The following is a 59303-nucleotide window of genomic DNA, read 5'->3' as shown; positions in this document are numbered from 1 at the left end:
ACATTAATGGTATATGAAACTACATGCATATGAAAGATAAAGTAAGAAAGTATAAGCATAACTAAAAAAAGGATATAGCTAAGTCCATTCATGCAGTTCCTACAAGAAAACATTAGTAATTGTACCCTACAAAACTATGAGTTAGTAATAATCAAAAATCACCTAGAACTTACTAGAGAAGGGTGGTGAAGTTCATGGGTAGCTATCCCTCCCCAGTTTCAATTTTATCATTTAGAAAAGGTGAAACAAGGTATTGTGTTTACTACAAAAAATTGAAGATGGGATGTGATGACAATTAGCCTTTGAAATATCTCAATATAAACCCAAAAATATCCTAAAGGTACTTGAAAATAAAAGGTAATAAAATTATGACTCCAATACCTATAACAAGGTGAAAATTAGGGTTACATAGCTTAAGACATGATGAAAAGAGTGACTAGAGGTATCAGTTTTAGATTAAATCATGTAAAACCAATTCAAAAAGGAATTAAAAAGAGTCTTATATAAACCCATGTTACATTATTGAGATTCACTTGGCACATTGCAATTGCAGGTGTAGAAGAAGAAATGAGCAAGATACCAAAGACAAAATTGTTACAAGCAATACAAATGGAGATGCTTTAGTAGCTGGTGGTAGATGTTATTGAGCTTGAGGAGGTAGGTCTTAAATCCCATGATTTCTTTTATTTCTTTCCTTTTAGCATTTTTTCTTTCAATAGGCATACAATTTGATTTTTGATGTCTTAGATAGTTGTCTTAGGGTATCTAGGTAGGATGTCGACTTGTTCATAGGGTAGGTTGACCTATTTTTGGGTGTATCTATGGTACATTAGATGTATATCAACCTTATCCTAGATGAAGTTGACTTGTTCCTTGGGAAGTTGACCTATTCCTAGCAAAGTCAGCCTATTCCCAGGGAGGTCGACATGTTCATGAGGTATACCATACTATAGAATATATTTTGGCAGATTGATATTTTAATGCGATATACTAATGAGACCCCATTTGATGTTATTGTAGGATCCAATATGTCAAACATTATGGTGTACATTTAAGAGAATATAAGGTAACTAGGTGTAGTAGACAGATACTAAAAGATACAAGTCTCTATTGGATATCTTGTCTTCCACATCTAAGATTCTATCATGGCATGCTACTAGCACTTATGGAGAGATGGGATGAGACAACATGTATATTCCATCTACCAATTGGAGATATGATGGTCACCTTAGAGGATGTCTACCAAATACTACACCTACTAGTATGAGGATCAATAGTTAGACCATGGGTCAACCATTCTCTAGAGGAGATCAACACAGACTTTGAGTATTAAATGGATCTATCATATGTTGTACAAGAGAAGATAGATTAAATTAGCCTAAAGGGAAACCTATGAGGATGAGATCCTTTTCTTAGAAGGATTATGTTTTATGTGATAGCCATGGTAGTGGTACCCAATACAAAGTGTATCTTATTCTCGACTCTTCTAACTCATATTATTTAACATATGGAGAGATATTTGATGGTCTATATTTGGGGATGTATCATGCTAGCATGTCTTTATTACTAGCTTAGGAAGCTTTTGAGATATTAGTGAAAAACATGGCCATGTATACACTCCAACAAGTGTGGGTCTTTGAGAATTTCATATGCACAAGGCCTCCAAGATTTCCAATGGGCATACTAGCTGAGTCGCCAAGAGTATTTGCATACACACTAGGCTATGCTTGGTAGTTTGGTGATATATTATACTATAGGGTCAGATTCTACTAGATACTAGCTACAAATGTTGTATGGAGACCCTACCATCATATGATAGCATGGCCTAACTCAGTAGTGCAATTGATATGGATGTAGGGGCAGAGGTTCTTAGAGGGTAGACATGACTATGGAGAGGTGACCTACTATTATGATAAGATGATGTGGAAGTTCGGTCTTCAACAAGATCCCCCCACCACCTATACATTGATATGGACATGAAAAGAGGTACAAGGAGATTCCTAGGACTAGACCTCAAGTCACTTTGGATGAGATTGAGTTGACAAATATAGAGATTCCTAATGATACATAGGTGCCCCCATACATTCGAGGATGCAAGAGTATCAAGGAACTATATTTGGTATTTCAGTGTCCAAGGTGTGAGATCAATGTTCCCAAATGATTATCCTACTAGTGATCTATGTCCATATATCATTGTAGAATGAGTAGAGGAGGAGATGGATGAGGATTATGATGAGATTCCTCTACCATATATAAATATGATGGTGGCAAGGGGTGGGAACAATACACTAGTAGTGGGCAAGAGAGAAAATGAGAGACCACCATCCCCCATTTGCAGCTAGGCTACTATGGTCCCGTATGACATGAGTTCAGATTGATATGCCCCCACTCCAGACCAAATAGGAAGAGCATGGAGAGTATACTCATCCACCACCCATGGCCCATCTTTAAGACATAGATCCCAGGTTCTTAGTAAGAGATATAGGTATGAAAGTGATGTGGAATGCTAACTGATTAATGCATACTTGTGAATGATATGTAATATGTAGTTGTAATGAAAGATTCTATGTATACATCAAGCATGGAGGAGTGGAGATCCTTTATAAGGAACATCCTAACAAACATGACCATAGATCAAAGGGTTCCTTTTAATTCCTAGAACTATTATGTGAGGGGATGAGAGCCTAGAAGACACTTAAACATCTTCATGCCTATAAAAATATAGCTACATTTTATGAGAGAGTGGCTAGAGAAGCAAGATCATGAGCTTTGAGAGTATTGATGTAGATCTCATAGTCACTTAGAGAGGAGTACTTCTCAGAGCCATACATATGTGTCCACTACACATAGAGTAGCTTTTTCATCTCACCCTAAATTAGAGAGATTTGGATCCCTAAGTCATATGGATGAGGCTTGATACATTAATTTACAATAGGGCAGATTTTGTACTTAAGTTCCTACTTTCTATACCAAAAGAATTTTATGATATTATATATATATATATATATATATATATATATATATATATATATATATATATATATATATATATATATATATATATATATATATATATATATATATATATATATATATATATATATATATATATATATATATATATATATATATATATATATATATATATATATATATATATATATATATACATATACATATACATATATACATATATATATATGTATATGTACATATAGATGTACATGTATATATATGTACATATACATATATATGTACACACACACGCACACACACACACACACACATATATATATATATGTATGTATGTATGTATTTATGTATGTATGTATGTATGTTTGTGTGTGTCATATACATATAGGCATACATATGTGTGTATGTGTGTGTTGGACACTACATGTTTTATTACCTCTTTCTATGATGCATAATTAATTACATGAAAGAAAGAAACATGAAAATGCTATGATAAGAGATATAAAATGTACTTAACATTTTAAATTGCATTTGAGAGTAGATAAAATTACTACTAAAAAAATTACAAGCACATATGATAAAATTGAATGATTAATCATAATAATGACGTAAATGCATAATAATGATAGGTTCCTTAAAAGGTGCAACATTCATATAAAAAAAAATTATATGCTCTAGATTCATAAACTTATGTAACAATATAAGGACCTAGATCCAGCTAGGACTAAACTTCCCATTTTATCTAAGTAAGTCATTTATATTCCTTTGGTTCTCATAAAGAATTAAATCATCTATTAAAAAGGATTATTAAATTATGTAACCATTATATTTTTTATTATTTTTTTTGTGGTAAGTCATGATGTTTTCTAAAGCGTTGACCCATTATTCATCCAACATTCAAGCTCTTGCAAACATTTCTCTCAAAAAGTGTCTTTTTCAATTATACCCTTGAAAGAAGCTCTCCAAGAAGGATTATTTGATTCCAAAGGTATAATAGAATCTACCCCATAAACCAAATTATAAGGATATGTTCCAGCCATTATTTGAACAATAGTTCTATAATCCCATAAGGAATAGACTAACTGAGTGTGTCAATCTTTAGTATGCTTATCAACTATCTTCTAAAGGATATGTTTGATAACCTTATTAGAAGCTTCATCTTGACCTTTAGATAGAGAAAATTAAGGGGTAGAGGAACAATGATGAATATGATATATTTTGAAAAAAAACTTTTACAATTCTTTTTTAATCGAGCTCCATTATTAAAAATAATTTCCATAGAAATATCAAATCAACTGATGATATTTTGAAGAATGAAGTCACAAATAATATCTATAGTAGTTGATGAAAGAGGGACGACTTCAACCCTCTTAGTAAAGTATTTTTTAGTTGTGAGAATGAAAGTGTGTCCTTAAAAGGAAGGAGAAATAACATTACCAATAAGATTTTATTTTTTAAAAACCATGCACTAAAAGAAAATGTTGTAACTTCATATCACAAGTGTTGACATAAAGTTATTTGTCATTAGTGACAACACTTTTTCACAGTATTAACCGAGTTCAGTCGGTTAACCAAAAACTCAGCATTAACCGAGTTCGGTCGGTTAACATAAAACTCAATATTAACCGAGTAAAGACGGATGCAGTGTTAACCGAGTTAGGTCGGTTAATATAGGACCCAGTGTTAACCGAGCTCAGTCGGTAAACAAAGAAATTTGTTCTACCGAGTTTGTTTTGCTATTTGGCCGACTCAGTTAAATTTTGTCTACATTTGTTCAGCCGACCATTGCATGTAATTTTAACTTGGATGGTATATATATGTAATGTATTGTATCATTCTAAGGAAGTATGTATGTGTGTGATGTATATGAGATATGTGAAGAATGTGTGCGAAAGCATGTAAGCTGAATTTTGAAGGTTTTCAGCAAGGTCAGCATTGGAGCAGAAATGTTTTATCTGTCATATCAAGGACAATCAGAGCATAGCGGATCTTATCAGCAATCAGTTGTATTCAGATCCACTGTTTCATTCTAACAGGTGAATCAGTTTTTATAAATCCTTTAACAGGGTAGACTTAACAGTCTTTGTACTAAATCTCCTAACAGAGTGCATACTTATGAAGTATGTTTCAAATCCTTTAACAAGGTGGATATAACAATCCTTTATGCTCCTAACAGGGCAGATCACCAGAAGTGATCATTGTATGCCTTAACCGGCTAACTTCCTACTGCAGTAAAGAAGATTTGTGGGTTTCATCCCCACCCCAGTTTTACTTTCTATTTTGGAAGGTTTCTGGGTCACCAAAATCTATGTGCTTATGTGTTATGAATGTCTTCATACTGCAGATTAGATGATTAAATATTTTACTGGTTAATATGAATTGATTTAAAGATTTTATGTTTACTGATTCACCCCTCCCCTCTCAGTAAACTATTATATCTTGAATATTTCCAACAATTGGTATCAGAGCGTACTTGGTTCTCAGGAAACAGCTTGACAGCTTGAGCAAAGATCAAAGTCAATGGAGATATTCAGATTGGAGAAAGTTATAGAAAATGAAAAGTTAGATTTCGAAATGGCCATGGTTCAACTTAAAGAAGCAAAGGAACATCTCTCTCAATCCCTAAAAAGAAGAAAGGATCTTGCAAAACAAATGAATGATCATCAGTATGTTGAAGTGAAGATTGAAGACCTGTTACCATCAAGCAATTCAGAAGAAGCTGACCAAGCAATCAAAGAACTTCTAGAAAAGAATGGATCTCTGCAAGAAGAAGTAAGAAAGCTTAAGAGAGAACAAGAAATACAGTCAATCAGGCTATGTGAAGCTTTGGATCAAAGAAACAAAGCACAAGAAGAACTGGAAGATAGAAGTCATGAAATTCACAATCAAACTCATCAGTATGAAGATCTCATAGACCAACTCACCAATGCAAATGAAGAAACCAGGATTCTCAGAGCACAAAATGAAAGAATAAGGAATGATTTGAACATTGAAAAGCAAATCAATGAAAGTCTACAGAATGACTTGAGATCAGAAAGACAAATCAATGAAAGCTTGAAAAATGACCTAATCTCTGAAAGGCAAGTCAATGAAAGGATGATGAAATCTCAGGTAGACGTAAATCAATTGAATGAGCAGAATCTTCAAAGACAAACAAGCAAAGCTGGTCTTGGATACAAGGAAACTGGTGAATCCTCCAAGCAAGGTGAACAAAGGAATAAAAGATCCACTTGTAATCATTGTGGCAAGATAGGTCATACATCAAACAAATGCTGGAGCAATGGGAAAGCAAAATTCAATGGTAAGTGCTTCAACTGCAATCAGCATGGTCACAAGGCAAATGAGTGTAAAGAAAAACCAAAATTTGAAGGCAATTGTTACAAATGCGAAAAGCATGGTCACAAGGCATTCCAGTGCAAATCCAAATCATTCAATCCAGCTGAACAACTTGTCAAAGCCATATTCGGATGGGACTACAACACCTGGTGCAGATGTCACTATTGTGGAGAGTATGGACATACTGGCATAAATTGTGCCAGACATCACCTAAGAAAAAAAGACACAACTGTAAGGTGCTATACATGTACAGAACTTGGTCATATAGCCAAAAATTGCATGAATATCAAAAGAATTGAAGATGAAAAGAAAATCAAAGCAGATAACATTCGAAAGCAAATGAAGCAGCAATGGATTCCAAAATCTACCGAACAAGATAAGTCAGAAAGGAGTGTCACTCAAGAGGTGGGTGACTCTACCATTTCCAATTAGTATTCATAAAAAAAAACAACATTGGAACTGCATCTTCCAAGATTTATCCTATGCAGCTCCAAAAGAATAAGATGGATCAAATTAGTATTATAGATACACTCTGACTCCAGGACGGTTCAATACTTTACCAAGTTTGATTGGATGTAACAAAGCTTCATTAACCAAGTAGCAGCTACCGAGTTGAGTCGGTAAGAGACTTTGCCGAGTTCGGTCGGTCACAACTAAGTTTCATTAACCATGTTGTGGCAACCGAGCAAGGTCGGTTCGTGACCTAACCGAGTAAGGTCGGTACTTCAATATTTTCTTTCGATCACCGAGTTGATAATATCTACCGAGCTAGTGGATGACAACCTGTCATTTCTTCTGCCATCGTACCAAAACATTTATGGCAAATTTGTTATCAAAAGGGGCAAAATTTGATCTAAATTTTTACTGCGAACAAAGAGCTAAGATATTTTTTTGCAAATTCAGAGCGAGCTTAAGACATTTCCGAGCGAATTTTTCAAAAGAGCAAAAGAATCAATTCAGGATTTTTTTTTTTCTACACCTACCAAGTAACAATGGCATCCGGAAGTGGAAGCTCTAAGACTAAGAAAGGCTCAGAAATGCTGATTAGAGGAGAGGAATGGAAGGCGCCGAACTTCAAATTAGCACCAGCTGTTGCAGAATCACTGGACCCCAATGGTGCCCAATCTCAAATTCCTTCAAAGGTACTTCTTGTCAATGATATAAGATCTCATTTTAAATGCTCTATTCAAGAACTTGGAAACCTAGAAATTGATAATGCCCTAGGTGAAATGAGCATAGATGGAAACCTAAAACCCGAACATAAGCATCTTGAAACAAAAGGGTTAACCCGCATTTCGCACTTGCCAAGGAAATTTCAAGTTAAATGGGTTAGGTATGTACTCAGTCGAGTTCACAATGGCCAATTGTGGTTAGAACAACCAGTGCTCATCACAAAGAATATGATTAACAAAATTACTGGACTCCCCATGCTGAGCAAAGCCAAGGCTACCAAAACCCTAGGTCGGGAGGAATTGCAGAAACTGACCCAAGCAGAATGGGATGGTAGGGGACTTAAGCTAAATACTGTAGCTGACGTCGAATTGAAATTTGGCATTCACGTCATTGCTCACAAAATCTATAGTTCAAGCCGTCCAAACAGTGTACCCTGTGAAGCTGTGGATCTGGCGTACAAAATAGTGAAGAAGAATTTAGAATTTGATTTATCAGAATTACTTTTATCCCAATTCAATAAGAATATGGAAAGCATTAGAACCTCCAAGAACAATCCCTGCAAATTCGGTTCGCTTTTGATTTGTTTATTCTTCTATATTTAGAAATCTTTTCCATCAAAGGGATCAGTGGTATGGAAAAAAGATATACCAATTCTTTATCATATAAACGAGTTCATTACAGAACTAGGTGAAAATTTTGATATTATTCTGGATAACTATTTTGAAGAATTCAAGGAAAAGATGAATCATAGGTTCTGAATTCCACCCAAACTGGTTGAAGAATACAAAGAAGACATATGCTTCATGGTAGATTGCGACAAGGTATACATTCAGGTAGCCAGACCTCGAGTAGCATGGGCGAAACCTCTTCCCTATGAGGTAAAAATTGACGAAGCTAGGGATATCATAGAAGCACTGATGAATGAACCAGTAGACCCAAGGCAACCAATTTTTGGAACATATGATCAAGCTAAGGCCAGAATTGAGCTCCAAATTAAAATCCCTTAGGCCATTAGCAAAGGAAAGAGAAGGATAACCCAACTGATAACAGAAGGCAAAGGAGAAGAAGAAGAAGAAGAAGAGGAAACCGAGTCAGACAAGGAAAAGGAGCCTCAACAAAAGAAAGGCAAGGTGATCATCACCAAACCTAAAAGACAAACCTCTGCAGTCTTCTCCAGGAGAACAAGACAAGGAAAGAAAGAACCTGTACTTGTTAAGCCTCCACTCACATTTGAAGATAGAATGAAGCAGTTAGAAGCAGGTGCTAGCTTCACAAACTTCAAAGCATTGAAGTTTGAAACCAGAACAGAACAAGAAAAGATGCAGATTGAGGAACTGGTACTGAACAAGATGGGTAAATGGAAATACTCACCGGACCAGATAGCCTCCCAGATCTCCAAAGAACTATTGGAGAGGTTGCAAATCAGATGGGAAGCTGCAACCAAGACTGTAAAAGACATCCATGAGCAGACACTGAAGAATCTCCTGCCGAGTTTCACTAATGCTGAAGTGAAAGCATCACTGAAAGATCACGAAGGCAACATGATGATTAGATTCCACACCTGTTTGATACTTGTCAAAGACATTGAGCATGTGGTAAATGATGCAACAAACATGTGGAAAAACATCTATCATCTACACAAATCCAGTGATGATACTTTTGAAATCAAGGACACTGACAACAGTGATGATGATAAAGATGTTGATGATATTGAAGATATTCCAGAGGATCTTCATTCAATCTTGTTAGAAGTGGAAGAAGAGGCTAAGAGAGAATTAGAGGAAGAAGAAGCTGAAAAAGAAATGGAAGAGAAAGAAGATGAACAAGCAAAGGTGGAAGAAGATCCAGTTGCACCTGAAATCATTGCATCTCCTCCACACTCTTCAGTTACATCAACTATGGAAATAGCTTCCACTGGTAAGTCCTCTCAGCTCCATGTACCATCTATGCAAGTGCCAATCACTTCATTAACCGAGCTGCAGCCACCTTCATTAACCAAGTCTCCATCAGTCTCTGCAGTAAGTTCATCATGCACATCAACCTCTACTGCAGAATGTATAATAAATGTACCTACAAATACTACAATTTTGACCTCTCTTAATCAAATTTTGGCAACTAGTAGCTCTTCCACTCCATCCTGTACAGCAACATCAATTTTTGATACCATTTGCACATCTCTTAGTCTTCCTTTACATAGTCCTATTCCAATCTTATCAGCCAGCCCTGCCTCATCAACTATAGTCTCAGTTCACAAGGGTCAAGATGAAGTCTTTGCTGGAAAAGCAAAAAGATACATGTTTTCCAGCAAGACACTGGATGAGGAAATTGATTTAGATAAAGACATTATTCTTCCTAAAATAGATCTTGATACAGCATCCGTTGATGAAATGAGAATGCTCAGTCAGCTATTAGAGCAGAAGGCTAGGCAGAAACAGCTACGGCATGAAAGGGATCTGGAATATAGCATCATTGAGAGTGCCAAAAATATTATAACAGAGGCTATAGGTGTTGAAGTAAATTCTACTCAACACATTTTGATTCAGTTGGAAGAGGCTGTAAACAAATTCAATGAGGATACCTCCGGCCAAGAAAAATTGATTGAAAAAGCAGAGAAGAAATTTGACAATAAAGTGCTTGAGCACATTGCTCAGCATATTGCATTAAATCAGGTAGAATTGTCTACAATTTTGAATAATTTTGAGAATTCTTTTAATAATGTAACTTCACTTTTTGGAAAACTCTATGATGTTACTAAGTATACCAAGGATATAAAGGAAAAGTTGAATAAAATTGATGAGGATATGAAGGTCAGTGCCCAAGTGCTGTAATCTGACCTCAGTACAAGTTCATCCCATCATCATAAAATAAGATTTTTGTCGGAGAAACAGGCAGAATGTCTGAGAGAGGAAGCAAGAATCAGGTCTACTATCATAGATATCCAGAATATGATTCTTCCTGTCATGACTTCAATGCAAAAGCATATTGCTCATTCCAGAACATTGATTCATGACAACAATTTCTCAGTTGCAGATCATATGATTGAACTTTTTGCAGAAATTCATATTGCACTCTCCTCCAGCAAAATTTTGCAAGAAAATTGGGATAAGACTTTGGCTCTTATTCTCAAGGTACATTCAGAATTTCTTTCTCATTTTGAAATCTCAGTATAAATATATGTTATTTGGCATTATTGTCAAAAAGGGGGAGACAGAACATAGAACTTCAGAACTTCAGAGCTATCCGTGCAAAGAAATATGTATTGATCTATAAATACTGTGCATATTGTATGGGGGAGACATACATCTAATAAGATCTACAATTTTGGAAACTTTCTAAAATGTATGTACATAAACTTTGATACATAATTGTTTTTGTCACTAATGCCAAAGGGGGAGATTGTTGACATAAAGTTATTTGTCATTAGTGACAACACTTTTTCACAGTATTAACTGAGTTCAGTCGGTTAACCAAAAACTCAGCATTAACCGAGTTCGGTCGGTTAACATAAAACTCAATATTAACCGAGTAAAGACGGATGCAGTGTTAACCGAGTTAGGTCGGTTAATACAGGACCCAGTGTTAACCGAGCTCAGTCGATAAACAAAGAAGTTTGTTCTACCAAGTTTGTTTTGCTATTTGGCCGACTCAGTTAAATTTTGTCTACTTTTGTTCAGCCGACCATTGCATGTAATTTTAACTTGGATGGTATATATATGTAATGTATTGTATCATTCTAAGGAAGTATGTATGTGTGTGATGTATATGAGATATGTGAAGAATGTGTGCGAAAGCATGTAAGCTGAATTTTGAAGGTTTTCAGCAAGGTCAGCATTGGAGCATAAATGTTTTATCTATCATATCAAGGACAATCAGAGCATAGCGGATCTTATCAGCAATCAGTTGTATTCAGATCCACTGTTTCATTCTAACAGGTGAATCAGTTTTTATAAATCCTTTAACAGGGTAGACTTAACAGTATTTGTACTAAATCTCCTAACAGAGTGCATACTTATGAAGTATGTTTCAAATCCTTTAACAAGGTGGATATAACAATCCTTTATGCTCCTCACAGGGCAGATCACCAGAAGTGATCATTGTATGCCTTAACCGGCTAACTTCCTACTGCAGTAAAGAAGATTTGTGGGTTTCATCCCCACCCCAGTTTTGCTTTCTATTTTGGAAGGTTTCTGGGTCACCAAAATCTCTGTGCTTATGTGTTATGAATGTCTTCATACTGCAGATTAGATGATTAAATATTTTACTGGTTAATATGAATTGATTTAAAGATTTTATGTTTACTGATTCACCCCTCCCCTCTCAGTAAACTGTTATATCTTGAATATTTCCAACAACAAGGCATATGTAGGAGCATGGATGAGATTATTATGATGTTGACACTAGATACACTTATTTACATAAGAAAACTTGAATCTTGTTCCATAGTTTTCCAATAGTATACCATCAGAGGAATCTTGTTAGCCAATGACTTCCCATCAAAATGCCCCCACATGATCTAACATGTCTTCTTGCAAATCCACATGGATTTTAATATTTTAAGGCATCTAAGTAAAAGGCCATCATAATAGCATTTTGAAATTTTTAAAAAAAAAATAATTATATAATAATTTGTAAGCTTTCAGATTCTACTTCTATAATTGGTACTTTTTGGCTCATGAAATGAACCATCCTTGAGAAAGTTGAGATAATTATAGATATGTGAATACACTCATTATGACACAAGTTAAGGCAAGATGCATCGAATGTGGTGTCTTGTAAGATTGCAAAACTTGATAAAGTTTGAATAGTGAATTGAAAATTCAACACACCTTCCTCTAAAGTACGAAGAGATGTCCCACTATTGTTTTTTCAAGGGAAGGTTCAAATGGAGAAAGAATAAAATATCACAAGAAATACTATAGAAAGATCTCAATACCTAGTTAATCTTGTGATGAGGGTTTCATAGTTAGCTATGTTATTAGTGCAAGAGAAATTAAGCTTATAGGATAAAGGAATAGGCTTCTTAGATGGAGTTATCAATATGACACCCATACCATACCTAGTTTCACATCTAGATCAATTCAAGTACAATTCTCATGTTTCATCTATCTCAATAGGAAAAAAAAAATTATCAAGGAATTCAATTAGTTATGATGTAGGGAGAGAAGAAGGAGCCTTAGCCAAATGGTCAGTCAAGGCTTTCGCTTTAATAGATTTATGATAATAAATTTTAAGTTAAACTTTGTTAGGAGCATGACCCATTTATAAAGATGTCCTAATAAGTCCATTTTTTAGGAAAGATGCTTCAAAGGGTCAAATTTTACATAAATATTTAGTTCTACATTGAGGAGAAAAAGCACAAGTTTCTAACAAGAAAAAATTAGAGAAAGAATTTTTTTTTTCATAGTATAACATGTCTCATATTCAATTTATGTGCAACTTATATAATAAAAAAGACACTCCCTATCACCTTGATCATGTTGAGCCATGGCGTGCACCACTCAACACCTTAGAAGAAGTAGAGGTATAAAGAAAGATTAACTTATTTTGTTGAGTTGGTTATAAGATAGGAGGATAAGAAGGATAAGTCTTGAATTCTTTGAATGAGAGATTACAATCCTCATTCCAAGAGAGATTAGAATCCTTATTAAGTAGTGAAGTGAAAGGGATAGTACAATCCATGATATGAAAAAAAATCTATGAATAGCTTGGATCTTTCCCTATAAGATGCAAAGTTGTGATACATTCCAAGGAGGAGGCATATTGACAATAACATCAATTTTATCTTTAAGTATACCTTGATGCATCTATTAGAGATGATTAATCCTATGACTTTCCCACTATCAACCCTAAAAGCACATTTTTGTAGATCCAAGTGCATATTTTGTTTTTGTACCCTTTCAAAAAATTGTCTAAGAGTAGGAACATATTCATTATGCTTCCTAGTTTTAGCCAAAATGTCATCTACATAGTCTTCAACAGCCTTATATTGAATGTAATCATGAAATTTCAATGTCATCTCATGTTGGTAGGTAGTTCTTGCATTCCTTAGTCCAAAATAAATCATCACTCAACAAAAGTTTTTCCATGGAGTAATGAAAGTGGTCTTGTATTTATTGTAAGAGGGAATGAAAGACTAATCATATCCTAATAATCTATCCATGAAAGATAATAATTTGTGCTATGTTGTAGAATCCACTATCATATAGATGTTAAGCAAGAGAAAGGCATCCTTCTAAAAATCCTTGTTCAAGGCACACAAATTAGTGCACATTCAAGTATCAAGATTTTCTCCCTTATAGATAGTCACGATGTTAGAGATCCATGGGGAATAATCTATAAGACATACGAAACTAGTGTCCAAGAGTTTCTCTATTTTTTCCTTAATAAGAAGAGAAATGATGTGATTAATTTTATGAATACTTTGTTTAACATTTGGTGTGAGTACTATATTGTGAGTAACAATCTTAGGATCAATGCCAGATATGCTTGAGTATATTTAAGAAAATATATTAGAGAATTCAACAATAATTTTAGTGATTTTATTTTACTCATCCTCATCCAAAAACTTTATATTCTCTTGATAATCCTTTTAGGATTGTTTTCTGTTAGTGATCAAGGGATTACACTTTTGTGATTCTTCCATAGAAGGGAGAGGATTGAGATATAGTTTAGATTCATCTTCCTCTACAAAATATATGTTAGTATCTAAACAATAAGGTTTTCTCTTATCATGATGGAAAGAAGGTAAATCCAAATATACTCCAAGAAACTCAGATAAAGCATCATCAGAGGAAAATACATCTAGAGATCATTTTTGATCAAATGTGATAAGATGTGGGTTTAAAGAATTGCTTCAAAAATGATCGCATTCATAAAGAAAGAAGATTTCTTATAAGGACTAAGTCCAAAACATAAGTGTGTTCACAACCATCATAATATACGAACTTGTATTCCTTGTCCAAATTTTCTACATCCTTAACCATTGAATCCATACTTAGCAAGAAAATGGTATCCAAGACCATAACGATCAACCATCATATAGACACTTTTAAAAGAATCTTTTTAGTTCATCATGCCATAAAAATTAGGTTTAATAGTTTCAATGGCTTCATCATATCAAACAACAGAAAAAATATTATTCAAATCAATTAAAAGAGGAGTCGAAGAAACCTTTTCAACTTTATGTGGTTTAGGATCCCTCATGAAAAAAAGATAAAAAACCTTATACTAACCAATAAATGTAGGATTAAAGTATAAATTACCCCAATCATCTCTAGATAAAGAAGAAGAATAATAAGAAGAAGAAGCTTCTTCACTAATTTGAATTTCAATTTTATGTTTTACCTCTCTTTTTTCTTCCCTACGTTCTAATACCTTAGAATATTTGGCATCTAAACAACTATTAGGATTATCATCTACATGAAAAGTTTGCATCACATTGTTGAAGATGAACTCAACTTTTTGATGAAGAGTATAGGGAATAGCATGCATGTTATGTAACCATGGTCTTCTCAAAAGAAGGTCGTAATTGAGAGGTCCATACATCACATGAATTTGAGTATCCAATATAACTGGGTCAACTTCTATAGGTAGAGTCATGAATCCCAAAGTCTTCTTAGAAATGTTAACAAATACATGAATAGGAATGTTATAAGATTAAATAGTCGACATATCAGTTTTGATTGCTTTACACATGTCTAATCTACACACATTCAACTCTGATCCATTTTCAATTAAGGTTCCCACTAATGAGAACCACAACCATAGGAGTATCATATTGGTTTTTAATCTCTTTATAAGGTAGATCATCTTTAGTAAAAAAATTCGAGGAGGAGTAGACACAACATGCATACACTCCAAAAAAGAATTATTACTATCTTAATTAGGTGGTGGCACATGAAGAGTAGACAAATCCTTTTGTAAATTTTTATGATAAGTAGTAGATGCTTGAAGTAGTTTCCTTAAGGATATCTTAGCAAGAGTAGCACATAACTGATCAACTAGATCATACACCTTTTCTATAGAACTAGGAAAATGGGGTGCTTGAGGAAGCACTTGTTGAGAAGGAGGTAAATATGTGGGAACAACATGAATAGTAGGTTGAGGATAATTCAATGTTGTATAAGCATGAGAAATTGAGGTTTAATTGGGTTTTCATTTAAGAACTATAAGAGGATTATGGTCTTGAGGAGATCTCTTAAGAGTCATAAAGGTTGTTGAGGAGGACATCCTCTGAGAGTGGTAAGAGGTTGGGAATATCACACAAGTTTAATATTACAAGCAATATCACACAAATGAAACCATGATAAAAACCTATTATAAATATTTATCTTTAAATATGTAAAGGAAGACATTGGAGGAATGGATTCAATTAAGATCTTATTCTTTTCATCTAATCATTTGCTACTAAACACCTTTAGAGGTTCATTAATGAATGTATCATCAAAATAATCATGAAATAAATCATACATCTTGAAAGTGAAAAAAAACTAATCAAAATGAGATGAAATACAAACATTTTTTGAGTTTTCCTTTTAAACAAAAATAAAATGCAAAAAACATAATAATGCAAATTTTTTTGTATTTTTTGTTATAAATGCAATGCATGTAAAAGAGAGATCTAACTACCAAGACCAAATAAAGACGATTTGCATCTAGTTCACCAAAGTGTTTATGGGGGAAATGACATTTATAGTAACAATGAAAAATAGATGTACTAAGTTTAAGACTTTCTCCCTAAGTCATTCAATACAAGAGAAAGAGGGACATCTAAGAATAACTCTCAATAAGACCTAATTTTGATTCTAAAATCCTAAGTGTGATAAAGGGATATCATTTTCATCATGTTGAGCTATGATGTGCACCACTCAACACCTTAGAAGAAGCAGAGGTATAAAGAAAGATTAACTTATTTGGTTGAGTTGGTTATAAGATAGGAGGATTATAAAGATAAGTCTTGAATTGTTTGAATGAGAGATTATAATCCTCATTCCAAGAGAAAGTAGAATCCTTATTAAGCAGCAAAGTGAAAGGGATAGTACAATCCACGATATGAAAAAAAAAATTATGAATAGCTTGTATCTTTCCCTATAAGATGCGAAGTTGTGAGACATTCCAAGGAGGAGGCATATTGACAATAGCATCAATTTTATCTTTAAATATACCTTGATGCATCTATTAGAGATGATTAATAATATGAATTTCCCACTATCAACCCTGAAGGCACATTTTTGTAGATCTAAGTGCATATTTTATTTTTGTATCCTTTCAAAAAATTGTCTAAGAGTGGGAACATGTTCATTATGCTTCCTAGCTTTAACCAAAATGTCATCTACATAGTCTTCAAGAGTCTTATATTGAATGTAATCATGAAATATCAATATTATATCATGTTGATAGGTAGTTCTTGCATTCCTTAGTCCAAAATAAATCATCACTCAAAAAAAGGTTTTTCATGGAGTAATGAAAGTGGTCTTGTATTTATCGAAAGAGGGAATGAAAAACTAATTATATCGTGAGAATTTATCCATGAAAGATAATAATGTGTGCTATGTTGTAGAATCTACTATCATATAGATGTTAAGCAATTGAAAGTTGTCCTTCTATAAAGCCTTGTTCAAGGCACACAAATTAGTGCACATTCTTATTGAGATTTTCTCCCTTACAGATAGTCACGATTTTAGAGATGCAAGGGGAATAATCTATAAGACATACAAAATCAATGTCCAAGAGTTTCTCTATTTTTTCCTTAATAAGAAGAGAAATGACGTGATTAATTTTATGAATATTTTGTTTAACATGTTTAACATTTTGTGTGAACACTATATTGTGAGTAACAAACTTATGATCAGTGCCAGGTATGCTTGAGTATATTTAAGAAAATATATTAGAGAATTCTTTAGTGATTTTATTTTACTCATCCTCATCCAAAAACTTTCCAATCTTTGTTTTCTTTCAATGATCAAGAGATTACACTTTTCCAATTCTTCCATAGTAGGGAGAGGATTGAGATATAGTTTAGATCCATCTTCCTCTCCAAAATATCCATTAGTATCTAAACAATAGGGTTTTCTCTTATTATGATGGAAAGAAGGTAAATCCTCATATGCTTTAAGAAACTCAAATATAGAATCATCAGAGGAAAATACATCTAGAGATAATTTCTAATCAAATTTGATAAGATGTGGGTTTAAAGGATTGCTTCAAAAATGATCACATTCAGAAAGAAAGAAGGTTTCTTATAAGGCCTAAATCCCAACCATAAGTGCGTTCACAACCATCATTTAATATACAAACTTGTATTCCTTGTCCAAATTTTCTACATCCTTTACCATTGAATCCATCCTTAGCAAGCAAATGGTATCCAAGACCATAACAATCAACCATATTATAGACACTTTTAAAAGGATCTTTTTAGTTCATCACGCCATAACAATTAGGTTTAATAGTTTCAATGGATTCATTATATCAAACAATAGAACAAATATTATTCAACTCTCTCAAAAAGGGAGTCGAAGAAACCTTTTCAACTTTATGTGGTTTAGGATCCCTTGTGAAAGAAAGATAAAAAGCCTGATACTAACCAATAAATGTAGGAGTAAAGTAATAAGTAACCCAATCATCTTTAGATAAAGAAGAAGAATACTAATAAGAAGAAGCTTCTTCACTAATTTTACTTTCAATTTTAGGTTTTACCTCTCTTTTTTCTTCCCTACGTTCTAATACCTTAGAATATTTGGCATTTAAATAACTATTAGGATTATCATATGCATGAAAAGTTTGCATGACATTGTTGAAGATGAACTTAACTGTGCAATGAAGAATATAGGGAATAGCATGCATGTCATGTAACCATGGTCTTCCCAAAAGAAGGTTGTAATTGAGAGGTCTATACATCACATGAATTTGAGTATCCAATATAACTAGGCCAACTTTTGTAGTAAAGTCATGAATCCAAAAGTTTTCTTAGCAATGTTAATAAAGACATGAATAGGAATGTTATTAGATTAAATAGTTGACATATCATTTTTGATTGCTTTAAACATGTCTAATCTACACACATTCAACTCTGATCCATTTTCAATTAAGGTTCCCATAAATGAGAACCACAACCATAGGAGTATCATATTGGTTTTGAATTTCTTTATAAGGTAGATCATCTTTAGTAAAAAAAAATTGAGTAGACACAACATGAATACACTCCTTAAAAGAATTAATATTATCTTAATTAGGTGGTGGCACATGAAGAATAGAAAAATCCTTTGGTAATTTTTTATGATAAGTAGTAGATACTTGAAGTAGTTTCCTTAAGGATATCTTAGCAAGAGTAGCACATAACTAATCAACTAGATTGTACACCTTTTCTATAGAACTAGGAAAATGGGGTGCTCGAGGAAGCACTTGTTGAGAAGGGGTTAAATATGTGGGAACAACATGAATAGTAGGTTGAAGTTAATTCATTGTTGTATAAGGATGAGAAACTGAGGTGTAATTGGATTTTCATTAAGAACTATAAGAGGATTATGGTCTTGAGGAGATCTCTTAAGAGCCATAAAATGTCATTTAGGAGGACATCCTTTGAGAGTGGTAAGAGGTTGGAAATATCACACAAGTTTAATATTACAAGCAATATCACACAAAGGAAACCATGATAAAAACCCATCATAAATATGTATCTTTAAAGATGTAGATTAAAGAGATTGGAGGAATGGATTCAATTAGGATCTTATTCTTTTCATCCAATCATTTGCTACTAAACACCTTTAGATGTTCACTAATTAACATATCATCAAAATAATCATGAAATAAATCATACATCTTGAAAGTAAAACAAACTAATCAAAATGAGATGAAATAGAAACATTTTTTGAGTTTTCCTTTAAAAAAAAAAAATGCAAAAAACCTAATAATTCAATTTTTTTGTATTTTTTGTTATAAATGAAATGCATGTAAAAGAGACATCTAACTACCAATATCAAACAAGGAGGGTTTGCATCTAGTTCACCAAAGTGTTCATGGGGGAAATGAAACTTATAGTAACAATGAAAAATAGATATACTCAGTTTAAGACTTTCTCCCTAAGCCATTCAATACAAGAGGAGGAGGGACATCCAAGCATAACTCTCAATAAGACCTAGGTTTGATTATAAAATCCTAACTGTGATAAAGGGATGTCAACACGAAACCTAAAAAATTATGAAGTACATATACTAGCAAGGCCTCTTTCATACAATTATGTAATTAATTAAAGGCAAAGATAGCCTAAATGATGTATGCATGATAATTGTAGATCTTAAATGTACACAAATAGCACAATATAGATATGAAAATAAGTAAATACTAAAGGATTAAATAAAGGATGAGTGACTCACCTTGAAATTTTATTAGAAGAGTGACTTTTTTCTCAAAAAATAGTAGATCTGGACCTATTTCTAAATATTTTACTATAGATTCCCAAATGAAATGAAAAACCTAGAAACTTATTTTATGGCCAAGGAGTTGAGAATAGTTCAACCCAATGGTAATCATTCTAGAACAATTCTCATGATGTCATTGTATTCCTAGGGTACTATAGATAAGTCAACCTGAATTCTCCAAAAGAGTCTCAAGGAGTAGTTTTCATATCCAAAATAACCAATTTAATATCCTATAATCTTGCAACACATCTAGTGTGTAGGGGTGGTTATAAAGGGGTTTTCCTTAGTCAACCCTCATTTGGTGGTTTCCACCTCCACAAATAGTATTTAGGAAATATTTTGTGTGTGTAGTATTGTTTTATCCTAGATTATACACCTAGAGTGTAAAAGTGATAAGAATGCTAAGAATATACTCTATGAGTGAAATCATAGAATGTGTCCAAATGTATGTAAACTATATGAAGACAAAGAATCATATTTGAAATAAGTATATAAATCATATCAATCCCCCAAAGTTGAAGTAATCTAACCACATTCATTATCCCCTTGCATCTCCATGATGATATATTGTACTTTCAAATACTTGATGTAGAATACCTTGCTTTGCAATGAAGGATAAGAAACTATCCCTTTTCTCTCACCTTGCAATCACTCTATGTCAGATTAGGGTATCCATGAGCACTTTCCTCTTGCTTCCTTATGTGAAAATGAGGGGTTTTATTTCCTTTTATGGTGAATTTTTCAAAATTACCCCACGAGAGCTAAGTTGAATGGGAGGGATTTTATCAAGAGAGTAAAATAGGTCTAGGCCAAAAATCACAAGTTCCTTTAGGAATAGGTTGACTTGGTTTGATCTAGTCAGGAGAGAGGTTGAGGTTGATTTGTTTTCTAGGAGGTTAGGTTCATGGCTTCCAATATTCTAGTTTCAAGGATCACAGAGGTTCTGGGTGTAATGTATGTTAGAGTTTGATAATCTAGAACTAGATCTAAGAAATGAGGCCTAGAAGGAGAATGATTCTTAGAAATAAGATCATACCTCAGCCAATGTGTGAGAGAAAGGGAAATCAAGAAGGAATTATTAGGTACTACCTCAATTTTACCTAGGAGAAAGAAGAGAAAAGAGGGATTTTTGTAGATGTTGTCTACTTTGAGATGATATAAAGCATCCATCTATCATTTTGGTCTCTATAATGTTGGTCCCCAAAAGGAGTTTTGTTTATTTCTCGTATGCACTCTCCTTCCATTATGACCATGTTTCTAATACATTTTGGAGAATGAGGTCCATCCATTATTATTATTCTTCATATACATGAGTTGTCACATTTTCATATTGGCCCTATAGTTAGTAGATGTGAAGAACCTCCTTATAGCAATATCGTGAGAATGCTCGAAATAACAGAATAAAAAGTGATAGCAGAACTCAGAATGAATCTACTGATCGCAGGCCACTTCGAGGGGGTAACCTCCTTTGAGCAAGCTCAATACAATAAATTCGTCCGTGCCCATCAAGGGCCTCAACCTATTCTTATATACTGGGTACGATCTAGAAAAGTAATACTACCTATGCATGTGGGATAATAAAATATACTCGCGGGACGACTTACAAAGCATATGCGTCCAACAACACTACTCTAAAAAAATAAACAGAAGGAACACACAGGTTCCTAACATCCCCTCTCCCTTAGAAAAAAGCTTTGTCCTCAAAGCTTAAGGTGTGGAAATTGTTGTTGAATCTGAAGAAGGGGTTCCCAGGTAGCATCCTCTGGTTGCATGCCATGCCACTGAATCAAGACCTCAGAGATGGAGCGAGAGCAAAGCTGGCGAGTGCGCTGGTCAATGATTGCCACCGGCTCCAGGATAATGGATCCTTCCGTATCCATTTCAGGGAGAGTAGTTTGTGCTCTGACAGTGGTACCCAGAACTTTCTTTAGACAAGAAACATGAAAGACTGGATGAATGCGGGAAGAAGGAGGAAGTTCCAGTTTATAAGCAACTGAACCAATCTTCTGCAGAACCTTATAAGGCCCATAAAATTTTGGGGCCAGCTTATGACGCCCTTTCAACTTTAGGGAGGATTGTTTGTATGGCTGTAGACGAAGAAAAACCATATCCCCAACTTGAAATGAGCGCTCAGAATGGTGTTGATCTGCTTGCTGTTTCATCCGATTATGGGCCATGTGAAGATTATCCTGTAAGGTACGAAGAATCTGATCCCTGCTGTGGAGAACTATGTCAACTGCCTGGACTGGTGAGCTGTTGGGAGTGTAGGGAAGGAGCACTGGAGGTGCCTGACCATAGACTGCTTCATATGGAGTCATTTTAGAGGCAGTTTGGTAAGAGGTATTGTACCACCATTCAACTAAAGGGAGCCACTTGGCCCACTGATGTTGCTGTTCGGAAGTGAAGCAACGAAGATAAGTTTCCAAGCATTTATTGACAATTTTAGTTTGACCATCAGTTTGTGGGTGATAGCCCGAACTCATCTGCAGTTTGGTGCCAGTTTTCTGAAACAGTTCAGTCCAAAAATGACTGGTAAAAGTTGCATCACGATCAGAGACAATGGAAGAAGGGAGTCCATGAAGACGAAATATCTGGTCCATGAAGATTTGTGCAACAGAGGAGGCAGTATAGGGGTGGCTGAGGGCACAAAAATGACTATATTTCGAGAGACGATCAACCACAACCAAGATCACTGTCTTGCCACCGGATTTAGGAAGCCCTTCAATGAAATCCATAGAAATATCAGTCCAAATCCGTGTAGGGATGGGCAATGGTTCGAGCAAGCCAGGAAGGAGGGTCATTTCACCCTTGTGGCATTGGCAAGTATCACATTCAGCCACCATCTGTTGAATCGTCTGTTTCATCCCTTTCCAAAAGAAGTTTCTCCTTGCTCGCTCATAAGTTTTGAGGAAGCCTGAGTGCCCTGCTGAAGGAGAAGCATGGAGTTCATAAAAAATAGCCTGATGTAGAGCTGGGTTCTGAGGAAGCACTAGCCGACCCTTGTATCGAAGAGAAGCACCATCCCAAGAGTAATGTGGTATAGCAGAAGGATTATTGGCTAGCTGGTGAATGATTTGAGATAAAGAAGAGTCACTGTCATAGCCCTGCTGAACAGACGCTAACCAATTGGGAATGGGCATAGAAATAGCGGAAAGGGAAGCTTGATTATCAAATGTGCGAGAAAGAGCATCTGCCACAATATTCTCCTTACCCTTCTTGTAGGTGATCTCATAATCATACCCCATGAGTTTGCTGACCCATTTCTGTTGTGTAGGAGAGGATACCCGTTGTTCCAGGAAGTATTTCAGACTTTGGTGATCGGTTCTGATGCAAAAATGACTCCCTAAGAGGTATGGCCGCCACTTCTGTACAGCATGCAAAATAGCCATCATTTCTTTTTCATAAGTAGAGAGGGCTAGATTCTTACCAGAGAGGGCTTTGCTAGTGAACGCAATAGGATGGTCATCTTGCAGGAGAACAGCACCCAATCCATTGCCGCAAGCATCACTCTCAATAGTGAAGGGTTTGGAAAAATCTGGCATCGCGAGAACAGGTGTACTGCACATAGCCTGTTTCAGTTGTTCAAATGCAGTCTCAGCAACAGGGGTCCAGGAGAAGGCATCCTTTTTTAACAGAGCTGTCAATGGTGCTGCAATTTTCCCGTAATCTTTGACAAACTTGCGGTAGTAGCCAGTCAACCCCAAAAAACTCCGAAGGCTCTTGAGAGTTTTAGGATGCGGCCAAGTTTTCATGGCATCTATTTTTGTAGGATCCACCCGCACTCCATGGTGTGCAACAATATGCCCGAGATACTCCACTTCCTCCTGGCCAAACACACATTTAGATAGTTTTGCACAGAGTTGATGATCAGAGAGAAGTTGCAAGACAAGCTCCAGATGATGGAGATGCTCAGCCCAAGTTTTGCTATATATGAGGATATCATCAAAGAAGACCAGAATGAATTTCCGAAGGTATGGTCGAAATATGTTATTCATCACTGCCTGAAATGTTGAAGGAGCATTCGTGAGGCCAAAGGGCATGACTAAAAATTCATAGTGACCATCATGTGTGCGGAAGGCAGTTTTAGGTATATCCTCCTCATTAACCCGAATTTGATGATACCCAGAACGAAGATCTAACTTGGAGAAAAAATGAGCCCCATGAAGTTCATCAAGAAGTTCATCAACAACTAGAATGGGAAACTTGTCCTTTATAGTGAGATGATTAAGTGCTCGAAAATCAATGCAGAGTCGCCATGACCCATCTTTTTTGCGAACAAGCAGAACTGGAGAAGAAAAGGAACTGGTACTAGGGCGAATAATACCTTGCTTCAGTAAGTCACGGACAAGTATCTCAATTTCAGTCTTCTGATGAAATGGGTAGCGGTAGGGCCTGATGTTGGGCGGAACACTGCCAGGAAGGAGCTGAATACGATGGTCCTCTGGACGAGAAGGAGGTAATCCCACAGGTTCAGCAAATATACCAGAATACTTGTCCAAAATGTGTTGGAGATCGGCAGGAGTGCTAGAGACTGCTGATGGCTGCATCTGAATGGAATGGAGCTGAGCGATGACACCATGTGAATTCTTCTTAAGAAGTTTTTCCATACAGTGTGAACTGATGATGCTGAGAGACCCTGGTTGTAAGCCTTTCAAAGTGTGTTGGTGCCCCTCGGCTGAAAACTGCATCCAAAGTTCAGCAAAATCCCAGAGAATGGGGCCAAGAGTGCGTAACCATTGGGCACCCAAAACCACATCACAGCCACCTAAGGGTAAGGCAAACATGTCAGAGCACATGTTATAATCTCCAATAGAGAGACGCACATTGCGACATTTCCCTTTACAAGGTAAAGTGCCCCCATTGGCAATCATGACTTCAAAGCTAGAGCAGGGATGGATAAAGCAATCAGCCTGTTTGGCTATTCGTGGATCAATGAAGTTATGAGTGCTACCAGAATCAATGAGTATAGTAAGAGGGATCTTCTTGAAGAAACCCTGGACCCGCATGGTTTGTGGAGTAGTGACTCCTGCCAAAGCATGGACAGATATCTCTGGTGGAGCTTCTGGTGAAGGAGGTTCAGGCTAGTGAGGCTCAACCTCATCATCCACTGTTTCCTGAGCATCTACATATTCTTCCAGTTCCGGTGGAGAATCCACATCCAAGAGATAGAGCTTTTGCTGAACACATCTATGGCCCCGAGACCATTTCTCATCACAATTATAACAAAGCCCTTTGTCTCGCCTGACTCGCATCTCTGTTTCAGACAAGTGCTTGATCGGAGTAGTTCTGGTAGCTGGTATGACTGGAGGGTTGTGAGAACCTGTATTTCTGAATGGAACAAAATTAGATCTGGAGCGTTGTAGAGCACTAATCTTGTCTTCCGCTAGCTTAGCCAACCCAAGGGCTTCCATCATTGTAGTAGGTCAAAACATTTTGACTTCTGAGCGAAGTGCATCCTTCAGACCACTGACAAAACAACTACGGAAGAATTCATCAGACAAGCCCTCTGTGTAATTAGCTAATTTTTCAAACTCTGTCTGGTATTCTCTTACAGTGCCTGTTTGACGCAGTTTAGTGAGTGCTCCTATGAAATCATCAAAGGAACTAGGGCCAAAGCACTCCAAAATGAGGGTGCACAATTCTCTCCACGTTGGGCCGACATTAGCCTTGATGTACCAACGGAACCATTGAAGAGCTTCATGTTCCAAATGAAAAGATGCAAGGGAGACTTTGTGGTTATCCAAAGTATTATGCAAGCTGAAATACTGCTCTGCCCTATAGATCCATCCAGTCGGATCAGAACCATCGAAGCGCGGAAAATCAAGCTTTGGTCCACGAAAATTGCCAGAAGATGACCCAGTATCTCCTGAATGGTTTCGGCTCATGGCTGACTGCTGAAAGTTAAGACCCAAAATTTTGTCATCCAGATCTTGAAGTTTGGTTTTGAGGGATGCAATTTCCTCTTCCATGATTTTTGCTCCTGTACGCGTAACAACCATAAAACAAGGTTTTTTTTTTTTTTTTTTTTTTTTTTTTGGGAATGGGTAGAAGATGAGAAACAAAAACTTTTTTAGTTACGGCAAACTTGGATTTGGGTAAAACTCATATAGGAAATGGGTGTTCGACGGGTGGTGGGAGACTATCTAGGGACAAGGGAAAAAGAAAAATGAGGGTTTCAAGGGTAGGGAGGCGAAATGAGGCGAACATTCCAAGAGGGATAAGGGAGTAAAATGAGGAATTGAATCTTGTGGCTCAGTTTGGTGGCGATTGGATGAGAGGTGAAAAAGATAGGGCAAACCCTAAAATTAGATAAATTAGGGATTTAGGGCTTTGATATGTAAAATTTGGGGTTGGGTCGCCAAGGAAGGAAGTCTGCGAAATGATATTGCAGACGTTCTGCGGAAGTATGAGCAGAAACAGAAAGCAAACAAGGAAGCTACGACTAAAAAACAGAAAAATTTTTACTCTTTTTTTTTTGAACAGTCGACTTAGAAAAATTCACTCACAGACAGAACAACTGAAAAGAGTTATTGCAATAACAAGAGATATTAGAAGTGAGAGGAACCTGAAGGCCATGACAGAAAAAAAATTTGATGTAATTTCCACCCAGCGAGCCCAAGAGAGTGCTCTGATACCAGATGTGAAGAACCTCCTTATAGCAATATCGTGAGAATGCTCAAAATAACAGAATACAAAGTGATAGCAGAACTCAGAATGAATCTACTGATCGCAGGCCACTTCGAGGGGGTAACCTCCTTTGAGCAAGCTCAATACAATAAATTCGTCCGTGCCCATCAAGGGCCTCAACCTATTCTTATATACTGGGTACGATCTAGAAAAGTAATACTACCTATGCATGTGGGATAATAAAATATACTCGCGGGACGACTTACAAAGCATATGCGTCCAACAACACTACTCTAACAAAATAAACAGAAGGAACACACAGGTTCCTAACAGTAGATCCCTTATGTGCTCCTTTTGTTATGTGTTCATTTCCCTTAGTTTTACATTTGTTTAAGGGTGCATATAATAGTGGAACATGTTTTCCTTTTGGATCCATGTATCGCACCTTAATGTTATTTCTCCTATTACTTGAATTTTATAATTGATTCAATGTGGGAGTATACACTATCATCTTTGTTGAACATTAAACGCACACACTAAAATCCATTTTTTTAGTTATTCCTTTTCAAATTAGTTAGAAAATATTGCATTTTTCTTTGTAATGTCCTCTTAGCGGGATGTTTAGTTCTATTTTCCTTGATGGAATACTTTTCCAATATTTTTTAGTGGATTCATTTGCAAACAAAAATTTTCCTTGGGGAAATCTTTTTTTTTAATATTTCATTAGATACAATGCTTCACTTAATTATTCCCAGGATGGGTTGACTAGCATTGATGTTATTTCTAATAGTGTCAGGAATATTGCTAATTGCATCATCTTAAAATGGAAGCATTTCTATGTTAAGAGTGTTTAGCCCTCTGAGTAAGTGGTTTGAGGTCATGTCAAGTGCCTTGAATGGGTCTTTGCATGGATTTTCCCATTTTCCCCATGTTATGCTTCTCTCTCTCTCTCTCTCTCTCTCTCTCTCTCTCTCTCTCTCTCTCTCTCTCTCTCTCTCTCTCTCTCTCTCTCTCTCTCTCTCTCTCTCTCTCAACACATGGATCATAGTAATTTTAACTTTACTAGGCTAGTTTTATAATATCCTTTTTTCTCTTCATATGATGTTTCTTTTATTATGGTTTCGAATCAATACTTAGACCTAAGTCACTTGGGGTCTCGGTAATTTTTTTAATTTATTTTACCTTGATAATAACTCTTTCATATTACTTCGTCTACTTTTCTACAAGTATGAGGTAGGTTCATACTCACAGTAAATTGGGGACTAAATGAAGCATACTAAATTGTTAGCATAGACAATTTTGGTCCTTAGTAGGGCCTCATTTTAGTGCCCAAGGATTCCATGCATCATTGGCCTATTTTTATGTATTTAATAAATAATATTTTAATATATATCCTCTATTAACCTAATGTATATGTAGGCCCTAAATTTTTTATGTGTTCCCTTTAATTATTTAATTCATTCATAAAAAAGATAGGCCTTGTTGTACATAATTTTAACCCTTAATTTGATGTGCATTTTGGATACCCCATATCCTCATATATTTACAATTTGAATATAAGCCCTACTTGGCTAGTGTAGGGTGTACAATAAGGCATGTAGTAAGATAGTTTCCCCATGCTTTAGTAGGCAAGCTGTCCTATACCTTGTAAAATTGGCTATAATTTTAATTGTAGAAGAGTTTTTTTAATTTTAACATGATTAAAAAGCCTTGTTGACCTCCTTTAGTTTTTTAGCCTTGAAATGGATTATTAAGGTATAAAGGCAAGGTCACCCCCCTTATTTTTGAGGCATCCATTCAATCAATAAAGAAATCATATCTATGTATTCAAGCACTCAATATATCAGTTCAATGATCATTAAAGGAAATATATTCACATTGATATTCATTGATGCATCAAGCATGAAAAGTAGGGAATAGTGTCTATATCCTTGCATTAGTGAAGACATGTATTCTTCCTATCTTAAAACCAAGGTCAATAAAATGTGTGACATTTTCATGCATCTTCATGAATAATTTGATAGTTTTGAAGGTATAAACATCTCAACAAGCCTTTGTTACTATCATCACACTTACCTTATGAATTTCAATTCATTTCAAGGGTTAATTCCTAAAAAAGGTTTTGATAGAAGGAAAACTCCTTTTCCCCAATAAAAAATCCATTTTTTATGTGTAGGTGACAAGTGGTACAATTGGGGAAAAGGCTACAGGTTGATCTACTAAAAGTTATAATTGGCACAAGTTTCATCAAGATTTGTTGACTCTCAGGTGTGTTTTAGGGCCTTCGGTGAGTTTGATTGCCTTTTACATCAAATTGCCCCATTCCTATAATTTTAGAATGAAATTAAGACCCTAGGTTAGTCACTATTTTTTATTTTCAAATTTGGTACCAAAATCCAATTTAATATCTTTGATATGTTTCTATATCCCTCATTTTTATTATTTCCCTACAATCTTGCATCTCTTCTTTACATAGTCATATTCCACTCTACAGTGAAGAAATCACTGCATCCTCTTTGAGCTTAACCCTTCTTGAGCCTACTGGATCAACACTCCTTTTATTGTTATAATAGTGCATTTGAAGTGTGAGCTTCCTAGCTTGACCAATCAGCTTAGTGAATGCCCATTCATTCATCATCTTTCATATTTTCTTCATCATGAATAGAAGGAATAAGTTTGGAAGGCGCAATTTGAACTTTATAATTTAAAAGTTTCATATTTCATTCCACCCAACAAAAATGAAATAGGTCAAACTGATTTATGAGAATAAATAAGCATAGACTGATTTTAAATAACTTTGATAAATTTAACTTAGACTATATTAAGTTATATATAAAATATATTTCATCAAAACAAAAAAAGACATTTTTTTTGTTTAAAAAAAAATGTTAATGCAAAGTTAAATAAGATATATCTGTAAAAATTGGAAAGATATTTATCATGTGATATGTATTATTGTCCATTTGACTACTAAACTTCTTAAATGAATTATGATATACTATTAAGATTGGTGAGTATTAATCTCATAAGAATGAATAGTACCCTAAATATAGTTTTGACTAAGGAAACCCCCTTTCCATAATTTTTCCCAATTTTTGTGTAGGTAACAAGTGGTATATTTGGAAAAAATTAAATATATTAAATTATAAATTAATTAATTTTTTTGTCACAACCAAAATAAGACCATTTTTTTATTAAAAATTATAGTTGTATCTTTCTACCACCCCCTTTTTTGAATATTATTTAATTTTCTTTTAGTTAATGCAAAGTTGAATAAGATATATTCATAGAAAAGTAGGACAAGTATTTATAATGGTACATAATAAAATATAATTGTAATATTGTCCATTTGACCATTAAACTTTTTTAATGAATTATGATATACTATTAAGATTCATGAATATTGGTTTCTTATGAGAATGAATAGTACACTTAAGTACTCATCGCATCTAAATGATGCTCATAAAAGTGAAGTATAGGGCCTTTGAGGAATGGGTTGCTTAAACATCACACACTAAGCTTGATTCCTAGGTTAAAGGTGTTAAATAGTCAAAGTTAATCTTTCCTAATTTAATGACCTTCTAGAATGTCTTCCTCCTCAATATTACTCCAACTCAGACATACATGATTATAGAATTCCCTAAAAACTAAATTCAGTATAATAAATAAATCTAAAATAAAAATTAGATAAATAAAAAAAGACAATAATGAGTCGTACGCAAATATCGGAGTTGGTAGGCATTGGAGAATTTTCCAGAAAGGTGAGCATACGCAATTTTCTTTTAAACAGTTATTTAGAGAAACTTACTTTGCTTTCATGAATTATATAAAATACTTGCAAGTAATTTATAACTCTTTAATCCAAGACAGTTTTGACCAGTGTTAATTTGTCCCAATTAAATTTTCTTGAAAGCTCCACTTTGAAGAAAAAATACTCTTTAAATGGTAGAAGGCGTTGAACTAATTTAGGTAAAGGTAGAACAAACCCACACATTGAAGTCTTAGGTTGGTGATTGTTAAGCCAACTGGGTGAAGCTCCAATCAATATTCATGGTACTTATATTAATTTTTCTTACATTTGAAAATGCAGAGTGCAATACCCCACAGCTTCAATGGCTTTTAAAATTATTGCCCTTAGTTGGGCAATAGCCATTGTTAGTGGATGGGGTGCTGAAGCAGATGCAAAACAATTGGCACCTGCAGTTATTGTATTTGGAGATTCAACTGTAGATCCAGGAAATAACAATCATATTTCAACTCTTATTAAGAGCAATTTCCCTCCCTATGGAAAAGATTTCCCTGGCCATAATTCCACTGGCAGATTTTGCAATGGAAGGCTTCCAACAGACTTCATAGGTAATCAATTTAGAATCTGATTATGTTATTTTTCAAATTTTCTCCATGTAATCAACATAGGATTCATAGTTAATCACTTTTGAAATGATCATGTTATTTTTCATCTCTTTTCTGATGTGGGTTATAATTATGTACTAATGAACATATAGTTCATAGATGGTCAATTTTGAAATGATTTTTTCTTAGTATTCATTTTTTTTTCTCTGAACTGGGTTATAAAATGCTAATTAGCACTTTTTCCGATGTAAGTTATAATGTGTCAATGAACATTTTTTATAATGTGGTAATGAACATAGCTGAAGGACTGCATATAAAAGAGGCTGTTCCAGCATATCTGGACTCTGGACTGAAGGAGCATGACCTTCTTACTGGAGTTAGCTTTGCATCTGCTGGCACTGGATATGATAATGCAACTTCGCGACTTGTTGTATGTTCATCTTCTTCTCATACTTTATCTTCTCATACTTTATCCCATGCTTAAAACCTAAAACTTCGAAAGCTCTGTATCGAAATTATCTTATAAAATAGTTAGCATTGGCTATAAAAATCTACTGCTACTGTAGTATAAAATTTAAGGTCCCTCCCTGCTGAAAAGCCACTTGGAGTATATATTTCATAATATTTTCCTCTTTTTGCACTTTCACATTAAGTAGGTCTCTCCAAATGATGAATGTTAATATTTGCATGCAGAGAATCTATAATTAATTCTCTTTATTGTTGTCTTTGCAATTGCTAGTCTGTAATACCCATGTGGAAGGAAGTTGAGTTCTTCAAGGAGTACAAAACAAAGTTGGAGAAAATAGCAGGAATTGAAGAGGCCAACAAAATTTTGAATAAAGCAATATTCGTTGTGAGCGCAGGCAGCAATGATTTTATTGAGAATTATTATGTCAATCCATTCACAAGATCCAAGTACAACATTTCCCAATTCCAAGATCATATCATACAAATCAGTTCCAACATACTTCAGGTGCGTATATTTATGGCTGTTTCATTTGAGAACTATTGATCAATGTTGTTTTCGAATTAGATCATAGTTTATAACCTTATATTCAATTTATATTAGGTTTGTACTGTTATTCTAATAATACATGGAGGAATTTAATCGTTGATTCAAATAATCTAATCAAAAAGTCAGAATAATTAATATTATAATATTTAAAATGTGAAAATCTAATGTTTTCAATTATTTATGTGGTATTTGTCAACATTTTGTATTTTGGAAATGATGAGTACACTTTATCATTCATCACCAACATTTTAGATCAAATTACATTATTTTTTAGTTCTCTTTGTTTCAATTAATTATCATGAAATAATCTTAAAAACTTATATAATATAATTTAAAGATCACATTGGTCCATATTATAGATTGTGGAAAGCTAATTTTTTTTATTGTATGAAATAATATAAAGACCATATTGGTCCATATAATAGTTTGTGGAAAGCTAATATTTTTTAATTTATAAAATATGTTATAACAAATATTGATGAACATTTTGCATTTGTCAATGGTGTTTTTGGATTAGATTCTAAGAGAGTTTTTTTTAGTAAACATTTTAGAGATCATGTTCCACTATGTATCATCAGCATTTTAGATTGCACTTCATCATCTATACCTCTTTGTCATTTAAATAATTAATCATGGAGTGTCACTCAATTGATTCAAAAATCTTTGACATGGTCCAATCATATTAGAATGAAAAATATAAATCATATTAACTTTAATAAAACTTTTATTATATGAAAAGGGCTATAAATGAAATTGTAAAAATATTTCAATTTTTCATTTAAATTTTTCATTTAAATTTATCAAAATCTTATATAAAAACTTCAAATCACCTCAAATATTTACAACTGCTTACTTGCAAGTCAAATCATCAAATATGAAGGCAAGAGTGTACAACACAATGGTAAATTGTGAGTCTCTTGTCAGGCCTTGGGTTCGAATCTACCCGTTTCGTCACATATGCATACTTTTTGTCAAATTGCTCAAAATTACTTCCAAAAAAGTGATACTAATTGTAGTGCATTAGGGACCCTTCAACTTGTACAATGAATGTAGCATCAATGACACAATTGATTACTTAAGAAATAGGTATCATTCAATTATAAATAGTCATTAAAAATATTAAATATTAAATCAATAAATATAAATAATAAATTAATTGTTGCTATCACACTCATTAGAACATATTCCCTACTAAATCTTTCCCCTACTTAAAACCTAATTATAAGACTATTTTGCACTCAATATTTTCTATATTAAATACTTATCTACATTAAGATATGGTTGCAGGACATATACAGCTATGGAGCACGCAGAATAGCCATGGTAGGGCTTCCTCCATTGGGCTGTCTGCCATTGGAAAGAGCAGCCAAAGTTTTCAGGACGAGTGGAGGATGTGTGAAGGACCTCAATCAAAATGCAATTGACTATAATATTAAATTACAAGGGATGATTGATTCCCTCAAGTCCAATCTTCGGGGCCTTCGAATTGTTTATGCAGACGTATATAGCCAGTTGATTGACATGGAGCTCAATCCTGCTAAATTCGGTAAACCTAAGATGTTGTTTGCTCTTTTCAAATTGCAAGTCCTCTACAAAGTAGTTTTATTAATTATCTAGCAATCTTGAATGTTAGGTAAAGGGGTTTATGAATTTAACTGTGTTTGATTTTAATATTAGGTTACATTTTATCACTATTCATCAATATTTTATTTTAAGTTATAGGAATTTGAGTACTGTTTGGTTTTATTTGTGGAAATTATCTCCTATTTGTCAGCTGATGAGCTTAAGGGGCTTTCTATTGAATGGTGCATAGTGCTGTTGAGGTTTCAAGTGGGTTAACTATGGAGGAAACTCAGTAGTTAAGCACGCTCAAGCTCAAGAGATAGATTCATGTTTAATCACTACTCATAAAATATGGGTCGATGAATTTGACTCAAAAACTGCACAATTTGACTTGCTGTGAAAATTATCTCTTACTTATCAATTATCTTTTGTGATTCATTATCAAATAGTATAATTCGTAATAGATCATAAAGTATAATCTAAAACATGTTACAATATATTAGATATAGTTCAATCCACCCATCATTGTATAAATATACAATACATCATGTTGAATGTTTTCTTCTTCTTTTTCTCTTCTAAATTGCAGGTATAAAGTATACAAGTCTAGCATGCTGCGGAATTGGTGCACTAGAATTTGGATATACGTGCAACAAGCGAACGCCATTTACATGCACTGATGCCTCCAAATATATATTTTGGGATTCAGTTCATCCAACAGAGACAACTTATAGATTCATTGCCCAAGATTTACTGCAGAATCGTATTCCCAAGCTACTAGACCCCTAACGTTATCATCACCATGCTGTTTTCATCAAGCATGTTGAAAAATATAGTCACTTGTCTAACTCACACATTGTTGGCTTTGGAAATCTTTCAAACCTTGAAATAACAATGAAAACGCATACAATCAGGGTTTTTAAATCTCTTGAGACTTGAGACGCTATGTTAAATTTGCGATTTTTTTCCATTGAAATATTTCACTTACATGAACATGGGCATATCTGTTCCGATGAAATGTATATTTAAGGTGGATATTTTTTTGGGGTCAAGATCACTAACATGAGTGCTCTGACCCATTATTAAGTTTGATAATCATAAAGTAAAATTAGATATTATATTTGTAAAAGCATGATTGTAAGATAGTTCTAGGATAATGTGAATGTTCATTAATAAATTAAGAATGTAAATTTGGAACATCAACAAAGGGAAATAGCTTGATTCATTATTAGATTATTATATCAATGATTTAATATGTGAGAGAGTGACATTTCTTGTATAATTTGGAACATCAACAAAGGGTAATAGCTTGATTCATAATTAGATTATTATATTAGTTGATTTAATATGTGAGAAAGTGACATTTCTTATGTTTGTTTTGAATATGATAATTTTAGGGGATAGATCATGTCTAGTTGTAATGTGAAATTTTCAAGGATGTTACTTCTTCATATAAGATTTATGATAATCACCCTTAATACATGGAACATCCATGCAACTCAGAATATGGAAATCACTTCTCCTTAACTTTTATGCTAATCATAACATCAGGCACACTCACAAGAGAGATAGCAATACAAAGACATGATAGGTATGAAAATCACTTCTCCTTAAATTGTATGTTAATGAGGGCCAACTTCATAGAAACTAGCAAGAGAGAAATTATTTCAAAGACATGTAATTGGTGTTTTAAATTTTTCTTTCCTTTGATTTTTTTCTTCACACACTAGAGAATTGGAGACACCTAAACATGGCAACTATTGTTTGGTCAATCTTAAGTCCATTTTATTTTTATGTCCTAGCTATCATTGTTTTCTAATATTAATCAACAAAAAAATAATGGTATTGTCTCTTACAAAACCATGGCCCAAAGGCATAAAAAACTAATGGCACACCAAGAACATTATCAACATCAAAAACTATGCACAAGGAGAAATAACATATTAACTAGCAACATATCATCAACTAACATATTCATATCAAGGTTTAAGAACATGTTGTATGTAAATAAACTATTCACCTTGGAATCTAATACCAAAGGGAAAATATTAAAGTCTAAAATCTAAGAACTAACAAAATGTTCAAATCAAAGCCCAAGACTTATTTACCATAATACACCAAAAAGTATAAAATCTTGTTGAAAAGCTACCAAGGATCAAAAAAAACTAAAACAAGATCCAAAAAAGGAGAATTATGCATGGCGTAGAGATTTTATGTTGTACCCTAACTAGTAGAGCACCTAACTCTAGTCCTTTCCTTGTATTTTTCCTTGTTATTTGTGTCCTCTCCAAGAACCTTGCATAGCATTAGTGTCGTAGACTAGCATGGAGATATCCCCAATGGAGATGTCCAACCAACCAACAAGAGTAATTATAGGGAACAAATAACAAAAAATAATGATATAAATAATATATTAAGTTTATTCAATGTAGATCCAATGAAAATTTTCCTATAAACATGCCAGGTAATAGGTCTACCCAATTTCAGTCTTCAATTATAGACCTGATCCAATGTGCGACCATAAACGAACAAGAGATTAACCTTAGATATTACTATTATGTCACACTACTAAGACACATCAAGGATATTACATATATAGCCATTGTGACATTCAAATTGGCCTAGAAGAATCACACTTTCTAATAATTAGGAAATGAATGACAATAAAGAGGTATTACCCTTAAAGATAAGATGAGAAATCAAGAAAATAAGGACATAAGAATTTGCAAGCCAAGATATAGTTCCACACATGATCCAATAATCTTTACAAAGAGTCATGAATTGTCATGCAAAAGAATAATCATTGCATAATGAAATTCCACACATCGCTCATGGTGAAAATGAAGAACATGCTACCTAAGGATAATTCAAACTCAAAGAGTACAAAATTATAAGATGCACAACTATAGAACAATGATGCATGAGAGTTCATATTTAGGATTCCAAAATCAGGTAGGGTGAGATGCATGATCAAAGAACTTTACACATAAACAATCAAACTAAAAAATAGGAACAAAAAGAACAAAAAAATAGAATGATGCAAGATTGTCTTATTCCCAAGATGCTCTTGCATCAAACACCCAAGCTTATTAGAAAACTAATTTCCACATCAGAATACTCACACAGCCTGAGTAAAACCAAAATGATTTAACTTAGACTAGAAAATGCAAGAACTATCTTCTACTGATTTATTCTTCCACTAAACTAAGTATTCCAAATAATCCTTTCCTCTGGTATTCTTCCAGTTATACTATCTAAAATCCTCTCAATATCATCTTGTTTCTTCTTAGGATAATATATCTTCATAACTAAATCATCATCGGGCTCATGATACTCATATAAATAAATTAATTTGAATATCAGTGAAATATCCATGTCATCAAGTAACTCAACTTCAAAAGAATTACCATTGTCAAATTTCCTCAAGATCCTAGATGGTCAAAAATATTTCATCATTAACTTACTATATGTTCCAAGAGGAAACCGTTTCTTCTTCAAATGAGTCATAGCCTCATCACCCAATGCAAAATTCATATCTCCTAGTTCAGTGAGATATATCTTTACACTTATGATCTAATATGCTTCAAGTTATAATTTATGTCATCATGCAAAGTCTTCATGAAACTTGCATACCTTCTACTTCAACACTTATTTTCTACTCTAGAATAATATATCTTAAGTCTATAATTCCTCTAGGATGTATACCAATAGTAATCTCAAAAGGTGTCTTCTTGATACTCCTATTCACTAAATTATTAAATGAAAACTATACTTGTGCCAAGTCTAAATCCCAATTACATGTTTAGTTTCCAACTAATCATCTCAAAAAGTTACCCAAACTTCTATTCACAGCCTCTATGTATCCATCAACCTATGGATGAAATGTATAACTAAAATTCAAATCAGTATTCATCCTCTTCTAAAGTGTCTTATATAAATAGCCAACAAACTTATTATCTTTGTCTAAAACAATACTCTTTGGTAACCCATGCAACCACATATTTTCCTTGACGAATACATTAGCTACATGTATTGCATTTGATGTTTTCCTACAAGGTATAAAATGACCCATCTTAGAAAAATTGTCAATTATATAAAACGTAGAATCATTACCCTGTTGTTTCTTAGGTAACCCAAGAACAAAATCCAAGCTAATGTCATCCCAAGGTCTAAAATTCCAATAGGTAATGGTTTATACAATTCCATAATTTAACTAATTCCTTTAGCAACTTGACATACTCTACAACTTCTGACAAAATTTTGAACATCCATATGGACTTGAGGTAAAAAATAACTCAGATTAGTAATAAATCTCACTATTTTGCCAACACCAAAAAATCCTACAAGTCCTCTCCTATAGTTATCCTTGATAATATTATCCATCATTCAACCTCTAGGTGTGAATAATTGGATACCCTTGAACAACATGTCATTTGGAATGAAATAATCAACGCACTTAGTTTGATTATCAATGACTAGTTCTTTACAAGCTTTCCAAGGCTCTGCAAAATTAGGATTAGTCTCATATAAGGTTATCAAATCATCAAACCCAAGTACCTCAACTCCCATAACAAATTCCTTCTTCTACTTAATGCATTAACAACTCTATTTGATTATCCACTTGTATACTTCAACGCAAAAGTAAAATTTAGCAAGTATTGAAACCATTTCATATGTCTCTGATTCAACTTGTTCTAAATACAAAAATACTACAATTATTTATGATGAGTATAAAACACAAATTCCTTAGGCATCAATTAATATCTCCACTTCTTTAAAGCTTGAACAATAGCATAAAGTTATTGATCATAGATTGAATATCTCATCTTAGAATTATTCAACTTCTCACTATAGAAAGCAATAGGTTTTCATTCTTGACTTAATATAGCTCCAATTACACTTCCACTTGCATTACAATCAACTTAAAATATCTTAGTAAAATCAGGCAAAGCCAATATAGCTCCAACTACATGTAACTAGACATTGTTAGACCTTGTGTTTCATTGTCTCAAAACTTGTGTTTAGCTTAATGTGTCCACTTGAACTACTTCTTATCACCTCCTATTTTCTATATCATAGAACTACTAATTGAACTAAAATTCTTGATGAAATTCTAGTAAAGAATTTTGTTCCCTGAAAAGATCTAATTTTACCACCACTATGAAGTGTACACCACTCCAAGGTCACTTTAACATTCTCGAGATTCATCTTCAAACCATTAACTAAAATAACAAGACTCAAATACATTATCTCCTCTTTCATGAGGGAACACCTCGTAAGGTTGATTAACAACTTTTATTCTTTCAATATATCAAAATATCGTCCAAATAGGCAATCACAAACTTGCCCAAAAATTTCTTTGAAAATTCATTCATCAATATCATAAAAGCACTATGTGCATTAGTCAAACCAAAAGTCATAACCAACTATTTGAAAAAAAACCTTCATATTTCTTTAAATAAACCTTCCACCTATCCACTTCTCTAATTCTTATCTAGTGATAGACACTCTTCAAATCAATCTTGGTAAAATATCTTGCTCCACTCAAGAAATCCATTATATCATTCATTCTCAGTAAAGGAAATATGTACTTCATTTTAATCATGTTTATATCTCTACAGTTAGGACACATTCCATTCTCCATTCTTCTTAGGCACCAACATAGTTGATACTACACAAGGACTCAAACTTTCTCTAATCAAACCTTTCTGCAATAATACTTGAGCTTGTTTATTCAATTCTTCATTCTTTAAAGGTTTTAATCAATGTGGTGATTTATTAATAAAACTAACTCCTAGCATAAATTCATGCAATGACTAATACTTCTAACTAGATGTAATCCATTGGGTACATTATTTAATATGATATCCTAATAGGGTGATTGAAATCCTTTAACTAGGTCATATTTAATAATGTGTATTATAACATTTAATAGAGTTGGCCTTTCATAGGCCATCACTTCAAAAGAGTGAGAATCGATAGCATATTACTTGTGGTTTTTCCCAAATTAGGTTTCCACATAAAATCCTTGCATCAAAATGTGTGAATGATTTTGTAGCATTTTATGTTTACATTCCTACAAAGTTATTTTGACCTAGAACAACATTATGCAAAATGTTTAAGGTATTTGATGATCTAATGGATGTATGAATGATACCGTATATGGATATGAATCTATTAAGTACCAAAAAGTTTTATTTGTACATTTGGACCCTAGATAACTGATTCACCCCCTCTCAATTATTCTAATGAATTCCAACACAATCCTTTGCTTGATGATATCTCTTCAATTTGGTGAAGGACAAATATTATCAATCGAAAATTGAATAACTAAGTTCTTAACGGTTTCCCCAATCCTATCAAATTGAGGATCTCTACACATTAGTCTCCAATTGCCTTCTAATGTACTATCATCCAAATTGTTTCTCCTTTTCAAATAATGTAATATTGTCTCTTGGCTATACCTGATATGAGATGAAAGTGAAGAGAACTATCTTTTTGGGATTTTTTTAATTTAAAATAGATGTCAATATCTCTCTTCGTGCAACAAATTTATCTGCAGATCTAGTTTTTTCCTCAATGTAATGTAATCCTTAACACTTTCAACAATATCTTTTTGTAATTTAGAAGTCCTCAATTTTTGTATACTTGTAGCTATACCCAATAGTTTCAATGGTTCTTTTAATTCGTCTTTAAGAAGTGAAATTGATAATGATTGAGTTTTCTCCACTGTATCAAGATTCTCAAATTGTGCAATTATTTCCTTAGACTTTTTATTCAATTTCATCTTCATAGTATGTATCGGTTGACTAGCATATTCTCTCAATTTTTCCACATCCATTTCAATTAAATGATCTATATTTCTATAACTATTTTTTCTCTTCAACATTTCAGCTAGATTAACATTCTCATTTGTTGTTTCATCTCGAACTATAAGAAAAATTAAAAAGAAGTCTTAAGATACAATCCTTTTGGGGGGCATGTGTGTATACACATAACTTGAAATATTATATAATTTTATCTAAATTCTAATATCTACAAATATTATAAAGTTCCAAATTTTAATTTGAACTAAATAGCTCAATGAACATACTTCTTTGACCTTGGGATGATCCTTCTACGATATTCATTGCTTCAACTTCAATTTCCTCGTGTCCAACATTTCCATCATTGACTACTGCACACACAACATAACAAATAAAATCAAGCAAGTTTGTAAGGGGAAATGTCTCTAAAATTAAAAAGTAAAGTTATAAAGTTTTCATAGACCTTTAAATATAGAGAGAAATTGTACTTGCAAGAGATGTGTGTACTTGTTTCAGCTTGGGATGAAATTTCTCCAACCGTTTGTAAGTTTTCCTAGTTGACTACATCCTAAATATTCATAATTTAAAAAACCATAATCTTTAGTTAATAGTAACCCTAATTTAATATATAACATATTTATAATTAAGTAAACCCTAATCTTAACAATATAAAACTCTGTCTAATAAGATTGTACACTATAAATTAAAAATGCACTAAAATTGTACATATGTACGGGTAAGTGCACAAAGTTGTGGTGCCAAAAGAGGGGTATAAGTGGACACCTTTTTCTTGAAATCTACAAATTTTGAACTTCAACAAGAATTTGAAGATAGTTACGCTCAAAATTTTAATATATGAAAAAACAAAAGTCGTAGTCCTTTGAATCTAGTTTCTAAACTACTAATTATTTTTCAAAATGGTTTAGTTTTAGGTCCTCAAAAAAGGGGGCCACAAAAAGCGGTACTATTTATTCCAAAAAAATATAACATAGTACAAAGTGTGGCCCCCCTAAAATTTTAACTTTTTTTTTTGAAATTCTTTAATCGCTCTAGTCAAAAGTTACTTAACACTATGTAGTTTATCCCAGATTTTTTGGGTAATTTTATAATGTGTATTTTTTTTTAATGAATTTTTTAACTAGACACATCCCAAAAACGTGAAATATCTGTGTGCTCCCCCTAGAAATAATTGAAAACTAATCTAAAATCAAAACTTTTTTTTTCAAAGTGTGTAGAATGGAGTCTAGTTTCTAAAAAACTAAGTTGTTGCAAAATTCCATGAACGAGGTAAAATCTATAGCCTAATTAGTACATGGTGGTTTTTGACAAAAAAATGAACATACATTCAAAAGAAATTATAGATGAAAGGTTTGAAATAGTTCAAATTAAAAATAAATTATATGGTTAGATAGCTAACACAGAGACCTATAATGCTATGTAACCTGATCTTATCGATACCCAACCACGAGGAATCTTGAAGGGGAGCACACAAGAAAAAACAATAATTTTTGGTATGTTTTCTGGAAAACACTTCTCAGACCTATTCATAAACTCCAAACCTTTGGGTTGGATCTCCAAGGAAAAACCAAGCCTTAGGCTTGGGTTTAAATAAGCTTTTAATAGCGCATGTGCCCTATAGCGCGCATGCGCTATAGTGTGCACACGCTATCTAAAACATGATTTCTCAGTAGCGTGTGTGCACTATAGTGTGCATGCACTATTAAGACCTAAATTGCATAAGAGAACTAGGTGGGGGGGGATAAGGGAATGGCCATGTGTGTGTGAGAGAGATAGAGAGAAAGTGAGAAAAAGTAGGGGTGGTAAAGAGTGTATAGGATGGGAGAGAGAGTAGGGATGGTAGAGAGAGTACAAGATGTGAGAGAGAGTAGGGGTGGAAAAGAGAGAGTGCGGGATGGGGGAAAGAGATTGAAAGTAGGGGATGGGAGAGAGAGGAAGTGTGAGAGAGAGTAGAGGTTGGGAGAGAGAGATTAAGAGTAGGGGATGGGGGAGAGAGAGAGTAGGAAATGGGAGACGGAGTGGGAGAGGAAGAGTGAGAGAGAGGAGGATGGGAGTGCATGTGTGTGAAAGAGAGAGAGTATGGAATGGAAGAGGGGGAAGACAAAGTAGCTCAAGAGAGAGTAGGGGATGGAAGAGAGAGTAGGCGATGGGAGAGGGAGTGGGAGAGGGAGAGAAAGGGGGGATAGAAATGTATGTAAGAGAGAAAGAGAGAGAGAGTAGGGGATAGGAGAGAGTGTGAAAATGTGTCTGTGTGTGTGTGTGTGTGTGTGTCTATGTGTGTGTGTGTGTGTGTGTGTGTGTGTGTGTGTGTGTGTGTGTGTGTGAGAGAGAGAGAGAGAGAGAGAGTAGGCAATGGGAGAGGGATTGGGAGAGGGAGAGTGAGTGAGAGAAAAAGTAGGGGATGGAAGAGGAGAGAGGGGGGATGGTGTGTGTATGTGTGAAAGAAAGAGAGAGTAGAGAATGAGAGAAGGGAGAGAGAGATAGAGAGAGTAGGCAATGGCAGAGGGATGGGAGAGAGAGAGAGAGAGACAGTAGGTGGTGGGAGAGGTAGTGGGAGGGAGAGAGAGGTGGAATGGAAGCATGTAAGAGAGATAGAGTAAGGGATGGGAGAGAGTAGGTAGTGGGACAGGGACTACGAGAGAGAGAGGGGGGGAATGGGAATGTGTATTTATTTATAAGAGAGATAGATTAAGGGATGGGAGAGAGTGTGAGAGTTTGAGAGAAAGTAGGAGGTGGCAGAGAGAGCTTGTATGGGATGGGGGAGAGAGAGAGAGAGAGAGAGAGAGAGAGAGAGAGAGAGAGAGAGAGAGAGAGAGAGAGAGAGAGAGAGAGTAGGGGATGGGAGAGAGTGTGAGAGAGAGTAGGGGATGGGAGAGAGAGAGAGAGTGAGAGTAGGGGATGGGAGAGAGAAAGTAGAGAGGGAGAGAGAGTACTTGAGAGAGAGAGAGATAGTAGGTGGTGCAAGAGGGAGTGGGAGAGGGAGAGAGAGGGGGGATGGGAGTGTGTGACAAATCTAGACAGTAGAGAATGGGAGAGGAGAGAGAGAGAGGGAGGATGGGAGTGTGTGTGTAAGAGAGACAGAGTAGGGGATGGAAGAGAGTGTGAGAGTTTGAGAGAGAGTAGGTGGTGGCAAAGAGAGCTCGTACAGGATGGGAGAGAGAGAGAGAGAGAGAGAGAGAGAGAGAGAGAGAGAGATTACGGGATGGGAGAGTGTGAGAGAGAGTAGGGGATGGGAGAGAGAGAGAGAGAGAGAGAGAGAGAGTAGAGAGGAAGAAAAAGAACTTGAGAGAGAGAGAGAGATGTTAGGCGGTAGGAGAGGGAGTGGGAGAGGGAGAGGGAGAGAGATAGGGGTGATGGGAGTGTGTCTGACAAATTTAGAGAGTAGGGGATGGGAGAGAAGAAGAGTGGGGGGATAAGAGTGTGTGTATCTCTGAAAGAGAGAGAGTAGGGGATGGGTGAGAGTGTGAGAGTAGGGGTTGGCAGAGAGAGAGTATGACAATGGGGGAGATAAAGTAGGTGGTGGGAGAGGGAAAGAGAGAGGGGGGATGGGAGTGTGTGTGAGAGAGAGAGAGAGACGGAGTAGGGGATGGAAGAGAGTGTGAGTGTGAGAGAGTAGGGAATGGGAGAGGAGAGAGAGAGCAGGGGATGGGGGAGAGAAAGTAGGCAGTGGGAGAGGGAGTGGGAGAGGGAGAGAGAGAGGGGGGGAATGGGAGTGTGTGTGTGTGTGTGTGTGTAAGAGAGATAGAGTAGGGAATGGGAGAGAGTGTGAGAGTGAGTAGGTGGTGGTAGAGAGAGCTTGTACAAGATGGGAGAGAGAGAGAGAGTAGAGAGGGAGAAAGAGAACTTGAGAGAGAGAGATAGTAGGTAGTAGGAGAGGGAGAGGGAGAGGGAGAGGGAGAGGGAGAGAGATAGGGGGAATGGGAATGTGTGTAAGAGAGACAAAGTAGGGGATGGGAGAGGAGAGAGAGAGTAGGGGATGGGGGAGAGAAAGTAGGCAATAGGAGAGGGAGAGGGAGAGAGATAGGGGGGATAAGAGTGTGTGAGAGAGATCTAAAGAGTCAGGGATGGGAGAGGAGAGAGGGTGAGAGAGGTAGAGAGAGTAGGTGGTGGGAGAGGGAGAGTGAGAGAGAGTAAAGGATGGGAGAGGGGAGAGAGAGTAGGAAGAGAGAGAGGGAGGGGATGGGAGAGAGAGCAAGAAGGATAGAGAGTAGTAGGGAGGATGGGAGTGATGTGATTTCACATAGTGCATATGCACTATAGTGCGTACGCGCTATATTGCTTATGCGCTATAGTGTGTATGTGCTATAGTGCGTACACACTATCTCAAATCACCTAAAAATGGTAAAAAACCAACCTTGGGGCCCATTTCATCCATTTCTTGCTTTTGGTCTGTTATGCACTCTATCATTCTGACACAAATCATGGGTTTCAAAATAGCAAACACTATTTCAACACTTTTGGAAGTTAGCAAACACCAAATTCAATCATTGGATACGTGATTTGAAGACTTTTTGAATATTCCTTGTATAGAAAAGGTTAGTGCAATCCATTTTAAATATTGTTTGTCAATATATAGATACAAATTTGATTATAATTTGACATGTTATTTAATATATAGTGAATTCATTGAAAATTGTATTTTTGAATGAAATGTTATTTTGGAATGGTTAGAAATTTGACAAGTCGTTTGATATATATTGTGTATTCATTCAAATAATTATAATTTTTATATGTAATTGAATAATTTGTAATTTACACATTTTAAGTAATTCAGATGTTTGAATAATTTGACATGTAGAAATCATCATCATGCCAAGGAAGAAACCAAAGATTAAAACAAATGAAGATAGGGAGAGAGATTTGGCAATTAAAAGAGATAAAATGAAATTACTACGTGAACAAAGAAAACTACAAAGCAATAATGAAGAATTGACTTTTGAAGAGGATCAAGAACCACTAGTACAAAGAAACAAAGACAAAGAATTAGAAAGACAAAGAGAACGAATGAGATTGTTACGCTCAAGAAGACAATTGATTGTGAAGCTACACCATTGTCCAATGTTGGAGTCATATCGTCCACTACACCATCTTCCAATGTTGGAGTACCATCTTCCAATGTTGAAGGCATATCATCCTCTCATGTAGAAGAGACACTGATTTGTAGATCCGACGATATACACACTCCATCATGTCATGTTGAAAGCACAACATCAACACATCAAGTAGGTGATATTCCATTTTTTACATCTTATTGCCAAGGCACATCATCTTCGGTTCAAGGTATGCAATACACTCAACCTTATACTGATGTTCAAAATGTTGAGAGAATTGAAGAGATTAGAACACCTTCTAGAATTCATTTTAGAAGACCAAAATATTTGATTGATATTAATACTAACATTTTGAAATCAATGCCTGACAAGATTAGCAAGCGTACTTGTCAAAGAAAAGTTAATAGTATGTGGAGATTATTTTTTGAAGAATTAAATATTATAGGTCAAAGCCAATTATTTGTTGAAATGATGAGAAATTTGAAATTTAGGCCTATCACGAAGATTCTTGGGCTAAGAATGATGGACGATTCAAATGAAAGAAATATTGTAAAGAATCTAATGAGTGCTTATAACAAAGTGGGTTCTAAATTACGCACCAAAGATAGTAATATCACAAGATGAGTACTCACATCGACAATAGTAAGTAGCCAAATGAAGAAAGCTTGACTCATGAGAAAGACAAGCAAAACATTAAAAATTGGTAGAGGTACCCTAAAGAGATTCATGCTAAGACGTGAGAGATTAGAAGATCCAACAAAAAATGAGTTATGGACATTTAGTGGTAGACTACCACAAAAGGATAAAGAAATTAGTGAATCCTTGAAATCATTGATCAAAGATTTTTTGAAAAATAATACACATGTTTATCCTAATCAAAGAGATGTTGTAAGAATGAGGATTGGTAGCCGAAATCGCGAGCCACATGCGAAACATTTTTTGGACTCAACTTAGACACAATTTTTTGCAAAATTTATTAGTATGTATCCTCAAATTCGAATAAGTCAAAGATTTTTTGAGATGGGTAAACCTTTTTATGTGAAGATAAATCACACATGCACAACTTGTTGTTGTAGGATACATATTGAATTTTTTAACCATTTTGATGTTTTTAGGCATATATGCGTAGTTTTGCATTCTCAGTTTGTTTTGCAGGATTGTGACATAAAAGAGCCACCAAGATCTTCAAGGGAATTCATATCCAACATTTTATGTGAAATAGGGGATGGCCAACAATTTTACAAGACATCATGCTTGGATGGTACGTTCTTATTTTGTGGTTTTTTGCAACTTTTATCAACTTGTCAACATATGGATAGTACGCATGCAATTGGAAATGAAATAGTAGATTACGAAAAATTCAAGATAGTGACATATGCTCTAAAAGATGGGAAACATGGTAAAAGATGTGATCTAGCCATTGAAAAGATTTCAGTATATGAGTTCATGAAGATTTTTCATGAAAAGATTATTTACGAGTATGCAAGGCATACCCATAGAGCTTGATGGTTGGATTTGCAATTCAAGTTGTGCAAGGATACATTTCCATTGGATACCATTATTTTAGTTGTAGATTTTGCTAAGAACTACACACTACAACCACAAAATAAGGTGCAAGAAAAGTATTATACATCTCAACAAGTTTCCATATTTGTTCACATAACATTCATGCATTCACCTACAAGTACAGAGGATGATAGGAAGATTTTGAGGGAGTACCATTTTTACATCAGTGATGATCGATCACATTCTACAGAGTTCGTACATGGTTGTTTTCAACTATTTTATGGAGATTTGGCTAACAAGGGCATATCATATCATCAACACATTATTTGGTCAGACAATTGTGCATCTCAATTCAAGAATGCATGAATGTTTTATTGGTTGAGTAGGATGCATAGGTTGTGTAGAATTCAATATATGTGGAATTGCACAAAGGTTGGTCATGGTAAGGGAGAGCACGATGGTGTAGGCGCATGCATTATAAGAGCCTTGGCTCATGAAGAACTAAAGTACAAAGATGGAGCAATATTGATAGATGCAAAATCCATCATCCAATGGTGTAACACTACAATGGGTCTAGTTAAGGAAGGTGAGTCTACAGTTCATAGATTTTTTTGGTTGATAGATAATACTATCATTGCACTATATCAGGATTGTTGAACACTAACAGGATCTAGTGAGTTACACTCTTTTAGAAGCTTTGATGCAGGTTGATGGAGTATCCACACACAAAAAATGGCATGCTATTGTCCATCATGTGCAGAGGAAAATTGGGATGACTGTGAGTCAATTGAATGGGTGGACAAATGGGATATACGGGTGTTGGACCCAATTGACACCTATTGTCCCCCACAAGCACTAGAAATGGTAGAGATGGATTCGTCTATTGACTTTGACCGCTTGTCAGATCTAGTGCAACCTGGTAATATATATATATTTATATATCTTTATAATTTCAATATGTAACTTTATAACTTTTACCCAAGTATTTTCTAAATTAATAACCGCATTTTGTACATTTGTCACTGTAGGCCATGTTTTTGATGTTATTGCACATGAAGACAATGAAGAAGGGATGGATTATTATTTGTGTCATTGTGTTGAAGCCAAACAAAAATTGGATCACTCAGTTATAGATGGTGAAGGTATAGAGTACCATCTCAGTGCGGTGGTTGTAACAGGCACATGGCTTAGATGATATCCTATGAAGAATCCTAAGTTGTGGTTATTCGAGGATTAGCAAACAGAGAGGAAGATTCTTCATTATTCAAACCTTGTTGTCGCATCAAATGTCCACTTGATAAAATATGGTGGAAAACCACATAATAAGATTCTTTGGAAAGTTTGCGAGTCATACCATGAGGCAATACTTGAGACATTAAAATGTCGAGCAGATCCAGTTGGCTCGTTAGATTGAATAGGGAGAGAGGGAGAGAGATAAAAAGTGATCAATTGGTTCCAAATACAATGTTACAACCTCTTCCCCAAGATTATCACATGAATGAGGTGGACCGTATTGTTATGATGTGTAAGTGATGAGATTTAGGTTTTATTTGTAGCATTAATTGGTCACATTCCTAATATTGACACACAACTGAACTGGGACCAACTATTCCTCACAGGTTTACACCAGCAAACATATTTTAATGGAGATGTATATTAGAAGATTCAACACAATGGTGATGCATTTGGGTCATATCTTTCATGAAGAGTTTGACATAGTTTAAAATAGTTATAAGTACATACTTCTGGGAAGTCACATTCTAATGACTTGAAACAGATTTACAATGCTCAAAACTTCCATTTGTTTAAAGTAGAGCACAATCATATAGAACTGGATTCCAATCAATTCCTAGAGATGTCATTCAATTCAGGATAGTCACCTCATAGTCATCTATCTTTTAATAAAATCATCACTACTTACATGTGATGCTCTTTACGGCCTATTGTGTGGTGACCATTCCAAATATAAATTGTTCACCATTTCATATGAAACTAAACTATCATTGGAACCTAGATGAATTCTTGTCATTCACAAATTATCTTGACTCTTATATTATGCTCTAAAAATTAATAGCTTTGGTTTCACCTTTTTTGTTTTCCCCTTATAAAAATCAACATTTATCCTTTAGTCTCTAAAATTAGTTAAACATAAGGATCTGAACCTCTATGTGCTCTAATTTCTTGACCCTCTTCTTAATCTTCCTTTCGCCTTGATCATTTAATTGACACTTAATTGATGTGTTCCCTACCCTTCCTGTAAACATCCATGTTCCTCTACCTAAAGAAAAACTTCCTCCAACTCTATAGCCTCCTCTTTGATAAGAAAAAAAGGTTCATTACCCTTGTCATTTCTTCTTTGTCCTATTCCTATATTATTGGTTTTTCTTCCCCTTCCTTTGTTTGCATTTCCTCTACCACCTTCTTGTCTCTCTTTCTTCCTATTGACCATATCTTATGCACTTATGTAGTGCCTGCCCCTAGTTCGCATTTCTGTTATCATTGTCAAATTCTTTTAGGTTGATTTTATGCTTTGATTAGCTTTAGAGATACTAGATTTGTAATATTATGATATTATTTCATGTCTTGAATTACAAATGTATCGGTTATTATTGCTTAGTTGATTTCATTCATGTGTTGTTAATGGTATTTTGATGATCCTAGTTAGTAAATGCGGTTTCTTTCATAAAAATGTTAACATGATGTCTTTAATGATGATTATGTTGTATTGATAGAGATGCATTATTATATGTACGCATTTGATGTTAGACTTGTGATTTTTACAATACTTACCCCATACTTGCATGTGTATGGTGCGCGTGTTTATTTTATCTTTCTGTCTGAAGTGTTTGATGTGGTTAAGGGAGGGAGTCGTAGTCACCTGCTAGTCGGGATCTACACGATGAACCACTCCCCGCCATTGTCTGTTTAGTTTAGATATATTATATACATGTACATGCTCGTCTTTTATGCAGGATGCAGGTACCGGGCATCGACTTCCCTGAATTTCCAGGATGAGCGTGCCCTATTACAAATACTCAAATGGTGAGAATGGGAAGATAATGATCAGGTCCAATCCTAGCCATAAGCCTATAATACTTGTCCTGCAAGGAGGACTCGTAACAGACTGTCTACCCTTTTTAAACCCGTGAGTATTTTGTGCGTATGTTGTTTTGTGAGTGTTTGATGTATTTTCTGTTAATTAAGTCTAATTAAAAGATTAAATTAATGATTTAATTTAATGGAAAAATTATTATGATATTATGAATATTTAATTATATTTAATTAATTGAGAAATTAATTAAATATAAAGAATTAAATTGAAGATAAAAGTTTTAAGATTAAATTTAGAACGTGATAATATTTATTTAATTTAATAATAATATATTTAGAGTTCATTTTTAAATAAATGCTAAATATTATTGTTATTTAAGTTAATAAATATTTATCAAATTTAAACGTTCAAAAATAAATTAAGAAGTTAGAAGATATTAATTTATGGAAAAGATTTAAGTTCGCATGATTTGTGCATGAGTTGAAAATAAAAGAAATTAATTGAAAAGATTAAACATGTGAAATTAATAAAGATATTTAATCACATTAAGTGCGCATGAGATTTATAAGTTATAAATTGATTAAAATAGAAGTCAAGTGGCTAGTTAAATAAAGTAATTTAACAATTCACTTAAAGTGCATGAATGAATAATAAAAGAATATTTTAATTTAAAAAGGAAATTAATTGTGCATCAATGAATTAATTAAATAAAATAATTATTATTTTAGAGTTGTGGTGACAGAAACCCTAAGGGGTAATTAGATTCTATATTAGAGGTTTTTGGGGTCATTATTTGGGGGGAGAGTTTTTCGGACACAGGTTTTTAGGGCACACACAGGTTTCAGGGAACACACTTTTGGAAAAGGAACAAAGAAATCTTTGGAAGTTTTGAAGGGTTTGGGATTAGCAAGGGTTTCACCAGATTGTTAGCATCAGATCAAGGTAGGGTTTGTGAACCATTGTAGGAATACTTTCGGATCTCTGTCTTCTTCGTGCTTGTTGAAAATTGCTTTCTCAAATTTTACTGAATGAATCTGCTACCTTTCTTCTAAATCTTTTGTTATTTGATTTCTTTTGGGAATTGAGATTGAAAAACTATTTAGATAACCTCGTTCTACAATTGAAAGGAATTAGTATTAAATCGAGAGCTGGGTTTTGGATTAAAATGGAATTAAGAAATTTAAATTTGGAAAGGGTTTGTTTTTGGAAATGAAAATCTGAGGATTGGAAATTCGAAGGGTTCGATTTATTTATTTTTCCTATTAAACTAAAATTTCAATCATTTATAAACAAAATATATATAGTATTTGCATTCTTTTTATGTGATCATGGGAAAGAGAGTTTTATTAATTGTATTAAATTTTATATAAATTGAAATTTATGAAACATAAATTATAAATATTAAAAAAAAAAGAATAAAATAAAAAAAATTAATTTTTTTTTTATGGGGTTTGTTTCCCCCCCACCGGCGACGTACAGCCGTCGGCAGTCTCTGCTGACGCAGTTACTGCGCAGACGAGCTGCCGCAAGCCCTACGTCAGCAGGCCTGCCGCACGGCAGCGCAGCCTCTATAAAGGCTTGCACTTGCTTTTACCAATGCGCCCCTTTTTTTTAATGAAAGAATTTAAAAGTATTTAAAATCATTTTTGTTAAAAAGCTTTTTATTAAGTTTTAAAAATTAAATCAAATTTATATTATTAATTATTAATAATATTATTAGTAATTTATATTATCAATTATTAATAATTTTATATTATCAACTATTAAAATTTATTATTAAATTAATATTTATATATATTATTAATAATTGAAATATGGTTTAGTAAAAAATTAATAATTGACTTAAATTTTGATTTAATTAAGAATTATTAATATTGAGAGTTATTTAACGGATGAGTAAACTTATTTATTGTTGTTAAGGGTCATGATTAGATTTTTTAAGTGTTACTTGTATAACTTGAAGAAATAAATGGGTACACTCAAACTATTCTTTTAGGAAAAGTGATCATAATTTTATATATTGAGTCGAATAAATGAATGGGTTAATGGGTAGAATAAACCGAGAATCTCCTACACTTGAACGTTCATTGTAATGCAAATTGAAAACATTACTTTTGACCTTTTTTTTTTTATGTCTTTTCAAATCAAACCCAACTATGAAATTGTACTGTTTTCTATGTATTGTCTTTACTTGTGGATTTTGGAGTTGACCTAGTTTGACCAGTCTAGGATGTACACCAGAGGCTTTGTCAGATTTCTTGTATACTATTTATGGGACTAGATGTTGTGATGTGTTTTGTGATTCATATTGGAGATTATATTTATGAGATTTATCTTGTGGAGAAATGATGTGTACTTGGATGGGAGAACCATCTTGTTATCAGGTTGCTTGTTAAGGAACCGAGTTTGATCTTTATGGGTGTTGTGGTATGGGACACAACTATGTTTTTATGTGCTTAGGAGAGGTTGTCTAGGTACGTGACTTGGGAGTGGCTTGCATAGGGGTCCGAGACCCAAAGTGGTCAGTACCAGGGTAACCTAATGCAAGTGATGTAATAAGTGATAATCTAGTAATTAAAACTTTTGGGGGGAAAACACACTAAAAAGATAAGTTAGAGATTTTTGATCTACCCATGCCTTTAGTGCTTGTATAGACTAAGGATGGGAATGAGATGAGTGCCTCGTCTTCTTGAGAGGGCTTTCTATTTTTCCATATGTGTGATGTTGAGGGTTCGGGGTTCAGAGTAACCAGTCCAGGGTAACTCAACGCTTGAGGGTCCGGGGTCTATTAAGAGATCAGTCCAGGGTAACTCAAGCAGCCATGTGATGACACACCCTAGTATGTAGCCTGAGTCTCCTCTGTAGATTTTGTGTATCTCTGGTGGTGTACTTATTGTATGGTGGTGTATCTATTGTCGGATGTGTTTATTATGGTTATTTACTTTCATTGATGATGATTGGTGATTCATGGATAATGTACTTTTGACATGTGGCTTTTGACTTGAGATGATTATATTTTGTTGACTTTATCTTATGATCTTGTTATTTGGTTTATACTTGGTTCGTGTATGATGTTTGGTTATGTGGTGTCGGTATTGGTTCGAGTGTTCTTACTTTTGGATTATTTTATCTTCTTGAGTAGTATGTGTTACCTTTGAGATAGTTTTGGCTAGTAGGTATTCCATGCTTAGGAGTGTTTTATGTTTGATAGCCGTTTGTGGATCGTTCATTATCTTCCCTGCATGGTGGGAGTGGAAGCCTGACTAGGTAACCACGTGGTCGGGAGGTAGTGCCTTCTTACCATTTGGGTTTCCCCTTCACATTGCCAGCTATTGGATGTTCGTTGTAGAAGATGTACCTTTATCATTCTTATTTCTTATCTTAGAGACTTCTTTTCAGATGATGTATATACGTTATCATGTATCATGATGTATTGTATCTTTTCTTACATAACCTGCGACATGTGCAGTGGATGTTATTGATTGGATGTACTTTCATTTTATTGTTTATACTTATGCATTTGCTTATGCGATTATGTATCTGTTATTCCTTTATGATCTTGAGACATTGTACTTGATACTTAAACTAATTAATTTAAAATTATTAAATGTGACTCAATGTAAAGGAACCTTTGAGGAATTGAAACTATATCTGTAATTGCAAATGTGTATTTGTTGTGTATGTTCTTATTGCTTCCGCATTAATGTTATCTTGATGTTGTTTAAACTTCAAAAAAAAAAAAATAGTTCAGTAAACATTGTAACATGTTAGGTTTATTTCTCTTAGGTTCCCGAGCGGGGCGTTACAACTTATAGCCAATTGGAAACTATCTCTAAGCATCTTAGGAAAAATCAAGGTAATCCCATTTTGCAAGTTTTATATGAGCCCATTAAGATACCTTGCAACATTTTCATCTTTATGCTCTAATCCACCTCTTATGCTTAACTTGTGAAATTCCTCTATGTAGGTCATCAAACCCATCTCCTTTTCTTTCAATTTATTCCTTATCCTCTATTTTTGGATTGTATTAGTTGATGGAAGAGGCACATCCTTCACCATTTGGTCATGTTTGTTCCACCCTTACAAAACCTCTTTTCCATTATACTACTCCACCATGTCAATTTTGTCCCTCTTAGCTATGTTTTGTATAGCTTTACCTTATTTTACTTCACTTATATCTCCATAATTATAATAGTTCTCTTGGGAATCTATCAACCCCAAAACCTCATCACTATCTATCTTGCCATGATAGATATGGAAAACAATTATTGTCTTTCTTCTACCACATTGAAATATCTTCAACAACCTTATCATCCTTCTTTCTTCAAGATCTAAGTCCCCTCCATCCTCTCCATGAGGATTCCCAAGTGCTTAAGCATCACTTTCTTGTTCTTCATGCACATCCCTCATAGGAATCCTTTCCAAAGCTGCCAAGATTTCCAAGATGGTTGCATTTTACTTGCTTAATTGTCTCAGTTCTCTTTACCTTATTGCATCTTAGTCTCTTTGTTTCCTCAACTCTCTATCCATTATTTTAGTAGCTTATATCAGCTCTTGTATCTCCTTCTATATTTATTTTTTGGAGGCATCTTCTCAATATAACAATCTACAACACAAGTAACTAATTTTGCACCCCTTAATAGATCTACTAGGCTTGATACCAATGATTTGAGGAGTCAAACTAGATCCCCAAGAAGTAATAAACATTCAGAAAATGACTTGTTTCAAGAATAGATTCAAACCATTAAACTAAATACCTACCCTTCTCCACAAGGGTCCCTCCAAATGTTCAAATTGGGTTACCAAATTTATTGGCTTGTCCCAACTCTTTCTAAGGTCTTCAAATATCTCAATTAGGTTGTTCCAATAGTCTAAATGCATATCTTTAATAGGTTTATTCAAAACCCCTTACTTGGACATTATCTAGGCTTGATCTTAGTATCGCTATGAATCAGGTAATTCCTTATTTTCACCAATTTCTCCCAAACCCCATACAAGTAAATTATAGTTACAAATACTACTATTGGAGTATGACAGCATATAGCAATCTCATTTGTAGTTCCTTTGGACCAACTATTTGATCCAACACTATGGATTCAACAAAATAGGCCTAATTACCCTTCACTTACAAAGAAAGTCTTAATATTTCTAACCCAAGGCCCTATACAGGATATGGTAATATTCTACCATGATCTAAAACAACATATTTTCACACCCATCTACTTAGCCATGGGCATTCGATAGGCTAACTACCAAACCCTCAATCTTATGCCCTCAAAACTAGGGCTTTCTCAAAGTGCCTTCTCCAACCACTTCCAAATTCAAAAAAAAGTTACTTCACCTTTCCTTGGACATACATGACATATTATAAAGGAAAATATCACCTGCAAACCAACAATTTCCATTTTGAAGAAAGAAAGCATTTCCCCTTTATCTCTAGTCATCTTAGTTTCTTGCACCAAAATCACATCCTATTTATGCTACCAAACCACATTCCAAAAAATATCCTTATTATGAGGAGCATTCAATCCTCTAATATTCTATGATATGATATTCCTTTATAACTTTTATTACAACTCTCCTAGATGGTGAAGTGTCTCCCATTTACTATATCAACTTTACTTGCCAATTCTCTTATTTCTTTATTATTCTTCCTACCCAAACAATAATTCTTACCTTCCACATTAGGTTTTTACTTTCTCTTATTAACCATGTTAAAAAAGGGACTAGTAGTCGAGAACTTCTTCTTCCTACTATTGACTTCTACCCATTGGCTTTGAGCTTTGTTGGTGCAGGAGCACGTAGGAAATATGCCAAGTTTCCTAAATCATTTTTGGCTTGTAGTGGTCTTGGCCAGACCACATTAATAAGGGCTATGTGATAAAGCCCCAAGTGTGTGAGTTTTTTTTGTAAATAGGTTTTTGTTTTGTTTGAGTTCCCAAGTTACTTCTATGTTGGCAAAATTGCTTAAATTGCTTGTTAGAGCCTAGAATGGTCAAACATTGACCAAGACCCCAGAAGGATGGTAAAGATGGAAAAAATTTTAAAAGTTTTAATTACATGGAAATAGGTTCATTTAACCATGTTTGAGGTCATGGAGCCATTAAATGCACAATAGTGCAAAAGTTGCACTTGGTAACTTTGCAAGTTTGCAAAGTTGCTTGACAACATTAACAAAAAGTGCTAAAACTTTATAAGAGCTTCAAGAATCAGTTGGAAACCTATGAGATCTGTTGATTCACATGGGTAAGAGGTATTTAAGACCAATCCAATTCAGTTTGAGGGTTGGCACATGCTTTTGTACGAATTTTGGCATTGGAATGAAGAGCAAACTAAGCATTTTGATGACAGTTTTCTGATTTCACCCTTCATCCACACCTTTAATGGATTGATAGGGTTTTTTTTTTCATTTGGTTTGATATTGTATGGAATTTATATGCTTTGGTAAAGATTAGGAGTTTTTTTAATTAGTTTCTTTACTAGTTTGAAAAATCTTTTTAAAGTTGCCAGTTCGTTGGTCTGTTAAAAGCAATCAGCAAAGAAACCTCTATAACTTGAATTCCAATGGTGGAACCATGATGGCCTTTTGGAATCAAGTAATAGAATGTATAATTAATGTAAATATGTATTTTTTTCTTGTTTTACATAGGTTTTTTTTTTTTTCCAAGAGGCCCTAGGCGAGTTTGCATACCCGGCTAGGCAATGAAATCAACAAATAAGTGTTTGAAAGGAGCATAGAATGGGGTGTTGGTGGTGCAGGGGCACCTTGAAACATAGGTCCCTCACATTTTTATTTTTTTTGTCTTGTGCTCCAAGAGATCTCTTTTAAATAATAATAAGGGTCATTGGACCTAAGTGTAGTAGTTGGGGTGTAGGAAGTCAAAATATCCTAGGTAGACTGCAAAATGGCCTAAAAGGCAAAGTATACCTTACCATGGGGCAATGGGTAGCTTAAGTGATGAGTAACTAACTTAGGAAAGGGTATCTAGCATGAAATTTCTAAGGGGTGTCCTATTTGACAAGTTGGAAGTGTAAAAAGGCATGTAAGAAAGAAAAATTGCAAAAGTTGCTCTATTGCAATTTTGCAATTTTTGAAAAAAATGTTGTTCTTTGCTAGAAATTGGAGTTTTTTTCTTTAAAACATAAAGAGGCTGATGCAAAAAATTAGAAAGGGAGGAAAATATGTAGGAGGAATTATAAATGACTTCACAAACCCTAAAGTGAGGAAGAAGTTGTCATTTTGAAAAAAACAAGTGCTGTAGCATGCATTTTGAGAGCAAAAAGACTGTTTTTTTCAGTTTTGAGGTTTTCCTTCATTTTTTTTGCATGTTTTACCTGATATAATGTTAGGTGGCATGATTTAGAACAATTTTTATTTAGGAAGTTTGGCTTGAAAGCGTTTTGTTTGGTAATTATTAAAAAATTTTGTTTTTAGGTAGTTTGTTGTCCAGTTTACAGCACTTTGTAAAGAAAATGAGATAACTCACTATCCCACCGTAGGAATTGTATGGCCTTTTGGGGATAGTGATTACACTCAATGTGGTGATCTTGGAGGACACCCTAAGTCTTAGAGGTAGACTGGAAACATGAATCAGTGATTGATTCATCCCTTCTCTCCCTACCAGTTGGGTGCAATACAAATTCATGGAAGGCAAGAGTGGTGAGTGAAGGAAATTAATTCTAGAAGATTGGTCATTTAGAGTCCATTTGAGTGCTGGAAGGAAAACCCCTCTATATTCCTATTCATATAAACAAGAAACCCTTGTAAATAGGCATATTTTTGGGAATCTCTTGTACGGATGACTTCGGTGTTGCAAACCTGAAAAATCTTCAAGGGGAGCCAAAAGGGTACCCAAATCATAAATTTTTTTGAGTTCTTCTTAAGTTTTTGAGGAGATATAAGCCAAAAATTAGTTTTGGAGGCCTAATTTGTTATTAGTCCTAGTAGCCCTCTTAACTATGCAATCTGCAAATCGATTGGAAACCCAATACTCCAATCCACTTAGTGATCCTAAAAACTATTGAATGAGACCTAATACAAGCCTTTGAATTCAATATAGCCAAGAATGCACTCTTGGAAGCCAGTTGTGAAGAACGGTGCAATGAGAGCACTAGGGAGACCCCATGGTGAAATAGAGTTTTGAGTTGATTGGTGAGGATTAGTGTAATAAGGGAATAGAGAGAAGATTCCCTTGGAATAGGGTATTGGAGAAATACCCTAAGAGGCTAGGAGAAAGCCTGGAGTGAGTTCTAGTAGTTGAGGCTAGAACCTTGTTCAAGATCCTCCCCATCATTTGTCCTCCAACTCCAAACTATTTCCAATACCAAATTGAAATTGATTTTCTAGAACAATCAAAACTGACAACACCAGAAGGCTAGATTACCATGCAACATGCACCTAGTACATACCAAATATTATAAAGACTCAAAACTGGCTATTTCAGTCTGCCAACTAGGCCTAGTTTAAGGCCATTTACAAAGCAACTCACAATCCCTTGACTTTTGGAACTTTGATGACCCAAAACAGTCTTAAGAGATGACTCAAATGCAAGGATTCTTTTATTTTTTTGGTCTCATGATCAACTTTAGAATGGTTTTTAAAAAACCCTCCTTTCTAGCCCCTTTACCCTAGGGCTTTCTATAAATCTTACTTTGCAACGTCTCTAGAATCCCAAAATGGTTCAAACACCTTCACTTTGGTTATATTAGATGATTTCCAATGTAAAATGAAACTCTTGTTTAGAGAAAACACTAAATCCACCTTTGGAGCAATCAATTTTGACTACCCAAACTTGTCTCCCACTCATGGGAATGAGGTTTTAAACTCATTTAGACTCTCAAAACCAAATGAAGCCTCCCTTTGGATCCTTTACATGACTTGATTAAGCCCATTTTGGCTTATATTGCCAATGTTGGCAATTTTACAAAATATTGCACTTTTAGTGCCTTTTACATCTTTTAGAGGCTTTGATAGCCTTATTACATTATTTAATACCTTTATAGGTCTTTTCTATCCACCCCTAACCTAGGATCAATCCTGATGTAGAGGATAGGGTGATGGACCCAAGTAACAACCCAAAATGAGCAAATTTGTAACAATGTGCCAAGTGACCCTTCTAGGTCCTGATGGGAAAATCCTACAAACAGTCAACTCTAAGATGTTTTTAGGCTTTAATAGGTTTTTTTCTACCCTATCTAGCATGTTCCCATCAACACCTTTTAGTTTCCATACCCTCCAAGCCAAAATGCATAATTCACCCAAATGTTGTCAATGCAAAAATTGCAAAGTTGCATTAGCAACTTTTGCAACAATTTAGCAACTTTTAGGAAATAACCATAAAACTATCTATATTCCTATATTCCTTTGAGGTTTTACTATTTTCAAACCTTTTCTAAGTCATAGAATTGGAATCA

The 59303-nt window shown here is 34.5% G+C and overlaps 1 protein-coding gene across 2 annotated transcripts; it reads left to right on the top strand.

Moving 5' to 3' along the window:
• The first annotated feature begins 30592 nt into the window (after positions 1-30592).
• On the top strand, positions 30593-34380 carry LOC149577518 (GDSL esterase/lipase At4g26790-like). 2 transcript variants are annotated; one of them, XM_089824157.1, is made up of 6 exons: positions 30593-30881; positions 31178-31308; positions 31618-31851; positions 33181-33439; positions 33668-33751; positions 34046-34212. In XM_089824157.1, the coding sequence occupies exons 1-5, from the start codon at positions 30638-30640 to the stop codon at positions 33730-33732; spliced, it is 933 nt and encodes a 310-aa protein (XP_089680283.1). In that variant the 5' UTR covers positions 30593-30637; the 3' UTR covers positions 33733-33751; positions 34046-34212. The 2 variants fall into 2 exon arrangements, with proteins under 2 accessions (XP_089680283.1, XP_089680278.1); XM_089824152.1 differs by lacking the exon at positions 33668-33751 and having other exon boundaries at positions 34046-34380.
• Positions 34381-59303: the final 24923 nt, after the last annotated feature.

Source organism: Cupressus sempervirens, chromosome 1, assembly GCF_028749045.1.
Source record: "Cupressus sempervirens isolate cs-2001-9-10 chromosome 1, ASM2874904v1, whole genome shotgun sequence".
Lineage (NCBI taxonomy): Eukaryota > Viridiplantae > Streptophyta > Pinopsida > Cupressales > Cupressaceae > Cupressus > Cupressus sempervirens.
The sequence above is the reverse complement of the archived record's forward strand: the minus strand, read 5'-3'. Positions and strand labels throughout refer to the sequence as shown.

Bases quoted from the DNA above. Each gene is read 5' to 3' on its own strand.
- LOC149577518 (XM_089824152.1), top strand. From the start codon at position 30,638: ATGGCTTTTAAAATTATTGCCCTTAGTTGGGCAATAGCCATTGTTAGT. The intron at 30,882-31,177 runs GTAATCAATTTA...TAATGAACATAG, and splicing joins GCTTCCAACAGACTTCATAG to CTGAAGGACTGCATATAAAA. The intron at 31,852-33,180 runs GTGCGTATATTT...ATATGGTTGCAG, and splicing joins TCAGTTCCAACATACTTCAG to GACATATACAGCTATGGAGC.